The sequence below is a fragment of the Procambarus clarkii genome, chromosome 58 (assembly GCF_040958095.1).
Source record: "Procambarus clarkii isolate CNS0578487 chromosome 58, FALCON_Pclarkii_2.0, whole genome shotgun sequence".
Classification (NCBI taxonomy): domain Eukaryota; kingdom Metazoa; phylum Arthropoda; class Malacostraca; order Decapoda; family Cambaridae; genus Procambarus; species Procambarus clarkii.
In genome coordinates this window covers 23912144-23984232 of record NC_091207.1, presented here as the reverse complement: position 1 = coordinate 23984232, position 72089 = coordinate 23912144, and the positions used below count along the sequence as shown (strand labels likewise).

Below are 72089 nucleotides of genomic sequence, written 5' to 3'. Positions count from 1 at the left end.
GGTCGTGTTAAGAGCCATTGATCTGAGACCACGCTATTATTGAAGTGTTAACGACTCGTGTCCTCGTTAACGACTGGTGACCTCGCTAATGACTCGTTACCTTGTTTATAAGGTCGTAATTGAGGTAACACTGGTGCTGAACAAGAGGCAATTTGTGTCTTAATATAACTCAACCCATTGAATGGCCTTAATATGTATTATTAATTCGTGTGGTCAGGGACAGGAAGCCCTGTAATATCACCAAACACACACACACACACACACACACACACACACACACACACACACACACACACACACACACACACACACACACACACACACACACACACACACAGTGAAGTCCCCAAACACACCGTGACATTACCAAACACAGTAACACCACCAAGCAAAAGTAAACAGAGGAAAGATGTTTTTGAGGAGACGACCGAGCCCTCTGTCGAAGCAGCCGGCGAGGTAGAGTCAGATGCAGGGTTAATCTGGCTCGTGAGTGTATATCCGGCATGCAGACGAGGAGTCACAATAACGTGGCTGAAATATGTTGACCAAACCACACACTAGAAAGTGAAGGGACGACGGCGTTTCGGTCCGTCCTGGACCATTTTCAGGTCGATTATCCGGCATACCATCTCAGCCCCAGAGTGAGGAAGGGAGGGAGCCAGCGTCATGGATCAGCCTGACTCTGGGTATATGCATCCCGTCTCGCCTACCAATTTCCAAATCTGAATTCAGGCAGATGTTACTCAGACTTGCAAATGTGATGAATGACTGGACAAATTACCACAACGCTGTAAATGCTTCACCCACGAACTACAAATACAAATAATCGCCAACAGAACCTAAACTCCTAACCTAACCAGGGGTTAGGTTATATTTGAGAAAATCCCTGTTTTGAATGAACAGCATGTTAAAGTTTATGGATGCGTCTGTGGGGTCGACCGCTGGATGTACAGCCCGCTCTCCAAACAAAGACCCAAAAGTGATTCCATGCACCCGCCAAACCCCCTGTTTATGAATGAAAACGGTTTACACACGACTCACAACTGATTTCCTTCGAATATTTCCGGAAAAAGTGCTTCACTGACGAGTATTGTTCGAATCACAACGCTATAAATGCTTCACCCACGTACTACAAATACAAATAATCGCCAACAGAACCTAAACACCTAACCTAACCTAACCTATGCCTATATGCACAATATGCTAATATATTATAATATTAATTTATATTTAAGAAAATTCCTGTTTTGAATGAACAGCATGTAAAAATTGATGAATGTGTCTGTGGGGTCGACCGCTGGATGGAATGGACTTGAGTCAAGGACGGGTTGCAGTTGCCAGACATATGTCAAAAGCTTTTCACCTATAAACAGGAATAGCTAGTTTGGCGTCTGGATTAACGAGCGATTGGCGTTTTTTGTTGATGAAGAAGGCTATCGAGAAGACGAAAATTAGAAAATTTGAACGCGGGGGATCTCATTTCAGCGATGTAAATAGAGTCCAAGATGTTAATTAAGGACAAGTTGATGAAAATTACAAGTCGGAATAGTGAAATTGCAGTGAGAGAGAGAGAGAGAGAGAGAGAGAGAGAGAGAGAGAGAGAGAGAGAGAGAGAGAGAGAGAGAGAGAGATTGAGATTGAGATTGAGATGACGGCTCTGGACTCCACACCAACTTGTCTAAACAGCAGGCAAGTGAGGTAAGAACTACCTATATTTCTATATAATATATTATAGATATTATATTTTTTACCTATACTGATTTCTAAATGACTTTTAAGCATTTTTATTGAGGATTTTGACGGAGTATATTTTCCGAAACGTCTGTTTCGAATAAGCTGGAGATGAATATATATATTTTTATATATATATATATATATATATATATATATATTATATATCTCGTGATATATATATATATATATATTTTCTCGTGATATATATTTTACTTCAGCAAGTCTTAATTAAATTGTAGATTAATTATCATTAACAACGGCGCCAAGACTTCAAGTTCCACTCCACTTCTTCCTCCCCAGGCTGTGTTTTCCCCCAGCTGGGGGTGGGGTGAGGCACCAGCTGGGGGTGGGGTGAGGCCCCAGCTGGGGGTGGGGTGAGGCCCCAGCTGGGGGTGGGGTGAGGCCCCAGCTGGGGGTGGGGTGAGGCCCCAGCTGGGGGTGGGGTGAAGCACCAGCTGGGGGTGGGGTGAGGCCCCAGCTGGGGGTGGGGTGAGGCCCCAGCTGGGGGTGGGGTGAGGCCCCAGCTGGGGGTGGGGTGAGGCCCCAGCTGGGGGTGGGGTGAGGCCCCAGCTGGGGGTGGGGTGAGGCCCCAGCTGGGGGTGGGGTGAGGCACCAGCTGGGGGTGGGGTGAGGCACCAGCTGGGGGTGGGGTGAGGCACCAGCTGGGGGTGGGGTGAGGCACCAGCTGGGGGTGGGGTGAGGCACCAGCTGGGGGTGGGGTGAAGCACCAGCTGGGGGTGGGGTGAGGCCCCAGCTGGGGGTGGGGTGAGGCCCCAGCTGGGGGTGGGGTGAGGCACCAGCTGGGGGTGGGGTGAGGCCCCAGCTGGGGGTGGGGTGAAGCACCAGCTGGGGGTGGGGTGAGGCCCCAGCTGGGGGTGGGGTGAGGCACCAGCTGGGGGTGGGGTGAGGCCCCAGCTGGGGGTGGGGTGAGGCCCCAGCTGGGGGTGGGGTGAAGCACCAGCTGGGGGTGGGGTGAGGCCCCAGCTGGGGGTGGGGTGAAGCCCCAGCTGGGGGTGGGGTGAAGCACCAGCTGGGGGTGGGGTGAGGCACCAGCTGGGGGTGGAGTGAGGCACCAGCTGGGGGTGGGGTGAGGCACCAGCTGGGGGTGGGGTGAGGCACCAGCTGGGGGTGGGGTGAGGCACCAGCTGGGGGTGGGGTGAGGCACCAGCTGGGGGGTGGGGTGAGGCACCAGCTGGGGGTGGGGTGAGGCACCAGCTGGGGGGTGGGGTGAGGCACCAGCTGGGGGGTGGGGTGAGGCACCAGCTGGGGGGTGGGGTGAGGCATCAGCTGGGGGGTGAGGCAGAGCCACCAGCTGAGGGTGGGGTGAGGCATCAGCTGGGGGGTGAGGCAGAGCCACCAGCTGAGGGTGGGGTGAGCCAGAGCCACACAGCTGGTGAAGTCCTCTGCCACCTCCACCACTGCTGCTGGAAGAGTGACAGCACACCATCGCAAGTAGCCATATATATATATACCGTCATCTACAGAGACACCACAAGACAGAAGCTACAGCCCCCCAACAATAACAGCGGGAAAGACCGGCGTTCGTGCAGACGGAGGCGCGGATCGGCTCACAGCCATCCACTTGACTCTCTAGAAGAACGGACCTCGGCTGGTTCGTTCCCAGCCCTGACTTTGTATATCAAACTCGGCTCCGTAAATCATAGCTCTTGTTGATGGGATAAATGGATTTGAGTTTTAATGCATTCTGAATATTGTTTCCGTTTTTTATGGAAAGTATTACAAATATAGACTCTGTGATTCACTGGAAGTTGGTAAAAGTTCGCGTATTCCTGTGAAGTAGTGTTTATAATTTTCCTTGGAAGTTGTGTTCCTTACACTGTGTGGAGAAATTGTTAGCTTTAGTGTACTTAAAGAAACGGTGTTCATTAATAGCTTACTGTCTCTAGTATGTGTACTCGCCTAGTTTGTGTGTGTGTGTGTGTGTGTGTGTGTGTGTGTGTGTGTGTGTGTGTGTGTGTGTGTGTGTGTATTCACCTAGTTGTGCTTGCGGGGGTTGAGCTCTGCTCTTTCGGCCCGCCTCTCAACTGTCAATCAACTGATCCCCCCCCCTCCACACACAACCTGGTGGGCCCTGGAGGCTGAGTTGACAGCGGTCGGGACTCATAATCCAATGGCCCGGGATCGATCCCCTGCGATGGCTGAAACAAATAGGCAGAGTTCCTTTTACCCTGATGCTCCTGTTACTTAGCAGTAAATAGTTATCTGGGACTTAGACAGCTTTTACGGGCTGCTTCCTGTGCGTGCGTTTGGGGGGGGGAGGGAATGTCATATTTGCGACATTTCCGATATTTTGAAAGGGGGTGGGGTACAGCAGAGGGGTTTGAGCAAATTGTGACCCATCGCTGGTTTCAGTATATGGCATATTTTCGGTATGCCAATGTTCCACACCAAGAACGTTGATTAGGCCTTTTCTAATCGACTTGAGAATGGTCCAGGACACCGAAACGTCGTCGTCCCTTCATCTTCTGGTGTGTGGATTGGCCAACATTCCTCTAATCTGATTTGTCAAGACACACCTGGAGTGTTCAGCAAACCTCTTCTATTCTGATTCGTTTCATCGATATTGTCATCTAAAGAGGAGGATCCTGCCGCCTCAGATCTGTAAACAATGAATTTTAGAAACGATATGAGGCATAGTACTGCTCCCTGCGGCACTCCACGTATATGAGGCATAGTAATGCTCCCTGCGGCACTCCACGTTTATGAGGCATAGTAATGCTCCCTGCGGTACTCCACGTATATGAGGCATAGTACTGCTCCCTGCGGTACTCCACGTATATGAGGCATAGTACTGCTCCCTGCGGTACTCCACGTATATGAGGCATAGTACTGCTCCCTGCGGTACTCCACGTATATGAGGCATAGTACTGCTCCCTGCGGTACTCCACGTATATGAGGCATAGTACTGCTCCCTGCGGTACTCCACGTATATGAGGCATAGTACTGCTCCCTGCGGTACTCCACGTATATGAGGCATAGTAATGCTCCCTGCGGCACTCCACGTATATGAGGCATAGTAATGCTCTCTGCAGCACTCCACGTTTATGAGGCATAGTACTGCTCCCTGCGGTACTCCACGTATATGAGGCATAGTACTGCTCCCTGCGGTACTCCACGTATATGAGGCATAGTACTGCTCCCTGCGGTACTCCACGTATATGAGGCATAGTAATGCTCCCTGCGGCACTCCACGTATATGAGGCATAGTAATGCTCTCTGCAGCACTCCACGTTTATGAGGCATAGTACTGCTCCCTGCGGTACTCCACGTATATGAGGCATAGTACTGCTCCCTGCGGTACTCCACGTATATGAGGCATAGTACTGCTCCCTGCGGTACTCCACGTATATGAGGCATAGTAATGCTCCCTGCGGCACTCCACGTATATGAGGCATAGTAATGCTCTCTGCAGCACTCCACGTTTATGAGGCATAGTAATGCTCCCTGCGGCACTCCACGTATATGAGGCATAGTAATGCTCTCTGCGGCACTCCACGTTTATGAGGCATAGTACTGCTCCCTACGGTACTCCACGTATATGAGGCATAGTAATGCTCCCTGCGGCACTCCACGTATATGAGGCATAGTAATGCTCCCTGCGGTACTCCACGTATATGAGGCATAGTAATGCTCCCTGCGGCACTCCACGTATATGAGGCATAGTAATGCTCTCTGCGGCACTCCACGTTTATGAGGCATAGTACTGCTCCCTACGGTACTCCACGTATATGAGGCATAGTAATGCTCCCTGCGGCACTCCACGTATATGAGGCATAGTAATGCTCCCTGCGGCACTCCACGTATATGAGGCATAGTAATGCTCCCTGCGGCACTCCACGTATATGAGACACAGTAATGCTCCCTGCGGTACTCCACGTATATGAGACACAGTAATGCTCCCTGCGGCTCTCCACGTATATGAGGCATAGTAATGCTCCCTGCGGCACTCCACGTATATGAGGCATAGTAATGCTCTCTGCGGCACTCCACGTATATGAGGCATAGTAATGCTCCCTGCGGCACTCCACGTATATGAGACATAGTAATGCTCCCTGCGGCACACCACGTATATGAGGCATAGTAATGCTCCCTGCGGCACTCCACGTATATGAGGCATAGTAATGCTCCCTGCGGCACTCCACGTATATGAGACATAGTAATGCTCCCTGCGGCACTCCACGTATATGAGGCATAGTAATGCTCCCTGCGGCACTCCACGTATATGAGACATAGTAATGCTCCCTGCGGCACTCCACGTATATGAGGCATAGTAATGCTCCCTGCGGCTCTCCACGTATATGAGACACAGTAATGCTCCCTGCGGCACTCCACGTGTTAAACAGCTGTCACATCAGGAAGTTCAATATGCTCCATCTTGTTTCTGAATTTTGTTCAGAAGCCCACAGTGGAGAGTTGAGGTTTACAAGGAGACGTTCGGGGGGCGGTTATGGGCTCTTCCCCTTTCTTCTGTTCTTGCAGATTTATATATGGAGTATTTTGAATCACAGGAGCAAGGGACTCCACGGTAACCCACAGTAACAAGGGACTCCACGGTAACCCACAGTAACAAGTGATTGGAAAGGTACCAGAGCTTGGTTCAGATATGGTAATGTTTTCCGCTATTTTCGATGAAGATTTCGAGTATCTAGATAGGTACTTAGAGGGTTTTAATGGCTCAGAGCATTCCAAACAGTTTACTGTGAAAAAATAACAAAAGTTAATACAGAACTTCATTTTTTTGTTTGGCATTGTATTGTTATTAGAAATAATGATCGATTTTCCTTCAGGACTCTTAGGAACAAGACACGTACGAACTCGTACATTAATTTTTATTATATCATAATAATTCGCTTATCTAACGTTTCGAACTTTTGACCCTTCGTTCCTAGAAGCCAAACTTCATTACTTATATACAACTTTTGGGGAATTTAGGTTATCCCTTTTGCTTCACTGAACAAGCACATAGTAAAGCTAAAGGCCTCATTAACACTAAAGCGGAAAGACGTCTCTGGAATCTGCTTTTATCCCGTTGTTATATCCGTGATACATAACTTAAACCAATGATATACTCTACGGACTCTGGGCGCCACATTTCATATTCATTGACTTTGTGAAGAAGAGAAGAGCTCACCTCCCTCATGGGGTTAGGGGCAGAACCCCCTTTAAAGTCGACACTGACCCCTTTCCCCACCCATTGACACTCCTCCATGAAGTCCCCCTTAATCCTGCTAAGTTTAATGAGGCTAACCATAAGTGTTTGGCCTCCAAACTCAGGCAGGCAGATAATCACACATATTATCTCTTATAGATATACAATGTGGGGGACCCGGCGGTGCCCGGGATAGCTCTTGAAAACAGTTCTTGTATTCATTTAAAGATGTACTTTAAATGATGTAAATACACAGAGTATACCCAGCCATACTCTGTGTGTCCCACGGTAAAGTGTTCGGGGTGATGTTATTGTCCGAACTCCCGGCCAGCAAAGCTCTTTAGCCCAGAGCCAAGTGTTCGACGTCTCCCTCTGGAGGATTATTAGGCGTGTGTTGAGGCGTGGAATAGCCCGGGATGGGCTCTCTCTCTCTCTCTCCCTCGGGGTCTGGGGGACAACGTTGGCTTCATTCAAACCTGTTGGAAGGGAAAAAGGTCTTTCCCAGAGGCTTCTTCCAGGGCAAGAGAAGGATCAAAGTGGAGGACTTTGACAAAGTGGAGGACAAAGCTCAGAGGACTTGCGACCGTATTGTCTGGAGCAGGTTAAGTCGTCCCGGCGGTGTTCGCCACGTGGTACAGTACCTGGAGAAGTGATTGATGATTGATAAAGATTAAGCCACCCAAGAGGTGGCACGGGCATGAATAGCCCGTAAGTGGTGGCCCTTTTGAGCCATTACCAGTATCAAAAGATGATACTGGAGCTCTGTGGAGGCGCAACTGCACCCTGCGTGACGGGAGATGTCTCCCGGACCAAGTGGTGACCAAATGGTGACCTGGAGAAGTAGGGTTCCCCTCCTTTTCTTAGTGGCCGGGTCACCTGTCTTCCCCTGGGATATAGCTGCAAGGTTTGCCCACCAATATTCTATTACGGGCTATTCATGCCCGTGCCACCTCTTGAGTGACATTATCTTCATCGATAAATCATCAGCTTCCCTCTTCACTCTCTGTCTTGATTTGATGAAGATGAATTTAGCCGAAAACTCTTTCAGCATTCTCAAATTTTTCAAATGGGGTTTTTCTGTATAATTGGATCAGAGTTTTTGTGACTGTTGTTATATATATATATATATATATATATATATATAACTGAAAACTCACACCCCAGAAGTGACTCGAACCCATACTCCCAGATGCCACGCAACTGGTATGTACAAGACGCCTTAATCCACTTGACCATCACGACCGGACATAATGAGGTGATAGCCGAGGCTATTTGAACCACCCCACCGCCGGCACTCGGATAGTAATCTTGGGCATAGCATTTTACCAAATCACCTCATTCTTTGGGGCACACGTGAGGAACACAAATGCGAACAAGCCTGAATGGTCCCCAGGACAATATGCAACTGAAAACTCACACCCCAGAAGTGACTCGAACCCATACTCCCAGATGCCACGCAACTGGTATGTACAAGACGCCTTAATCCACTTGACCATCACGACCGGACATAATGAGGTGATAGCCGAGGCTATTTGAACCACCCCACTGCCGGCACTCGGATAGTAATCTTGGGCATAGCATTTTACCAAATCACCTCATTCTTTGGGGCACACGTGAGGAACACAAATGCGAACAAGCCTGAATGGTCCCCAGGACAATATGCAACTGAAAACTCACACCCCAGAAGTGACTCGAACCCATACTCCCAGATGCCACGCAACTGGTATGTACAAGACGCCTTAATCCACTTGACCATCACGACCGGACATAATGAGGTGATAGCCGAGGCTATTTGAACCACCCCACCGCCGGCACTCGGATAGTAATCTTGGGCATAGCATTTTACCAAATCACCTCATTCTTTGGGGCACACGTGAGGAACACAAATGCGAACAAGCCTGAATGGTCCCCAGGACAATATGCAACTGAAAACTCACACCCCAGAAGTGACTCGAACCCATACTCCCAGATGCCACGCAACTGGTATGTACAAGACGCCTTAATCCACTTGACCATCACGACCGGACATAATGAGGTGATAGCCGAGGCTATTTGAACCACCCCACCGCCGGCACTCGGATAGTAATCTTGGGCATAGCATTTTACCAAATCACCTCATTCTTTGGGGCACACGTGAGGAACACAAATGCGAACAAGCCTGAATGGTCCCCAGGACAATATGCAACTGAAAACTCACACCCCAGAAGTGACTCGAACCCATACTCCCAGATGCCACGCAACTGGTATGTACAAGACGCCTTAATCCACTTGACCATCACGACCGGACATAATGAGGTGGTTCAAATAGCCTCGGCTATCACCTCATTATGTCCGGTCGTGATGGTCAAGTGGATTAAGGCGTCTTGTACATACCAGTTGCGTGGCATCTGGGAGTATGGGTTCGAGTCACTTCTGGGGTGTGAGTTTTCAGTTGCATATTGTCCTGGGGACCATTCAGGCTTGTTCGCATTTGTGTTCCTCACGTGTGCCCCAAAGAATGAGGTGATTTGGTAAAATGCTATGCCCAAGATTACTATCCGAGTGCCGGCGGTGGGGTGGTTCAAATAGCCTCGGCTATCACCTCATTATGTCCGGTCGTGATGGTCAAGTGGATTAAGGCGTCTTGTACATACCAGTTGCGTGGCATCTGGGAGTATGGGTTCGAGTCACTTCTGGGGTGTGAGTTTTCAGTTGCATATTGTCCTGGGGACCATTCAGGCTTGTTCGCATTTGTGTTCCTCACGTGTGCCCCAAAGAATGAGGTGATTTGGTAAAATGCTATGCCCAAGATTACTATCCGAGTGCCGGCGGTGGGGTGGTTCAAATAGCCTCGGCTATCACCTCATTATGTCCGGTCGTGATGGTCAAGTGGATTAAGGCGTCTTGTACATACCAGTTGCGTGGCATCTGGGAGTATGGGTTCGAGTCACTTCTGGGGTGTGAGTTTTCAGTTGCATATTGTCCTGGGGACCATTCAGGCTTGTTCGCATTTGTGTTCCTCACGTGTGCCCCAAAGAATGAGGTGATTTGGTAAAATGCTATGCCCAAGATTACTATCCGAGTGCCGGCGGTGGGGTGGTTCAAATAGCCTCGGCTATCACCTCATTATGTCCGGTCGTGATGGTCAAGTGGATTAAGGCGTCTTGTACATACCAGTTGCGTGGCATCTGGGAGTATGGGTTCGAGTCACTTCTGGGGTGTGAGTTTTCAGTTGCATATTGTCCTGGGGACCATTCAGGCTTGTTCGCATTTGTGTTCCTCACGTGTGCCCCAAAGAATGAGGTGATTTGGTAAAATGCTATGCCCAAGATTACTATCCGAGTGCCGGCGGTGGGGTGGTTCAAATAGCCTCGGCTATCACCTCATTATGTCCGGTCGTGATGGTCAAGTGGATTAAGGCGTCTTGTACATACCAGTTGCGTGGCATCTGGGAGTATGGGTTCGAGTCACTTCTGGGGTGTGAGTTTTCAGTTGCATATTGTCCTGGGGACCATTCAGGCTTGTTCGCATTTGTGTTCCTCACGTGTGCCCCAAAGAATGAGGTGATTTGGTAAAATGCTATGCCCAAGATTACTATCCGAGTGCCGGCGGTCGGGTGGTTCAAATAGCCTCGGCTATCACCTCATTATGTCCGGTCGTGATGGTCAAGTGGATTAAGGCGTCTTGTACATACCAGTTGCGTGGCATCTGGGAGTATGGGTTCGAGTCACTTCTGGGGTGTGAGTTTTCAGTTGCATATTGTCCTGGGGACCATTCAGGCTTGTTCGCATTTGTGTTCCTCACGTGTGCCCCAAAGAATGAGGTGATTTGGTAAAATGCTATGCCCAAGATTACTATCCGAGTGCCGGCGGTGGGGTGGTTCAAATAGCCTCGGCTATCACCTCATTATGTCCGGTCGTGATGGTCAAGTGGATTAAGGCGTCTTGTACATACCAGTTGCGTGGCATCTGGGAGTATGGGTTCGAGTCACTTCTGGGGTGTGAGTTTTCAGTTGCATATTGTCCTGGGGACCATTCAGGCTTGTTCGCATATATATATATATATATATATATATATATATATATATATATATATATATATATATATATATATATATATATATATTACTTGATAATAGTCCAAAAGTTCATAATGGGCCAAGACGGACGAACCGACACATCTACACTGCCTTTATTTTCAGATGCGTTGGTTTGGGTACTTAACACTTCCTACATTTCGCTACCTTAGAAGAAATACACAGTCTATTCGGAAAGTAAAGTGACTATTGGTATGATGATACTAGAGAGAGAGAGAGAGAGAGAGAGAGAGAGAGAGAGAGAGAGAGAGAGAGAGAGAGAGAGAGCACTGGAGATGTCCCGTGCCAACACGGCTCGAAGCCTGGCAGCTGACAGGAGCACTGTGGGAATTTACATATTGATCTTAAGCCAATGGGCGCACTCCATCACCGGGAACTTTGATGCAGATTTCGGAATACATTTCCCTGAGATAAAGCGTGTTTCTGGACATTGCTCGCCCGCCATCACTATAGGGGGGGGGGGGAGGGGGGTAATGTACTATATATTCGCCGTTTAAATAATAATTGATTTTGTGGTTTTGGTCTTTCAGTTCTTTAATTGCAATTTGATTTGAATACATTTAATTAATGTGCAAAATTTCTTATATAATTTGCAAATAATAAATTGTTATATATGTATATATATATATATATATATATATATATATATATATATATATATATATATATATATATATATATATATATATATATATTAGTATATTTTGGTAGCAGTCTTTCCTGTAGACATATATTATTAAATATGACCGAAAAAGTAAGATTAATAATTCTAACACGAATTTTTTCAATCTTTCGTACGTTTCTTTTCACTGTTGGAGGTAAATCAAAAATCAATTCTCCAAAATTCATTTTTATTTCTAGTCTGACGCGACACGAGCGCGTTTCGTAAAACTTATTACATTTTCAAAGACTTTAGTTCACAAATACACAACTGAATAGAACTTACGCATCTCCGATTTTATATCTACATTTGAGTGAGGTGGAAGGGGTGATGTGGCATTAACACAAGACAGAACAAGATGTGGTATTAATAGGGTATTAATTTCATCAACACAAGACAGAACAAGAGTATTAATAGGGTATTAATTTCATCAACACAAGACAGAACACGAAACAATGGATATTGAATAGAAGTGTTTGTAGAAAGCCTATTGGTCCATATTTCTTGATGCTTCTATATTGGAGCGGAGTCTTGAGGTGGGTAGAATATAGTTGTGCAATAATTGGCTGTTGATTGCTGGTGTTGACTTCTTGATGTGTAGTGCCTCGCAAACGTCAAGCCGCCTGCTATCGCTGTATCTATCGATGATTTCTGTGTTGTTTACTAGGATTTCTTATTTCAGAAATCCTAGTAAACAACAAATCCTAGTGGTCACAATGCGACCCAAACGTCTTAAGGTCAGAGTTACTCCTGAGCTAATAATTTACAGAGCTAATAATTTATTATTTGCAAATTATATAGGAAATTTTGCACGTTAATTAAACGTATTCAAATAATCTGAATACGTATTATATAATCTGAAGATGTATTAATTCCTTCGTATATTAATACATCTCCTTCTGAAGATGTATTAATATACGAAAGTACTTAAGGAAATTCCTGTTTCAATTTTCCTCCGTGGTCTGACACTGTCACTTTTATAATCACGTGTTTATTTTCGTGATTTACACACATATAAATATTCCAAGCTCTGTCATTCTCTTGAACATGTTTTAAATTATTTCTTCACTATACCGGGGATTAATAATCTGGAATTAATAATTCCTGGTGTGCAGGGCGCGTGGCGGCGACACCAAAGTCAGTTTTTTACCTTTGAGAACTAAAAGGGTTTGTCAGAAATGTTTTTTTCCTTATCGTTAAGTGAAGCCAAATTACCACTTTTCCTCATTACACGGCTAACGTTAAATTTTGTACTTGCATTAATGCTCGGCTCAAATTTGAGAGATTCGTAAAATTTAATATAGATTAGAGTCAGTTTCATTGACTTTTATCATTAAATGTTATGTCCAGCCTGTTGTATGTCTATTATTTAAAGGGCAGGTCAGCCTTAATCAGGCCCAGAATGGTGAGCAGGCTTTATATTTTGGACTATCAGACTTAGTACTCAGATTGAGACGAGTGCACAAAGTGGAGACTCAGGCAAGAGGAACAGTGGAGGTCCTCCGGTGGAGGAGAGTGCATTGATTGATTGATTGATGAAGATTGCGCCACCCAAGAGGTGGCACGGGCATGAATAACCCAGTAATGAAAGTGCTCATAGTAAATATAATACATAGTCCCAGCGGACTCCCCTTGGTAGGGTCTGTCTTGTTCTTGATCGATGCAAATGATCTCTCAGATGGAATAGATCTCTTTCTCTGAACGTTTCTGATTAGGCACAAATTATTCGTAGGATAAATATGTTGAAAACGGTAATAAACTAAATTTTGACCTGGATAAATTGAGGGAATGGTACAAGTGGGTACTAGAGTTTAACTCAAGCAAGTGTTAATTACTGATGCAAGCTTTAAGCAACAAGACACTGGACTCAAAGATGTTCCCAGAAACTACCACACAACTAAAAAATGAAAGAATCCCCAGAGAGAAGAAGTATGTTATGATATTACACATACTTCTAGACCAATCTAAAAGCTCTAGACTAATCATCATACAGCCTGATGAAACAGACAGTCTCTGAGCATTATTAAAATGGCAATCATATCTTCCTGAGCCCAAGGCTGTGGACAGTAATTAGCTCACACACACACACACACACACACACACACACACACACACACACACACACACACACACACACACACACACACACACATATTAAGGAAAACAGAAGGGGCATATACAGAAATTGACATGGAAATCTGCGAGGCACTGAATGCCACTTTCCATGCAGTGTTCTCAACTGAGCCTGAGCAGCTCCCATTGTTAGAAGAGATTACCCTAGATGAAAGACTATCAGATATAGAGGTGACAGCAGGGGAGGTAATGAAACAGTTGACAACACTGGATGAAACTAAAGCAGTTGAACCAGACAAAGTATCACCGTGGATACTAAAAGAAGCAGCGCAGGCCCTCAGCGTGCCTCTGGCAATGATCTTTAATGAGTCACTTATGTCAGGAGAATTGCCCAATTGCAGGAAGAGGGCAAATGTTGTACCGATTTTCAAGAAAGGTGATAGGGAGGAGGCACTTAACTATAGACCTGTATCACTGACAAGCATACACCGCAAGGAGGTATTCTCAGCCCTCTTCTCTTCAACTGTTTAATGGAAAGAATAATGAGGTTGAAACTCCCACATCACTGCAGGCTGCTAAACTACGCGGACGACTTTGTCATCATCATAAAAGGAAGGGATGCGGCGCGCCTTGCAGCCAAATGCTTAGACTGCATCAGTAAAGAGGCAAAACAGATTGGGATTATAACTCAACCCCTCAAAGTCAAAGGCCATGCCCATAAAAATAGCGAAGCCCAACATCCAACTCACAGTACAGGGTCAACCAATTGAATGGGTCGACACCTATCAGTATCTAGGAATCATCCTGGACACACACATGAATTTTAATGCTGAGGTCACTTACTTGAGAGAGCGAACTGCAGCCCGGACGGCAATCCTCAGGTCGCTAACCTCCCTCTCTGGAGAAGCCAATCTGCAAGTCCTTCGTACATACTATGTACAGGCAGTCAGATCAGTGATCGATTATGCCGCACTTGCACTCACAAATCTATCACACCAACAGTGGAAAAAGCTTGAAGTTGCCCAAAACAATGCTATGAGAGCGGTACTGGGAGCCCCCATGTGGACCAGACTTGAAACTCTTAGACTGGAGACGGGTTTGCCCTCTCTACAAGAAAGAATATCACAAAGGACAGCTACAATTGTCAGTAAGATAATTATTTCTTCTGATCCAATCCCAGTACGGCAGGCCTTGGTGGTTGTGTTGCGCTCTTCCTCTCCTCGTCCTTCCCACCTTCCTCAGACTCACAACCGTTTCCGGGCCTTGGACCCTGGTACGCCCACTGCCTCCGTTCCTCCTTCCCATCCTTCCCCTCCGTCTCTTGACTCTCCCCACCACCTGTCGGTGCGGGCTGATGTCCATCGCTCTCCAAACGGCCGTCATGTGTGCTCTCGTTCAGCTTCACCTGTTGAGACGCTAGAATCCGTTGCCCAGTACGTGGTTGCTGGGACACCTGTCTCTTTAAGTCAGAAGCGTAAGCCTGGCTCCTCTCCTTCCTCCTCCCCGGCGGGTACGAAGGTTTCGCTTTCTTCCTCGGCCCCTACTTCTGCCTCTCTCGCTCCTTCCCCTCCCATTTCGGTGGTTGCGCCCCCTGTTCCTGCTATGGAGGTTTCTTTGGCCCCCGCTTCCCTCTCGGTTGCTGCCCTTGCTGAGGTGCACTCCCCTCTTCCTGCTGCTGTCCTTGACTGCTCCCCTCCGTTGTCTCCTCCTCCTCCAAACCCCGCCCGTCCGCCTCTGGTCTGTTCTCCAACTTCCTTCCCTCCGTCTTTGCTCAGTTTACCCATGCCCCCTAACCCTGACTTTGCTGACCCTGATCCCGACCCTGATATTCTTTAACGTGCTATGTTGCTCTTTCGCCTTTGTTTCTTCCTTGTTCTCTATTGTTGTCCTTTTTCTTCTCGTCGTTGTCTATTCTTCAATGGAACGTTCGAGGTTATTACGCCAATTTCCTCGAACTCCAACTTCTGATTTCGCGGTTTTCGCCCCTTTGTGTCTGTCTTCAGGAGCCGATGCTTGGTGCTCGTCCTGGTCGTTTTCGTGGCTATTCCTTTCTCCCCCCCCCCCCCCCCAGCTGTTGCTGGGGCTTCTAATTCTTCTGCTCTCTTGATTCGCTTTGATGTTCCCTTTGTCCCCTTACTTTTTCCTTCGCCTCTCTATTGTTCTGCTGCTCGTATCTTTGTGGGGAAATGGTACACAGTTTGTTCCATTTATCTCCCCCGAGTGTCCCACTTTCTCTTCCTGATCTGAAACACCTAGTGGACTCCTTGCCGGAGCCTGTGCTCCTGCTGGGTGATTTCAATTGTCGTCATTCTCTTTGGGGTGACGTTCTGACGAATACCCGAGGTCGCCTTCTTGAGCCATTTATCCTCTCTTCTTCCCTGTCTCTTCTGATTTCTGGCGAGCCCACTCATTTGGACTCTCGGACTCGCACCCTTTCCTGTCTTGATCTTTCTCTTTGCTCTTCTTCTCTTTACTTAGATTTCACGTGGCAGGTTCTTGATGACCTCCATGGCAGTGACCATTTCCCCATCCTTATTTCCTTTTTCTCTTTTCGTCCTTCCCTCTCCTTCCCTAGGTGGCAGTTTGCTAAAGCGGACTGGAACCTATTTACCCTCAGTGCTACTCTCTCTGACCTCTCCCTTCTGCCTCTCCCTCGCGCTCTCCTCCTTTTTCATGACACTGTCTTCGACGCTGCCCTCCGTTCTATTCCTCGCTCTTCCTCTCGGGGTCCGCAGAAGTGCGTTCCCTGGTGGAATGCAGACTGTGCTCGGGCTGTCCGCTGTAAGCGTGCAGCCTGGAAGAGGCACCGCCGTCGGCAGACGGCCGATTCTTTTCTTTTCTTTCGGAGAGCGAGTGCGGTGGCCCATAGGGGCATCCGTACGGCTAAACTTGAATGTTGGGCATCTTATGTCTCCACAGTTACGTCCGAAACTCCCCTGCCACAGATCTGGAAGCGTATCCGCAAGATAGCGGGTAAGTTCGTTCCCGATGTTTCACCGGTCCTTCACCTCCATGATACTCTTGTGGCGGACCCGTTGCAGGTCGCTACCGAACTGGGTTCCCACTTTTCTTCTGTTAGCTCTGGTCTTCATCTTCCCCAATCTTTCCTTCTTCGTAAACCTGTCCTTGAGTCTCGTAGTTTAGATTTCTGCACTTGTCTTCGACTTTCCTATAACGATCTCTTCTCTCTCTCTCTAAACTTCGTTCTGCCCTGGCCCTCTGCGGTTCTACGGCGGCAGATGACCTGTGGGAACCGACCTGTGAGATTTATATTTATTTAATTTATATGAATTTATATTTACGTTAATTTATATACTTCGATAGCAATTTGTATAATGATAAGTGGACTGTATTTCTGCAATAATCTCATAATCTCACAAATCGATCCTCTACACATTAGGGGGGGGTTTATTAGTTTATATATATGCAGCCAATCAAACTACAGAATTAACTACATACATTGAAAAGGTTCCTTATCTTATAGTACAGCAGGTTAGTCCACCAGGTATAACTAGGGTGTAGACACCAAATTATCCTCTTTGAGGTAGCTTCTATCACCCAGTAACTGGTGCACAAAGTCTTCCATCCTCGTCTTGACCTGTCAAAAGTGCGCTAGCTGTGAAGCCAGAATCCTATATATGACAAGCTATATCAGAGAAAACACTATACAGTACATGGAACATTGAAGACCTGGCTTAATTACCTTTAGTTTGAGGCTTCCACGTGATCTAACCGGATCACCCTATATCCTGACATTAATGGCCATAAATGAATGATAAACGGGTTTCGGATAGACACTTAACTTGAATTTGTAGACAGCGTGTTGGAGATGGTACCTTTGGTTTCCATAACACTACGTCCAAGTAAAATTAACAGGAGCCGAATTTGCTCCCGTGTGAGCCTCTGGTCTCAATATAAAACAATGGCTGTTTAACACTCCATACTATTGACGTTACTGGCCGACATTGTCCAGAATGATAGGAGCCGAATTTGCTCCACACGTCTCGGAGGTGACACAACAATGGCTCCCTCCTTCCTCCCTCACGTCTGGCCTATTTTGTCCAGATTTCAGAAAGTGATAGAAGGGTCACATTTACTCTACTTTAATATTGATAATTAAGTTAATTTATATAAGATGTTTTTATGATGGTAAAGTCCAAAGACTAATGTATTTAAGAATAATTCCCAGCAGAATAGCTGGTGAATTATAATAGTATGTGGTGATGATATCCCGTTTTCTTTAGACGGTAATTCCACTACAAGTTACGTTTTCTATGGGTAACTTGTTTATACAACACAGCTCTTATCTGTCTGTATGATATATTAAATGGTGTCGGATTTTCCGACAAAATTCCCCAGGGGGCTGCTCACGGGTCGAAGTCCTATTTAGAACAGACGAACACCGATACTCCTCCTTCGAATTATTAGATTAATTTGATGTTAGTAGTTAGTAATCACACATTTGTGCGTCTGTTCGTACAGGACGGATGTCCCGTACTAGAGTTGCAGGGGTTAGAAGTCTAATGCGATTTCATTTCCCTGTCAACTCTTGAAAGGCTAATATTCAAGCCTTATTACATATTATTTAACCCAGAAGACTGGATGTGATCAAGTACTACAGTCAAGTATGATTCAGGGACTGCAGAGAGATCAGTGACATTAGATATAACTTGAAGTTTCTTCAGGTAACTGGTCACTGATATATAAACACTGAGGCCCATGGAATACATCTTGATTAAATAATAAATGTATCAAATCAGTCATCAGATTTATTGGGGTTTAATTTAGTTAATTGATTCAGAAGATTGAATAGCTCATCATTAAAGTAATGTATGGTTCTGAGACTGCAGTGGGTTCAGTGACATTGGTCGCAGTGACTTGTAGCTGTTTAAGCTACTGTTCACTGATTTGCCACTGAGGCCTCATGAACTCATCTTCAGCTTCAAATGATGATACTAACATCAACTTCTGTTGGTATAGTCAGCTGTAATCTCCTTAGTATAATGCTACTGGAGAAATATAATCAGCTGACAAATTTAGATTTCTACTGGTATTGTTTATCTGCAGGCATAGGTCTCCTCAGGCTTGTTACTGGGCCTGAGAGTAATTTACCTCCTGCAGAGTTTAACATGGTTATGCCCTGATATTTAGTAGGGCTACCAATGAATCGATGGCAATAGTCTGTCCCTACAAGGAGACCGAAGTCGTTGAGGTGATCAGACTTAATATTATCTGCCAATTTTATTCCTCTATTTCTCAGGAATTTGGCTGTTGCTCGCAGACCTTGAACTTGTAGGTCTACTGGTATTTTGTCCACCACAATGGCTTGTACTCTACAGACGTACCTGCCTAAACGTACTGATGGTTGTACCACCTGGTAGACTTGAGGTCCTGCATCTGTTACAAACCCTGAGATGTTGAATGACATCTGGGCTACAGGCCTTAATTGTAATTCATCTGCCAACTTTTTGGTGATATATGTTCTCTGGGATCCTTGGTCAAACAACCCACGGGTATGGACCTTGGCCCTCTTATTCAGGATGGTAATTTGGGCAGTAGGCAAAGTCGTATTACCTTTAGACTTTGCCGATTGGACACTCTTTGTTGGTTGCACCTTGCAGTACTGTACTGTGGTGGGAATGCTATCTTCCACCTTGGGGTTTGGAGACGTTGTTTTGGTGTCTCTGCACAATGCTGCATGGTGTTGACCTTTGTTACACCTATTACAAGGGTGTAATTGGGTATCACAATCCTTGATGTTATGTTTCCTGAGGCACCTCGTGCAATGTTGCAAATCTTTGAGTCGCTCAACACGGGCGTCACTATCAGGAAAATTAGAGCAGTGGTACATTGAATGTTTCTCATTACAGAACAAACACGTTCCATAGCTTCCAGTACCCTTTGGTGTCACGTTCTTGGGTGACACAGTAACTATAGGCTTGGAGGGTCCCACTGCATATACGCCCACACTGCTACTGTTCCACTTTGGTGTTGAATTATATTGTCTAGATTGATTTGGAGTACCTTTGGTACTCTGTGGTTTACTATTATTAGTTTCTGAGGGTTTACTTGGTGGTTTTAATTTGTCATGTGTTCGTAATTGATGAACTACTGACTTTAAACCTTCAGATATTTCATTCATGGATAAGATGCTTTTATTGTAATGAGCACTCATTTGTCTCAATATGTCCCTAGGTATTTTCTCCTGGACAATTATTTTCAAGACCCACTCAGCCCCGTTTGTATCTGCTGTCAGGCTGAGGGCATTGATCAATGATTCTACCTCCAGCTTGAAGACTTGGAGTGAATCAGCTGAAGCCTCCGGTGGGGGTAAATGCAACAGCTCATGAACTAAATGTGATGTTCTTACTTCTGGATCAGCATAATTATCCTTGAGGAGTTTTACTGCCAGATCATAGCCGTCATTAGTTAATCTCAGATGGGATACTACTGTTTTAGCCTCACCTGATAATTGACCTTGCAAATAAGAGAATTTACTACTCTTTGGTAAAGATTGTTTTGAGTCTACAAGGTCAACGAATTTGTTCCAAAATTCGTCCCAATCTTCCTCATCTTTTCCTGAGAAAGTGGGTAAATTAATTTGAGGGAGTCGAGCTTCTGCTTGAATCGTATTAGATGCAACTGTTGTTGTTGTTGCTGTTGCCTTGTTCTGGGCAATTAATTTGACATAAGGCTGTAACGTGGCCTGAGTGTGATCTTCATAATTCGCAAGATCAACCATAATGTCGTCTATTTCTGTTTCTGATAAATTAGTGTTGGCAAGTTCAGCCACATATGTTGCTATTTGGCATTTGATTTGCTCAAATTTACCTGCAGCTGCTTGATAATAGCTTTCCAGGTCAGCATAATCAACTGTTGATTGTTGTGACAAATCTTCACATTTCTTGATCTGTCTTGTTAAGTGGCCTTTAAGACCTGCAAGGGTTCTTTTCATTCTCCCTGCATTATCCATACTGGCTAGTTGGTGAAGCCTTGTGGGGCTTGTACTTGGGCTGCTCATAATACTGAACAAGCTCTGATGGTAGCCTAGGGTAAAATGCACTCACTAGGCAATAATCCTACCTCTACTAGAGGTTAGCACTAAAAATTAATACACATTATTTATATACAATCATACACACTAATAATTTGAGTGATAAACCAGTGTCACTGGAAGTACCTTTAGGTTAGCTCTTCTATATCACCCTAGGATGGTAGAGACACTAATTAATCACTCAAAGGTGTAATGATCATAAGTAAATTATTATATATACAACTCAATTCGAGTTGATAAAAATTACACCCAAAATAGGGTCTGGACCATTCATTAATGGTGTTAGGTTATTGAATATAGTACAACTGACTATGGTAATAATGGGACTAGGATGAGCAATAATAGTTCAACTAGTCAATGGTTTTATCCTACCCTGTTGTGGGTTGGCAATTAGTAAATATTATACTGTGATCACTAGTGCAATATATATTAAATAATTCTCTATTTTGGAGAAATAATATACAGAATTATTGATAATAGCCTCTTAATTAGCCTCTATGAAACTTCTAATATTATCAAGAAGTATTAAATATTATTAGTGACCTCGCGAAATAAACTCCACAAAATTCGTAGATAATCTCTCGCGAAATGTAACACCACGAAATCCGTGAACAATCTCGCGACACAGTCACTAATTAGGCTGGCTTCAATATTAGCGCAGTCATTTCACGAAATAACACGCCACCAAATATCTGTGGGTGTGCATGAAACCGCTGACGAAGCTGAACTCGGCTGAGGGAGGCTGATCTGAACTGAGCGGGGCTCGTGAACTCACACGAGTCAACGCCGCCGTCATGACTGCTGGCTTTGTTTAAATCACACTGCACTAGTATATTTAATGAATCCACTGGTTAACTGGTTCATCCAGTACTAAGATGACCAAATGTGGGTTCAAAGGACCAAATATTCCGGTTCCGAAGGTCCAAATAATGTGGGAACCGACCTGTGAGATTTATATTTATTTAATTTATATGAATTTATATTTACGTTAATTTATATACTTCGATAGCAATTTGTATAATGATAAGTGGACTGTATTTCTGCAATAATCTCATAATCTCACAAATCGATCCTCTACACATTAGGGGGGGGTTTATTAGTTTATATATATGCAGCCAATCAAACTACAGAATTAACTACATACATTGAAAAGGTTCCTTATCTTATAGTACAGCAGGTTAGTCCACCAGGTATAACTAGGGTGTAGACACCAAATTATCCTCTTTGAGGTAGCTTCTATCACCCAGTAACTGGTGCACAAAGTCTTCCATCCTCGTCTTGACCTGTCAAAAGTGCGCTAGCTGTGAAGCCAGAATCCTATATATGACAAGCTATATCAGAGAAAACACTATACAGTACATGGAACATTGAAGACCTGGCTTAATTACCTTTAGTTTGAGGCTTCCACGTGATCTAACCGGATCACCCTATATCCTGACATTAATGGCCATAAATGAATGATAAACGGGTTTCGGATAGACACTTAACTTGAATTTGTAGACAGCGTGTTGGAGATGGTACCTTTGGTTTCCATAACACTACGTCCAAGTAAAATTAACAGGAGCCGAATTTGCCCCCGTGTGAGCCTCTGGTCTCAATATAAAACAATGGCTGTTTAACACTCCATACTATTGACGTTACTGGCCGACATTGTCCAGAATGATAGGAGCCGAATTTGCTCCACACGTCTCGGAGGTGACACAACAATGGCTCCCTCCTTCCTCCCTCACGTCTGGCCTATTTTGTCCAGATTTCAGAAAGTGATAGAAGGGTCACATTTACTCTACTTTAATATTGATAATTAAGTTAATTTATATAAGATGTTTTTATGATGGTAAAGTCCAAAGACTAATGTATTTAAGAATAATTCCCAGCAGAATAGCTGGTGAATTATAATAGTATGTGGTGATGATATCCCGTTTTCTTTAGACGGTAATTCCACTACAAGTTACGTTTTCTATGGGTAACTTGTTTATACAACACAGCTCTTATCTGTCTGTATGATATATTAAATGGTGTCGGATTTTCCGACATGACCCATTGCCGTTTTCAGTAATTAGCATATTTTTGGTATAAAAAGTCGTAATTTGAAAATGAAAATAGGTGCAGAGAGTTAGAATTTCGCTCAAAAATCACGTTCAGGGGTCAAATTTCCAACATTTCAGATATTTGGAAAACTGCAGGGGGGTTTGGGCAAAATATGACCCAGTGCTGTTTTCAGTAATTGGCCTATTTTCGGTATAAAAAGTCGTAATTTGAAAATGAAAATAGGTGCAGAGAGTCAAAATTCGGCTCAAAAACCACGCTCAGGGGTCAAATTTCCGACATTTTAGATATTTGGAAAACTGCAGGGGGGTTTGAGCAAAATATGACCCATCGTTGTTTTCAGTAATTGGCATATTTTCGGTATTAAAAGTCGTAATATGAAAATGAAATTTGGTGCAAAGACCCAGAATTCGGCTCGGAAATAACGCACAGGAATCAGATTTCCGATATTTCTGATATTTTGAAAACTGCAGGAGGGTTTGGGCAAAATGTGACCCATCGCTGTTTTCAGTAACTGGCCTATTTTCGGAATAAAAAGTCGTAATTTCAAACTCCGAATATGTGCAATGAGCCACATCCGGGGACTACATGTGGGGGACTTCAATCATGGAAGGATAGATTGGGAGAAGAAGGAACCGCATGATGGTGAAGATACATGGAGGGCTAAACTATTGGAGGTGACGACAAGAAACTTTTTAAGCCAGCATATCGGGGAACCCACAAGGATCAGAGGAAACGATGAACCAGCGAGACTCGACCTAGTCTTCACTCTGAACGACTCCGACATGAGGGAAATCGGTTTCGAGGTCCCAGTAGGAATGAGCTATCACAGTGTACTGACATTTGAGTATCTGGTTGAAGAGGGTTAATGAACTCGTGGAGGGGTTCTAAAAATTAATGGCTGGCATTCCGAAAGGAAAACTATGAGAAGATAAGAAAATTCCTAACAGATATAGCATGGGAAACAGAACTCAGGGGAAAGACGGCCCAAGACATGATGGACTACATCACGCAGAAGTGTAAGGATGCAGCAGACAAGTTTGTAACGGTCCAAAAGGTAAACAATGAAATGAATTTGAGAAACCCATGACTTAATCAGAGATACAGGCTAGCCAAGTAGAAAAGTAAAAGGGCGTGGAGCAACTATAGAAATGACAGGACACTTGAGAGCAGAGAAAGATACCAGAGTACCAGGAATAAATATGTCAGGTTGAGAAGAGAGGCAGAAAGGCAATATGAAAATGACATCGCAAGCAAGGCAGATTCAGCCTAAATTGCTGCATAACCACATCAGGAGAAAAACAACAGTAAAGGAACAGGTTATGAAATTGAGAATAGGGACAGACAGATTCACTACAAATGACAAGGAAGTGTGCGAGGAACTAATTAAAAATAACCCCTCTCTGACCTCTCCATTCACTACCATTGTGAGCCAACGGAAGGAAAAGTTTATAAAGTTAGCTTAGAGGAAAGTCCATTACGAATTAATTGGAGAATTTCTAAGAAAAACAAATTGTGAAAAGAAAATTGGAGAGACGAACATGGCAAAATTTATGGACTTTGTCTCCAGGAACGACCACGAAGCAGAAACCTAAAACGAAATCATCAAATGATTCAATATGCAGTGTCTCAAGGCAAATATACAGTGACTATTCAACACAGTGGACACAAGATACAGTGACTATTTATCACAGGGGACACAAGATACAGTGACTATACAACACAGGGGACACAAGATACAGTGACTATACAACACAGGAGACACAAGATACAGTGACTATACAACACAGGAGACACAAGATACAGTGACTATACAACACAGGAGACACAAGATACAGTGACTATACAACACAGTGGACACAAGATACAGTGACTATACAACACAGGGGACACAAGATACAGTGACTATACAACACAGGAGACACAAGATACAGTGACTATTCAACACAGGGGACACAAGATACAGTGACTATTCAACACAGGGGACACAAGATACAGTGACTATTCAACACAGGGGACACAAGATACAGTGACTATACAACACAGGAGACACAAGATACAGTGACTATACAACACAGGGGACACAAGATACAGTGACTATACAACACAGTGGACACAAGATACAGTGACTATACAACACAGTGGACACAAGATACAGTGACTATACAACACAGGAGACACAAGATACAGTGACTATTCAACACAGGGGACACAAGATACAGTGACTATACAACACTGGAGACACAAGATACAGTGACTATACAACACAGGGGACACAAGATACAGTGACTATACAACACTGGAGACACAAGATACAGTGACTATACAACACAGGGGACACAAGATACAGTGACTATGCAATATACGGTGTCCTCGAAAACTCAGTAATTCATGAGTGTCTTTTAATGCTCTATAATCCAAGGGTGTTCTTTAAAGCTCTATAATCCATGGGTTTCTTTAATGCGCTATAATCCATTGGTGTCCTTTAATGCTCTATAACGCATTGGTGTTCTTTAAAGCTGTATAATTGATGGGGGGTTCTCTTGAAGCTCTATAATCCATGGGGGGGGGGTCCTTTAAAGCTATATATTTTCCCCATTTTTGAAGCCAGTTGTTGACACATAAAATATGTATTTTCAATATGTAGTAAACAAACTGTAACAGAGTCAAGTCTGATTTAGGATCAGTATTTTTACATTGTACATAAATGCATTCCTTTTAGAAATTCCAAAGTCATTCAATGAGAAAAAGATCATTCCTAAGTGTCTTTTCATTTATATTCGTAACAGTTTACACAAAAAAAAGGTCGAAATGACTTTACTTCTAAACATTTTTTTTTTTATTGAAGGGTGAGAATGGTCAAGTGCTGCAGTCTGACCTTAGAAGCAGCAGCTGAGGTTCTTAAGGGTGAGAATAATACAATCCTTACAATAAGGGTGAGATGTAAGGTTTGTTTATCCTGTAGCAGACTATAGTTCATCTGGTGATTTACGAGAACATATTAGTAGAATATAATTATTATGACGAAAGATGGCATCCCTCGTAGTAAGTGCTAATGGAGTAATTATGGTAGTTCATGAGTCACAATAACGTGGCTGAAGATGTGATGAACGAACTACATACGATAAGATGAGGAGACGACGATGTTTCGGTCCATCCTGGACCATTATCAAGCCTACACGACTTGATAATGGTCTCAGGGACGGACCGAAACGTCGTCGTCTGCTCATCTTCTGGTGTGGTGGCTTGGTCATCAGGGTAGTTCATATGACTGTCGCGGGGAGGCGCGCGCGCATTCCATTGTTTACATTTTCTGAGGTCAAGGAAAGAGGCAGCTGTCTGCCAGGTCGTTGTCGTCCGTCCTGGGGAGAGAATATTGATTGATATTGAGAGGATATTTGCACCCGTATTGATTGATTTGTGTTATCTGACGTCCACTGTCAGCGTCCCGTCACCGATCATTGCGACGGGCAACTAGCAGGTTGACTCTGCCATCATTCAACCACCGCTCCTCCCTTTAAACAGGTATCGTTAAATGTCGTATAAATGTTAAAAAAATTTATTTCATAACAATAGTAGTAATAGTGAATTTTGTCTGGGACAGGGAGCCTGTGTGTGTGTGTGTATATGTATACATAGTTTAGACTTATATTGAGGTCCCTCCCTTCCTCCCCCCCCCCAGGAGGCAACCTGGGGGGGGGGGGGGAGAGAATGGTTGTCCATCCTCACACTAACCCGTCCTCACACTAACCCGTCCTCACACTAACCCGTCCTCACACTAACCCGTCCTCACACTAACCCGTCCTCACACTAACCCGTCCTCACACTAACCCGTCCTCACACTAGGCTGGTTAAAGCAGCGGCCGTCCTCCCCAGAAGCATTCATCAATGTTAACATACTGTGTATTAACCATTGGTTTGTTCTCGTATATAAATTAATATTATTAGACATACAAATTCTATGTATAGTTAGGTGTAGGTTAAGTTAGGTTAGGTTAGGTTAGGTGTAGGTTAGGTGTTTTGGTTCTGTTGGCGATGATTTGTACTTGAAGTACGCGGGTGAAGCATTTATAGAATTGTGGTTCGAACAGAGGACGTGAGCGAAGCACTTGTTCCGGAAGTGTTCGAACGTTGTCAGTTGTGAGACGTGTGTAACCTGCTTGTTATTCATAAACAGGGGGGTTTGGCGGCTGGATTAACGAGCTTGGGTCTTTGTATGCGAGGACGGGCTGGCACTGGCGCACTTCTGGCTCATGAACCGTTTACTGAGCGACGATGAAACAATGAAGCCGTTTGTGAATGACGCAGTTTAGGGTCGTCGTTGGCAGGTGGAGCTCTTGTCACAGCCCGTCCTCCAAACAAAGATCCAAAAGTGATTCCATCCACCCGCCAAACCCGCTGTTTATGAATGAAAAACGGTTTACACACGACTCACAACTGCTGACGTTCGAACACTTCCGGAACAAGTGCTTCACTGACGAATTTTGTTCGAATCACAACGCTGTAAATGCTTCACCCACGTACTACAAATACAAATAATCACCAACAGAACCTAAACACCTAACCTAACCTATCCTATACCTATATATACACAATATGCTAATATATTATAATATTAATTTATACTTAAGAAAATTCCCGTTTTGAATGAACAGCATGTTAAAATTTATGAATGCGTCTGTGGGGTCGACCGCTGGATGTAATGGACTTGAGTCGAGGACGGGTTGGTTGTCAACGACGCCAAACTGATGCTCACAGCGACACACGTCAAACGCTCATTGATCCAGCCACCGTAACTGCTGTTTATTAAAAAAAAAAAAAAGTACACACTACTCACAGGTGATGAAGGAAACTGTTCTTGAGTAGCGCTTCGTTCACTACCTCTGCTCGAATGCCTCTACTCGAATCGCACCTCTAAATTTTTCACTCACGTACTTCAAACATAAATAATTACCTCTAGAATCTATCTAAAACTAAGTTAAGCCTAGCCATTCACCACATTGTAGTAAATTAATATTACCTTTGAAAAAATGTCAATTTTGAATACGCAGTACCTTAGTGAATACGTCTTTTGTGGGGGGGGGGGGTCGGCCCGCCTCTTTAACGAGCCTAGCCCAATATCCAACCCGTCCACGACTCGAGTTCATCACATTGTTGAGGACACTGGAGGACATAAACAAACCCCCCTGACGCCACAGGGGACACATACAGACCAATAATAAGACCCTTGAGGTAGAGGGGGTGAGGCAGGAGAGAGAGAGAGAGAGAGAGAGAGAGAGAGAGAGTGAGGGGCATCAATCACCTGGTGATGGGGCGGGAAGGGCAGGATAAACACCTACTCGCCCCCTCACCTCATCATTATGGACCCTCGTAAAAACTGCGCGATGTATTGGTTGGTCTTTGTCCCGCTCCATCATATTGATATATTGTTGTGGCGATTGTCCCTGGTTCTGGCTCTTATTGTGTGTGTACATCATTTTCTCTTAGTCTTGCTCTCTGTCTGTCTCTGTCTGTCTCTTTGTCTCTGTCTCTCTCTGTCTCTGTATCTGTATCTCTCTATCTCTGTCTCTCTCTGTATCTCTCTGTCTCTCTCTGTATCTCTCTGTCTCTGTATCTCTCTGTATCTGTATCTCTCTGTATCTCTGTCTCTCTGTATCTCTGTCTCTCTCTCTCTCTGTATCTCTCTGTCTCTCTCTGTCTCTGCATCTCTGTCTCTGTCTCTCTTCCCTGGTGACATACAATCTCTTAAAGACTTCAAGATGTTTCCATATCAGATTAACACAAATCATAAAAGGGAGAGACAAGCCATGTGCGTGTGTGTGTGTCTAAGGTGCCCTAAGACGCAGGTTCGAGTCCACCGCCTGGCTCAAAAAAAAAATATTCTTCTATATGACTTCGAGTGACTCTAAATAGCTGCCTTTTATAGACCGACGGGCTATCTTCTGCCGGTATTTAATGTTCTTAGATGAGAGAATTGCAAGTGATTGCAATTGAATTGTAAGCCTCCACAGTTGTTGAAGAGAAACTGTTACATTCCAGCTTCCAGCTCAAGCATTTGGGAACCGATTCGTAGAGGAATCTCCAGCTTTAGCAGCCTGAGGGGGGGAGGGGCGGCGGGGGGGGGGGGGAAGAGTGGAAAAGCGCGGGCGACTTTGCCTCCACAAAAGGGCCAATATTGTTTCATAGATTGAGTCAACAAAGTGTTGGATGTGGCCGAGCCCCGCGGCCGAGGGTAATGGCCGAGGGACTCGATTTGGAGACCAACAGCTCGAGAAATTGACTTCTGTTCCTCTTGTTTGGTGCTGGCTCTGTTGTTTGGCTCTGTTGTTGGCTCTGTTGGTGGTTCTGTTGTTTGGCTCTGTTGTTGGCTCTGGTGTTGGCTCTATTCTTGGCTCTGTTAATGGCTCTTTGTCTGGTGCTGACAAGTGGAGGAGAGGAGGTGTTGGTGTATACCGACGTCCACCATGGCTTGACAATGTCTGCCAATGGTAAATACCGACACTTTAGCAAGACGTTATGAGGTCGTAGAGGCCAGGTACTAATCCACATGAGGTGGAGAATGGTTCCCTAATTTGGTGTGGTGTAGTATAGTGACCAGCGGCACTATATGGTGTAGTATGGTGGCATGAGAGACGAGGAGTGTCTCATGCCACTATAGGGAGTCTTGAAGCAACTGAGTCTCTCGAAGCCACTGAGCCTACTCAGTTATCCGAATACCCCTATATCCGAATATAATCAGTTATCCGTATATCCCTTCCGGCTAACGATCTCGTTAAGATCATTTACCTGGGATTACCAGCAACGGGTTTCGTGTCAACCAGGCATATAATTCAGTCTTATTTTTCTCTCTCGTGGGTTTTCTTTACACAGGAGGGTACAGGAGCAGGTGATTTCTGGCTCCTGTAAGAAGGGTTACAGGAGCTTTTCCTTTCTATGGCTCTATTGCCCTTACTATAGTGGCCTTGTCTACTCGTCTTCCCTGCAACACGACCCGCCTGTTAGTTAACAACCAGGTGCACAGTTACTGCTGAGTGAATAGAGGCGAATAGTTACAACGATTGGTGTCTAGTCAATTCTCCCTTGCTAGGATTCGAACCAATACCAATTCACTCGTGAGGCGTGGGGGCGAGTGTCTTACCATTAGCCCACCAGGGACAGGTAGCCTGTACATAGGGATATCGACGTACCCATCACCCCTCACCCCACCCTACCCTTTCACTCTCTCCTCAATAAACTCAGGAATCTGTAAACCAGTTGATTGACAGTCGAGAGGCGGGACCAAAGAGCCGAAGCTCGACCCCCGTAAGCACAACTAGGAGAACACATCCACCATGACAAAATACAACCAAATAAATTTCACATCACTATACAACGTCAATAAAATTCGACTGATATAAAAAAAATTACTCAGAAATATTTTTATTTTATTTTTTTTCCTTTGGCGTTTAAATAATAAATACTTGAACATAAGAGTCAGTGAAGCAGCATTAGATTTAAATACTGTAGGATTATGTACTCGGATTATATTTGTAATTCCAGTATGGCTGATTCACTGTGGTCAGGTTTGGGGTTCTGTAGCAATCAGGAAATTACTCGCCGTTGCCTCTCCTGTGGCCGAGAGGCATTAATGCTGGCCAGGGGGGGGGGGGGACATGGTGGGTGTGAGAAGCACTAATGCTGGCCAGGGGGGGGGGGGCATGGTGGGTGTGAGAGGCACTAATGCTGGCCAGGGGGGGGGGACATGGTGGGTGTGAGAGGCATTAATGCTGGCCAGAAGGGGGGGACATGGTGGGTGTGAGAGGCACTAATGCTGGCCAGGGGGGGGGGACATGGTGGGTGTGAGAGGCATTAATGCTGGCCAGGGGGGGGGACATGGTGGGTGTGAGAGGCACTAATGCTGGCCAGGGTGGGGGACATGGTGGGGGTGAGAGGCACTAATGCTGGCCAGGGTGGGGGACATGGTGGGGGTGAGAGGCACTAATGCTGGCCAGGGGGGGGGACATGGGGGTGTGAGACGCACTAATGCTGGCCAGGGGGGGGACATGGTGGGTGTGAGAGGCACTAATGCTGGCCAGGGGGTGACATGGGGGGGGTGAGAGGCACTAATGCTGGCCAGGGGGGGGGGACATGGGGGTGTGAGAGGCACTAATGCTGGCCAGGGGGGGACATGGGGGGGGTGAGAGGCACTAATGCCGGCCAGGGGGTGACATGGGGGGGGTGAGAGGCACTAATGCTGGCCAGGGGGGGAGGGGACATGGTGGGGGTGAGAGGCACTAATGCTGGCGAGGGGGGGGGACATGGTGGGGGTGAGAGGCACTAATGCTGGCCAGGGGGGGGGACATGGTGGGGGTGAGAGGCACTAATGCTGGCCAGGGGGGGGGGACATGGTGAGGGTGAGAGGCACTAATGCTGGCCAGGGGGGGGACATGGTGGGGGTGAGAGGCACTAATGCTGGCCAGGGGGGGGGACATGGGGGGGGTGAGAGGCACTAATGCTGGCCAGGGGGGGGGGGGACATGGTGGGGGTGAGAGGCACTAATGCTGGCCAGGGGGGGGGGACATGGGGGGGTGAGAGGCACTAATGCTGGCCAGGGGGGGGACATGGGGGGGTGAGAGGCACTAATGCTGGCCAGGGGGGGGGACATGGGGGGGGTGAGAGGCACTATTGCTGGCCAGGGGGGGGGGACATGGGGGGGGTGAGAGGCACTAATGCTGGCCAGGGGGGGGGAACATGGGGGGGTGAGAGGCACTAATGCTGGCCAGGGGGGGGACATGGTGGGTGTGAGAGGCACTAATGCTGGCCAGGGGGGGACATGGGGGGGTGAGAGGCACTAATGCTGGCCAGGGGGGGACATGGGGGGGTGAGAGGCACTAATGCTGGCCAGGGGGGGGACATGGGGGGTGAGAGGCACTAATGCTGGCCAGGGGGGGGGGGACATGGGGGGGTGAGAGGCACTAATGCTGGCCAGGGGGGGGACATGGTGGGTGTGAGAGGCACTAATGCTGGCCAGGGGGGGGACATGGTGGGTGTGAGAGGCACTAATGCTGGCCAGGGGGGGGGGACATGGGGGTGTGAGAGGCACTAATGCTGGCCAGGGGGGGGGGACATGGTGGGTGTGAGAGGCACTAATGCTGGCCAGGGGGGGGGACATGGGGGGGGGTGAGAGGCACTAATGCTGGCCAGGGGGGGGACATGGTGGGGGTGAGAGGCACTAATGCTGGCCAGGGGGGGGGGACATGGGGGGGGGGTGAGAGGCACTAATGCTGGCCAGGGTGGGGGACATGGGGTGAGAGGCACTAATGCTGGCCAGGGGGGGGGACATGGGGGGGGGGGGATGAGAGGCACTAATGCTGGCCAGGGGGGGGACATGGGGGGGTGAGAGGCACAAATGCTGGCCAGGGGGGGGACATGGGGGGGGGTGAGAGGCACTAATGCTGGCCAGGGGGGGGGGACATGGGGTGGGGTGATAGGCACTAATGCTGGCCAGGGGGGGGAACATGGGGGGGTGAGAGGCACTAATGCTGGCCAGGGGGGGGGACATGGTGGGTGTGAGAGGCACTAATGCTGGCCAGGGGGGGACATGGGGGGGTGAGAGGCACTAATGCTGGCCAGGGGGGGGACATGGGGGGGGTGAGAGGCACTAATGCTGGCCAGGGGGGGACATGGGGGGTGAGAGGCACTAATGCTGGCCAGGGGGGGGGGACATGGGGGGGTGAGAGGCACTAATGCTGGCCAGGGGGGGGGACATGGTGGGTGTGAGAGGCACTAATGCTAGCCAGGGGGGGGACATGGTGGGTGTGAGAGGCACTAATGCTGGCCAGGGGGGGGGGACATGGGGGTGTGAGAGGCACTAATGCTGGCCAGGGGGGGACATGGTGGGTGTGAGAGGCACTAATGCTGGCCAGGGGGGGACATGGGGGGGGTGAGAGGCACTAATGCTGGCCAGGGGGGGGACATGGTGGGGGTGAGAGGCACTAATGCTGGCCAGGGGGGGGGACATGGTGGGTGTGAGAGGCACTAATGCTGGCCAGGGGGGGGGGACATGGGGGTGTGAGAGGCACTAATGCTGGCCAGGGGGGGGGGACATGGTGGGTGTGAGAGGCACTAATGCTGGCCAAGAGGGGGGGACATGGGGGTGTGAGAGGCACTAATGCTGGCCAGGGGGGGGGGACATGGGGGAGTGAGAGGCACTAATGCTGGCCAGGGGGGGGACATGGGGGGTGAGAGGCACTAATGCTGGCCAGGGGGGGGGGACATGGTGGGGGTGAGAGGCACTAATGCTGGCCAGGGGGGGGGGGGGACATGGTGGGTGTGAGAGGCACTAATGCTGGCCAGGGGGGGGGGACATGGGGGTGTGAGAGGCACTAATGCTGGCCAGGGGGGGACATGGGGGGGGTGAGAGGCACTAATGCCGGCCAGGGGGTGACATGGGGGGGGTGAGAGGCACTAATGCTGGCCAGGGGGGGGACATGGTGGGGGTGAGAGGCACTAATGCTGGCCAGGGAAGGAGTGAGACTCAGGATAAATTGTCTGGAGGCTGTCATCCTGACACGGTCATCAGTCTTCCACGCTCACAGTGTAATCGGGGGACATTTTGTAAGTGTGTGTGCGTGTGGGGGAGGCGCAGGCGGATAGGTTGTGTGTGTGCGTGTGGGGGAGGCGCAGGCGGATAGGTTGTGTGTGTGTGTGGGGGGGGGGGAGGCACAGGCGGATAGGTTGTGTACTCACCTAGTTGTGTTTGCGGGGGTTGAGCTCTGGCTCTTTGGTCCCGCCTCTCAACCGTCAATCCACAGGTGTACAGATTCCTGAGCCTATCGGGCTCTGTCATATCTACACTTGAAACTGTGTATGGAGTCAGCCTCCACCACATCACTTCCTAATGCATTCCATTTGTCAACCACTCTGACACTAAAAAAGTTCTTTCTAATATCTCTGTGGCTCATTTGGGCACTCAGTTTCCACCTGTGTCCCCTAGTACGTGTGCCCCTTGTGTTAAATAGACTGTCTTTATCTACCCTATCAATCCCCTTCAGAATCTTGAATGTGGTGATCATGTCCCCCCTAACTCTTCTGTCTTCCAGCGAAGACAGAAGTGTGTGTGTGTGTGTGTGTGTGTGTGTGTGTGTGCAAGAACCTATTTGTGCTTGCAGGATCGAGCTCTAGCTCGTAGACCCCGCCTTTCTAGCCGTTGGTTGTCTACTACAATGACTCCTGGCCTATTTATCATATCTGCTTTTAAAGTTATGAATAGAGTTAGCCTCTACAATCTGCTCCTTTAGGTCATTCCATTTACTCGCTACCCTTATACTAAAAAAAACTTTCAAACATCTAACAACTCTGACAGATCTGGGTCTCAAGCTTCCATCCGTGCCCCCCCCCCTTGTTCTATTATTATTCAGAGTAAACATTTCTTCTAGTTCTTCTTGTCAATCCTAAGTATTTTATACGTCTGAATCATGTCCCCTCTCTCCCTCCTCCTCTTTAACGTCATCAGGTTTGGTTCCTTCTGTCCATCTTCGTACCTCATCCCCTCACAACTCTGGGACGAGTCTCGTTGCAAACTTCTACACATTTTCGACCTTTTTCTCTAAAACAATAACCTGCCTGTTTTCAAGGGAAGACTTACCGGGGTCTCTGGTCTATACCCGCCAAACACACACCGAAACTACGACGTTGGCACAACGTTCGAACAAGTTTTAACACCTCCTAACCAGTTATAACAACCAATATAGCAAGTTGTAACAATGTTCTAATACGTCATAAACACGTTAAGCTAAGATGTAACAACTTTATTACAAGTTGTAACAAGCGGAAAATAGAAGCAGTTACGGTTTGTGTTTCCAGGGTTATACATCCCAGTATTAACTAAACAAAAATCGATTATGTATCCCATCTCAATATTCTTGATACATTTGTTGCAAGATAAGACACGCAGGTCGGCGTTTAATCCCCGTCCATCCAAGTGGTTGGGCACCATTCCTTCCCCCCGTCCCAGCCCAGATCCTGATAAAGATTAAGCCACCCAAGAGGTGGCACGGGCATGAATAGCCCGTAACCTTATCCTGACCGCTTCCAAGTGCTATATAGTCGTAATGGCTTGGTGCTTCCCCCCTAATAATTCCTTCCCTCTTCCCCTACCCTTCCTCCCCTCCCTATTTCCCCTTACCCCCACCAGCCCCCCCCCCACCCTAAACGCCCCCTTCCCCACCCTAACTCTAACTTTCTAATGAGAGCATCGTGTGGTCAGGTATCAAAAGCTTTCATAGAGTTAAGGTAGTGTGTGGTGATGGAGCTTAGAGTGGGAGATAGATGGGAAATATGACTGCAATAGTTTACAGAACCACAAACGATGCTAATTAATATATTCTAGAGACAGCCTGCTGGAAATGGCACCAAACACATCAGTGTAGGGAGAGGACACGTCAGTGTAGGGGGGGGGGGGTCGCGTCAGTGTAGGGGGGGACGCGTCAGTGTAGGGGGGGACGCGTCAGTGTAGGGGGGGTCGCGTCAGTGTAGGGGGGGTCGCGTCAGTGTAGGGGGGGACGCGTCAGTGTAGGGGGGGTCGCGTCAGTGTAGGGGGGGTCGCGTCAGTGTAGGGGGGGTCGCGTCAGTGTAGGGAGAGGACACGTCAGTGTAGGGGGGGTCGCGTCAGTGTAGGGGGGGTCGCGTCAGTGTAGGGGGGGGTCGCGTCAGTGTAGGGGGGACGCGTCAGTGTAGGGGGGGTCGCGTCAGTGTAGGGGGGTCGCGTCAGTGTAGGGGGGGACGCGTCAGTGTAGGGAGGGGGGGTCGCGTCAGTGTAGGGGGGGTCGCGTCAGTGTAAGGGGGGGTCGCGTCAGTGTAGGGGGGGGTCGCGTCAGTGTAGGGGGGGGTCGCGTCAGTGTAGGGGGGGGTCGCGTCAGTGTAGGGGGGGTCGCGTCAGTGTAGGGGGGTCGCGTCAGTGTAGGGGGGGTTGCGTCAGTGAAGGGGGGGTCGCGTCAGTGTAGGGGGGTCGCGTCAGTGTAGGGGGGTCGCGTCAGTGTAGGGGGGGTCGCGTCAGTGTAAGGGGGGGGTCGCGTCAGTGTAGGGGGGGGTCGCGTCAGTGTAGGGGGGGTCGCGTCAGTGTAGGGGGGGGTCGCGTCAGTGTAGGGGGGGGGGTCGCGTCAGTGTAGGGGGGGGCGCGTTGTAACACCATAAAGGTGTTTAATTAATATTTCACATAGAACATGAGTCAGGTTATCTTGAGGTTATCTTGAGATGATTTCGGGGCTTTAGTGTCCCCGCGGCCCGGTCTTCGACCAGGCCTCCACCCCCAGGAAGCAGCCCGTGGCAGCTGACTAACTCCCAGGAACCTATTTTACTGCTAGGTAACAGGGGCATAGGGTGAAAGAAACTCTGCCCATTGTTTCTCGCCGGCGCCCGGGATCGAACCCAGAACCACAGGATCACAAGTCCAGTGTGCCGTCCGCTCGGCCGACCGGCTCCCAAAGTCAGTCATACATGATATTTGAGGCGCCAAACGTGAGGTTTGGCTCCCAGGTTCCCCATAAATACCCAGGGAACTGCACATTCGAGAGGGGAGACATCTCCCGTCACGCAGGGTGCAGTCGCACCTCCACAGATCTCCAGTATCAACTCTTGATACTGGTAATGGCTCAAAAGGGCCACCACTTACGGGCTATTCATGCCCGTGCAACCTTTTAGGTGGCTTAATCTTCATCAATCAATCAATCACATTAGAGGGCATTGACAGAGGGAGGCAGGACGATTGAACAGCAGCCGAGACTAAGCTGTCAGCCGGATTGGGGGCGGGGGGGGGGGGGGAGCTGCCTGTCAACCCCCTCTCTATCCAACTTAGGCTCAGACACTTGGTGAGTTGCAGGCGATGAGTCACAATAACGTGGCTACAGTATGATGACCAGACCACACACTAGAAGGTGAAGGGACGACGACGACGTTTCGGTCCGTCCTGGACCATTCTCAAGTCGATTGTGAGAATGGTCCAAGACGGACCGAAACGTCGTCGTCCCTTCACCTTCTAGTGTGTGGTCTGGTCAACACTCGGTGAGTTGAACTATAAGGTGACAAATTTTGGCGAGTCTCCAACTGGAGGTATTTGAAGCCATCAACACAGCCACTCTCCAGGTCAACAAAGGTGTCCAGCAGCTGGACACCCTCATAAAGACTGTGAAGCAGTATCCTCCCCCGCGATAACAGCTTGATGGTTAAATGCAAACCACAGAATACTGAGAAAAAAATTGTACCACTTACGGGCTATTCATGCCCGTGCCACCTCTTGGGTGGCTTAATCTTTATCAATCAATCTGGAGGAATTGTGTGATTTCAAGGGCAGTCAGCCGAGGTGTTCTCAAATTCTTGTCTAATGACTCACATTGTATATCTTGACATAGTGAACATCAAGTTAAATTGCTTGAATTAGGATACTTATCATGTTAAATATGCAATTGATGAATTTATTGTTTAAATTGTCTTTAATTTTTTTCCCCCTAAATCTGGGATTTTCTGATATATTGCAAGCTAGAGTGTAGAGCACTCTTGAGTTTATTGACTTAAAGATTCTTGCATGTACAAGTACATGATTCCAGTTGATACATGCTAAAGTAAAATTTGAAAACTTAGAATACAAAGTTCCATTCTTTGTCTTAAATGTACCGAGTTCAGAATGGATGGCGGCAGCAACTTTCTACCTTCTACGTCTCTCACTTTCTACTTTCTACCTTTTCTACTACTTTCTACTCCTCTCCGTGTTCTCAGTCTCTCCCTCCGCCTCTTCTCAAACTTTCTCTTTCACCTGACCACTTCTCCCTACTCCCATACTCCTTACTCTTCCCTTCTACCTCCCTGTGGTGGAGCCGGTCGGCCGAGCGGACAGCACACTGCACTTATGATCCTGTGGTCCCGGATTCGATCCCGGGCGCCGGCGAGAAACAATAGGCAGAGTTTCTTTCACTCTATTCCCCCTGTTACCCAGCAGTAAAATAGGTACCTGGGTGTTAGTCAGCTGTCACGGGCTGCTTCCAGGGGGGTGGAGGCCTGGTCGAGGACCGGGCCGCGGGGACACTAAAAAAAGCCCCGAAATCATCTCAAGATAACCTCAAGATAACAAGATAAACCCTCACACATTACTTTATTAGTTATTGTCTTCCTCTTTATTTTTGATAAGTTTACAGCGTCAATGTAGAGGAGGACGCGTCAGTGTAGAACACAACACTGTAGAGGAACACAACACACACTGTAGAAGAATACAACACACACTGTAGAGGAACACAACACACACTGTAGAGGAACACAACACACACTGTAGAGGAACACAACACACACTGTAGAGGAACACAACACACACTGTAGAGGAACACAGCACACTGTAGAGGAACACAACACACTGTAGAGGAACACAACACACTGTAGAAGAACACAGCACACTGTAGAGGAACACAGCACACTGTAGAAGAACACAACACACTGTAGAAGAACACAACACACTGTAGAAGGACACAACACACACTGTAGAAGAACACAACACACTGTAGAAGAACACAACACACTGTAGAAGAACACAACACACTGTAGAAGAACACAGCACACTGTAGAGGAACACAACACACTGTAGAAGAACACAACACACTGTAGAAGAACACAACACACACTGTAGAGGAACACAACACACACTGTAGAAGAACACAACACACACTGTAGAAGAACACAACACACACTGTAGAAGAACACAACACACTGTAGAAGAACACAACACACACTGTAGAAGAACACAACACACACTGTAGAACACAACACACACTGTAGAAGAACACAACACACTGTAGAAGAACACAACACACACTGTAGAAGAACACAACACACACTGTAGAAGAACACAACACACACTGTAGATGTCGGAAAATCCGACACCATTTAATAATCATACAGATAATAGCTGTGTTGTATAAACAAGTTACCCATAGAAAACGTAACTTGTAGTGGAATTACCGTCTATAGAAAACGGGATATCATCACCACATACTATTATAATTCACCAGCTATTTTGCTGGGAATTATTCTTAAATACATTAGTCTTTGGACTTTACCATCATAAAAACATCTTATATAAATTAACTTAATTATCAATATTAAAGTAGAGTAAATGTGACCCTTCTATCACTTATTGACATCTGGACAAAGTAGGCCAGGCGTCGGGAGGAAGGAGGCAGCCATTGTTGTGTCACCTCCGAGACGTGTGGAGCAAATTCGGCTCCTATCATTCTGGACAATGTCGGCCAGTAACGTCAATAGTATGGAGTGTTAAACAGCCATTGTTTATAACGAGACCAGAGGCTCACACGGGAGCAAATTCGGCTCCTGTTAATTTTACTTGGACGTAGTGTTATGGAAACCAAAGGTACCATCTCCAACACGATGTCTACAATTCAAGTTAAGTGTTCTTTCCGAAACCCGTTTATCATTCATTTATGGCCATTAATGTCAGGATATAGGGTGGTCCGGTTAGATCACGTGGAAGCCTCAAACTAAAGGTAATTAAGCCAGGTCTTCATGTTCCATGTACAGTTTTCTCTGAAATACTTGTCATATATAGGATTCTGGCTTCACAGCTAGCGCACTTTTGACAGGTCAAGACGAGGAAGCAAGATTTGTGCACCAGTTACTGGGTGATATGGAAGCTACCTCAAAGAGGATAATTTGGTGTCTACACCCTAGTTATACCTGGTGGACTAGCCTGCTGTACTATAAGATAAGGAACCTCTTCAATGTATGTAGATACTGTAGTGATTGGCTGCATATATATATAAACTAATAAACCCCCCCTAATGTGTAGAGGATCGATTTGTGAGATTATGAGATTATTGCAGAAATACAGTCCACTTAACATTATACAAATTGCTATCGAAGTATACAAATTAACGCAAATATAAATTCATATAAATTAAATAAATATAAATCTCACAGGTCGGTTCCCACATTATTTGGACCTTCGGAACCGGATTATTTGATCCTTTGAACCCACATTTGGTCATCTTAGTACCGGATGAACCAGTTAACCAGTGGATTCATTAAATATACTAGTGCAGTGTTATTTAAACAAAGCCAGCAGTCAAGACGGCAGCGTAGCCTCGAGGGAGCTCAGGAGCCTCCCTCAGCCGAGTTCAGCTTCGTCAGCGGTTTCATGCACACCCACAGATTTGGTGGAGTGTTATTCTGTGAAATGACAGCGCTAATATAGAAGCCAGCCAAATTAGTGACTGTGTCTTCGCGAGATTGTTCACGGATTTCGTGGTGTTACATTTCGCGAGAGATTATCTACGAATTTTGTGGAGTTTATTTCGCGAGGTCACTAATAATATTTAATACTTCTAGATAATATTAGAAGTTTCATAGAGGCAATTAAGAGGCTATTATCAATAATGGTGTATATTATTTCTCCAAAATAGAGAATTATTTAATATAAATTGCACTAGTGATCTCAGTATAATATTTACTAATTGCCAACCCACAACAGGGTAGGATATTAACCATTGACTAGTTGAACTATTATCGTTCATCCTAGTCCCATTATTACCATAGTCAGTTGTACTATATTGATCAACCTAACACCATTAATGAATGGTGCAGACCCTATTTTGGGTGTAATTTTTATCAACTCGAATTGAGTTGTATATATAATAATTTACTTATGATCATTACACCTTTGAGTGATTAATTAGTGTCTCTTCCATCCTAGGGTGATATAGAGGAGCTAACCTAAAGGTACTTCCAGTGACACTGGTTTATCACTCAAATCATTAGTGTGTATGATTGTATATATATAATGTGTATTAATTTTAAGTGCTAACCTTTAGTAGAGGTAGGATTATTGCCTAGTGAGTGCAGAATTTACCCTAGGCTACCATCAGTGTTTGTTCAGTATTATGAGCAGCCCAAGTACAAGCCCCACAAGGCTTCACCAACTAGCCAGTATGGATAATGCTGGCAATGAGAAAACTGTCATACATCTAGTACTGCAATTGTTGGATTTACCTCAACCTGATCAGACTGCTGACTCATTACAATCCTTCAGCATGGAGTTTGAGTCACTACTAAGAACATTCAGACTTAAGGTTGATATAACTACTAGTGAATGGATGACCAAAGTAGTCCTTCAACGAAAATTGTCCAGCGATATACTAGATGAATTATATGCACATCAACATAACACCATCCTGACAGTACAGGACATCACTGAAGGTTTACATTCCATCATAAACAAACGACGTGCAAATGAGGAAGTTAAAGCCTCATGCAAGCCTTCAGTAATAGAAAATAGTCAATTAAAGGGTAAAACAACTACCCCAAATAAACATCAACCAATTACTCTAACATCAAGTTGCAGAAAATCTGACAATGCAGCAGCAACCTCCAAGCCTACTGTTACTAGTTCACCCAAACCGGTAACTTCCAAACGTGCAGTAGGCTGGGGGACATGTATGTTCTGCAAAAAGAAACATTCAACATACCGTTGTGCTAATTATCCAACCAGAGACATTCGTATGGAGCGACTCCAGGAATTAGGGAGATGTGCAAGGTGTCTCAAGTCACACAACATAGACTATTGTGATACCCAATTCAACACCTGCAACAGGTGTAGAAGAGGTAGGCACCATGCAGCACTGTGCAAATATACGAAATTAACGTATTCAAGACCAAAGGTGGAAGATAGCATTCCCACCACAGTACAGTACTGCAAGGTGCAACAAACAAAGAGTGTCCAATCAGCAAAGTCTAAAGGTAATACGACTTTGCCTACTGCCCAAATTACCATCCTGAATAAGAGGGCCAAGGTCCATACCCGTGGGTTGTTTGACCAAGGATCCCAGAGAACATATATCACTAAAAAGTTGGCAGATGAACTACAATTAAGGCCTGTAGCCCAGATGTCATTCAACATCTCAGGGTTTGTAACAGATGCAGGACCTCAAGTCTACCAGGTGGTACAACCATCAGTACGCTTAGGCAGGTACGTCTGTCGAGTACAAGCCATTGTGGTGGACAAAATACCAGTAGACCTACAAGTTCGAGGTCTGAGAGCAACAGCCAAATTCCTGAGAAATAGAGGAATAAAATTGGCAGATAATATTAAGTCTGATCACCTCACCGACTTCGGTCTCCTTGTAGGGACAGACTATTGTCATCGATTCATCGGTAGCCCTACTAAATATCAGGGCATAACCATGTTAAACTCTGCAGGAGGTAAATTACTCTCAGGCCCAGTATCAAACCTGAGGAGACCTATGCCTGCAGATAAACAATACCAGTAGAAATCTGAATTTGTCAGCTGATTATATTTCTCCAGTAGCATTATACTAAGGAGATTACAGCTGACTATAGTAACAGAGGTTGATGTTAGTATCATTATTTAAAGCTGAAGATGAGTTCATGAGGCTTCAGTGGCAAATCAGTGAACAGTAGCCTAAAACAGCTACAAGTCACTGCGACCAATGTCACTGAACCCACTGCAGTCTCAGAACCATACTTTACTTTAATGATGAGCTATTCAATCTTCTGAATCAATTAACTAAATTAAACCCTAATAAATCTGATGACTGATTTGATACATTTATTATTTAATCAAGATGTATTCCATGGGCCTCAGTGTTTATATATCAGTGACCAGTTACCTGAAGAAACTTCAAGTTATATCTAATGTCACTGATCTCACTGCAGTCCCTGAATCATACTTGACTGTAGTACTTGATCACATCCAGTCTTCTGGGTTAAATAATATGTAATAAGGCTTGAATATTAGCCTTTCAAGAGTTGACAGGGAAATGAAATCGCATTAGACTTCTAACCCCTGCAACTCTAGTACGGGACATCCGTCCTGTACGAACAGACGCACAAATGTGTGATTACTAACTACTAACATCAAATTAATCTAATAATTCGAAGGAGGAGTATCGGTGTTCGTCTGTTCTAAATAGGACTTCGACCCGTGAGCAGCCCCCTGGGGAATTATGTCGGAAAATCCGACACCATTTAATAATCATACAGATAATAGCTGTGTTGTATAAACAAGTTACCCATAGAAAACGTAACTTGTAGTGGAATTACCGTCTATAGAAAACGGGATATCATCACCACATACTATTATAATTCACCAGCTATTTTGCTGGGAATTATTCTTAAATACATTAGTCTTTGGACTTTACCATCATAAAAACATCTTATATAAATTAACTTAATTATCAATATTAAAGTAGAGTAAATGTGACCCTTCTATCACTTATTGACATCTGGACAAAGTAGGCCAGGCGTCGGGAGGAAGGAGGCAGCCATTGTTGTGTCACCTCCGAGACGTGTGGAGCAAATTCGGCTCCTATCATTCTGGACAATGTCGGCCAGTAACGTCAATAGTATGGAGTGTTAAACAGCCATTGTTTATAACGAGACCAGAGGCTCACACGGGAGCAAATTCGGCTCCTGTTAATTTTACTTGGACGTAGTGTTATGGAAACCAAAGGTACCATCTCCAACACGATGTCTACAATTCAAGTTAAGTGTTCTTTCCGAAACCCGTTTATCATTCATTTATGGCCATTAATGTCAGGATATAGGGTGGTCCGGTTAGATCACGTGGAAGCCTCAAACTAATGGTAATTAAGCCAGGTCTTCATGTTCCATGTACAGTTTTCTCTGAAATACTTGTCATATATAGGATTCTGGCTTCACAGCTAGCGCACTTTTGACAGGTCAAGACGAGGAAGCAAGATTTGTGCACCAGTTACTGGGTGATATGGAAGCTACCTCAAAGAGGATAATTTGGTGTCTACACCCTAGTTATACCTGGTGGACTAGCCTGCTGTACTATAAGATAAGGAACCTCTTCAATGTATGTAGATACTGTAGTGATTGGCTGCATATATATATAAACTAATAAACCCCCCCTAATGTGTAGAGGATCGATTTGTGAGATTATGAGATTATTGCAGAAATACAGTCCACTTATCATTATACAAATTGCTATCGAAGTATATAAATTAACGTAAATATAAATTCATATAAATTAAATAAATATACATCTCACAGGTCGGTTCCCACAGTAGAAGAACACAACACACTGTAGAAGAACACAACACACTGTAGAGGAACACAACACACACTGTAGAGGAACACAACACACACTGTAGAGGAACACAACACACACTGTAGAAGAACACAACACACACTGTAGAAGAACACAACACACACTGTAGAAGAACACAACACACACTGTAGAAGAACACAACACACACTGTAGAAGAACACAACACACACTGTAGAGGAACACAACACACTGTAGAAGAACACAACACACACTGTAGAAGAACACAACACACTGTAGAGGAACACAACACACACTGTAGAGGAACACAACACACACTGTAGAGGAACACAACACACACTGTAGAGGAACACAACACACACTGTAGAGGAACACAACACACACTGTAGAGGAACACAACACACACTGTAGAAGAACACAGCACACTGTAGAGGAACACAACACACTGTAGAAGAACACAACACTGTATTTTCATTATTTACGGAGTAACAAATAAAACGGACTTAATTACCACTATATTACTCTCGACACAAGGACAGTATAAGACCTACTATTTACTTTCCTATGACTATCCACGTGTAAATGTGCGCGTAAATGTATTATTTACAAGTCCGATCAAATCGAGTTTTACATATGGCATCCCTATTGAAATGCTAACGATTTGAATGTCTAAATGGTGGCAAATGATTGAGGGGGGCGAGGACTGGGGGCATCGGGCACCATCACCTCTGAGATGTGTTTGTGTTATGGTGATGGGATGTCCTAGCCTCGTCCCGGCTGGGATACTCCTAGCCTCGTCCGGGCTGGGATGCTCCTAGCTTCGTCCGGGCTGGGATGCTCCTAGCTTCGTCCCGGCTGGGAGACTCCTAGCCTCGTCCCGGCTGGGAGAGTCCTAGCCTCGTCCCGGCTGGGATGCTCCTAGCTTTGTCCGGGCTGGGATGCTCCTAGCTTCGTCCGGGCTGGGATGCTCCTAGCTTCGTCCGGGCTGGGATGCTCCTAGCTTCGTCCCGGCTGGGATACTCCTAGCCTCGTCCGGGCTAGGAGTCTCCTAGCTAGCCTCGTCCCGGCTGGAATACCACCACCTGTGATATTCCAGCACACTATCCTCCATATTTATTTTCTTGAAAAAGATCTCAACATTTCAGCAAGTCAAGGAAGCAGGCCTGGGAAGATATTACATTCTTTGTGTTTCCTCTTACATTGTCACCATCTCGTGTGTGTAATCACCTAGTTAGGCTTGCGAGGGTTGAGCTCTGGCTCTCTGGTTCCGGCTCTCAACTGTCAGTTAACTGGTGTACAGATTCCTGAGCCTACTGGGCTCTATCATATCTACACTTTAAGCTGTGTATGGAGTCAGCTTCCACCACATCACTGCCTAATGTAATCCATTTGTTAACTACTCTGACACTGAAAAAGTTCTTTTCTAACGTCCCTGTGGCTCATTTGGGTACTAAGTTTCCACCTGTGTCCCCTTGTGCGTGTACCACCCATGTTACAGTTTATCTTTATCTGCTCTGTCAATTCCCTTGAGAATTTTTTAGGTTTTGATCATGTCTCCCCTAACTCTGTTGTCTTCTAATGCCGTGAGGTTTATTTCCAGTAATCTTTCCTCATAGCTCATTCCTCTCAGCTCGGGGACTAGACTAAATATGGACTCCAAGCTGGAGCAGCACATACGAAGCCACATGTGTGTGTTTGCCTGTCTTGGTAGGTTTGTGTATGTCTACACACACACACCCACCCACACACACACACACACACACACACACACACACACACACACACACACACACACACACACACACACACACACACACACCGAACTACTGACTTTCCCCAGAATGCATCCTTAAGGCAGTTGTCTATAACTTCTTAGTATACCTATTTACTGCAGGTGAATAGGTGTGTTAAGTAAAAGGAAATGTGGCCAGTCATCTCTGTCCCGCCCGGGGATCGAACCCGGAATCACCTGATCGTGAAAGCGAGAAGGAAGCCAATTGTACAGCTGGAGGGAACTTGCCTCTAGCCGATGACGCTCCTAAATCCAGCTATTTATTCTTGCCAAAATGGCAAATGAACGCTTAGGGTTTCCTGGAATTTGAAATATGTAAATGTGTTGGCAAATTGTTATTCTAGGGAAATATTGGCACGGATTTTGAGCAAGCAAAATTTTTCTCTGGTATGAGATTGGAAGTGAAGGCGGGGTGTGTGTGTGTACTCACCTAGTTGTACTCACCTAGTTGTGTTTGCGGGGGTTGAGCTCTGGCTCTTTGGTCCCGCCTCTCAACCGTCAATCAACAGGTGTACAGATTCCTGAGCCTGTTGGGCTCTATCATATCTACACTTGAAACTGTGTATGGAGTCAGCCTCCACCACATCACTTCCTAATGTGTGTGTGTGTGTGTGTGTATGTGTGTGTGTGTGTGTGTGTGTGTGTGTGTGTGTGTGTGTGTGTGTGTGTGTGTGTGTGTGTGTGTGTGTGTGTGTGTGTTTACTAGTTGTGTTTACTAGTTGTGTTTTTGCGGGGGTTGAGCTTTGCTCTTTCGGCCCGCCTCTCAACTGTCAATCAACTGTTTACTACTTTTTTTTTTTTTTTTTTTTCCACACCACACACACACACCCCAGGAAGCAGCCCGTGACAGCTGACTAACTCCCAGGTACCTATTTACTGCTAGGTAACAGGGGCACTTTGGGTGAAAGAAATTTTGCCCATTTGTTTCTGCCTCGTGCGGGAATCGAACCCGCGCCACAGAATTATGAGTCCTGCGCGCTATCCACCAGGCTACGAGGCCCCTATAGCGTGTGTGTGTGTGTGTGTGTGTGTGTGTGTGTGTGTGTGTGTGTGTGTGTGTGTGTGTGTGTGTGTGTGTGTGTCTGGTCGTAATGCCCCTAGACAGCCAGTATTGTTGTTGTGTGCCTACTCCGCCTCCAATCTCCCTGCGAGAGAGCCTACATGTAGACGGACTATAGGGATCAAATCATACCCACAACATGTTTCGCTTAAGCTCATTTTTCTGTATGTTAAAACTGCGTGTGTTGTTAGATTAGGTTGTATGGGCTTAGCTTGGGTGAGGTTAGATATGTTTCAACATCCGTTTGCAAACAGTCTTTTGTACTAATTGAGTTTTTTCCCGCGAAAACACGGACCGGTCACTGCCACGGGTGGAGCCAGGACACACTCAAACAGGTGGAGACAGTGCGAGGTGCAGACAACTAATCAAATTTGCTGAGGTCTGTTGAGCTGAGGAAATGTCGTAAATACACACACACACACACACACACACACACACACACACACACACACACACACACACACACACACACACACACACACACAGTCGTCTCGAATTAACTCGTCTCAATGCTGGAATTGTTGAGATATATTTTTCCATTAATATTTTCCACTCGGAAATAAGATTGTTAACTTATAGCTAAGCTATAGCTAAGCTATAAGTTGAAAGCTATTTGATCTGAGAGTGGAAAATATGCATGTAAATGACATTTAAACAATTCCAGCACTGACAATGTTTACACGAGACCAGCTCGACCCGGTGTTCAGGTGGATCGAGTGATGATTCCAGTCCCAGCCCAGCTTATGGCTACTCCTGCATGAGAATTAACTGGTGATGAGGATGAGGACAGATTCCCGCCCAAAGGGAGACTACGTTGAAGCCGAGGACAAGGCATTGTCATGATGATTGGTGAAGATTAAACCACCCAGGAGGGGGCAAGAGCATGAATAGACCGTAAATTGTCATGGTAAAAGATCAAGACGTCGACCAATAGGCGCGAAGCAAGGTCAAGACGTCGACAAATTGGCGCGAAGGAAGGTCAAGACGTCGACCAACCGGCGTGAAGCAAGGTCAAGACGTCGACCAACCGGCGTGAAGCAAGGTCAAGACGTCGACCAACCGGCGTGAAGCAAGGTCAAGACGTCGACCAACCGGCGTGAAGCAAGGTCAAGACGTCGACCAACCGGCGTGAAGCAAGGTCAAGACGTCGACCAACCGGCGTGAAGCAAGGTCAAGACGTCTTGCAAGAACACCTGAGGACTGGCCCAGGGACATCAATCGCACCCGAGGAACGAGCGAGGCCGCACTTCCCCCCCCCCCCCCCTCACGCTCCGCACCTGCTGCACATACCTCGTCAAGTCAATGATGTATCAATAGTGTCGAAAAAAATATTGACATACCCAGCAGCGAGTTGGGGCCCAGGAGCTGATCTTGGAAGCCGGCGTTTGTCGGGGCTTTACTGTTAAAGCTGAGAAGATAAGAGAAGCTGTGGCGGCCTTGGGGCTTGACATTACGTAAGTGATCAGAGTCATCAAAGGTGGATGATTTTCTTGTCAACACTGGGACGGTGCCAAGGAAGAACGTTAAGGTACAAGAGCACTACTGGGAAGGACCGCCGGGTGTTACAAGCCTTCAGGCGAGCCCTGAGGGGTAAGGGAGGTGTAGCAGCTTCCAGTGAACACTGATTTAATGGGACCAGTGGAGCAGACCCAGGCAACAAGTGGTAGCTTGTATATAGCGAGTATTATTACCAAGCGTAGCAGTCAGTCGGGAGCCAGCGGTTGTAGTCTTCAGGCAGTTAGTTATCTCAAGATAACCTTCAGGCAGGCTAGAGTGGACTGGCCAGTTTATGCAACACTTTAAAGACAGTTTTGGTGGCAACGTGATGGCAAGACTGGCGAGGGCAGTCCTGGCACTACTGAGATGGTGAATTTTACAGGGGCACTAGGGTGACAACAGGGAATTTTAAGGGCCCACAGGGGAGGTGTCTGTGAGCAAGTCTAGGACGCTCGGGGCACCGAGTTAGCGTCCCAGGACTGATTATGATTCGTAAGCAGGGAGTGGCCTGTGTGTGGGGGGGAGGGGGAGTTTGGAGGATGCAGAAACCCAAGAGTGGAGTTCAAGAGGACTTCAGTGGTCGGGAGGATGTAAGGGCTTCGTCCGGGGATGATGATAAACTGGACCCTGAAGAGCATCCTTGACTCAGGCGGCAGGGACGGCTGCCGGTTGGACAGTATTCGCCTTGTGGATGAAAACTGAAGGTGAGGTGCGCTTGACCTCATTCTTGTGGTGAGGCGATATTAGTTTTGGGGAAAACTAATGTGGGTTTTTTGGATTGTGTTCTGATGATTCTAATGACAGAGTAAGTTTGTCATAATAGCACCTGGAGCTATTTATTTCTGAAATAATAGTCGTCCAAGCTGTCTAACCTCTGTAACTATCATAAGTACCCGGGCACCGCTGGGCTCCTCTCTCTCTCTCTCTCTCTCTCTCTCTCTCTCTCTCTCTCTCTCTCTCTCTCTCTGTCTCTGTCTCTGTCTCTGTCTCTGTCTCTGTCTCTGTCTCTGTCTCTCTGTCTCTCTGTCTCTCTGTCTCTCTGTCTCTCTGTCTCTGTCTCTGTCTCTGTCTCTGTCTCTCTCTCTCTCTCTCTCTCTCTCTCTCTCTCTCTCTCTCTCTCTCTCTCTCTCTCTCTCTCTCTCTCTCTCTCTCTCTCACCACCTTCACTACCCTTCAACACTTACATTGCCAGTTCCATTACCACTGGTGACCCGGTTGGCGCCCAGGTCCCTTCCCCCTTTCATAATTCCTAGTGAGGATGCCTTTTTTTAGCAACCTTGTAAATTAGTGTAATTTGTCATTGCCTGTAAAGGGAAAGCATGGGGCTCGACCCTGACCATCCTATGTTCTGCCCAGAATCCAAACCATTTACCCTGTAAATTCTCGTGAGGCTAGCCCCTAGCGTCTGACCGCGTGATTGGAACAGATGAACAGACATTATGTTATTAGTATAGATATGTATATATTTTTTTTAGGGAGAGGGGGGGGGGGGGTTTCTGGTCAGTATTTCATCGGGGAACGATGTATTGTGGGGTTTGGTAGTAGTAGAGTAGATCCAAGTAGTATCTACTCCCCACTGAGTAGATCCAAGTAGTATCTACTCCCCACTGAGTAGATCCAAGTAGTATCTACTCCCCACTGAGTAGATCCAAGTAGTATCTACTCCCCATTGAGTAGATCCAAGTAGTATCTACTCCCCACTGAGTAGATAAAACCTTGTGGGGAGTATCATCTTGTTGTAATTTTTGGGTCTTCTAAATTTTCGTTCGTGTTCCACAACCTGGTGGCTTGCTGTTGTAGTCTGATGCTTAGTGGTTGTAAGTTCAGGAGTTCATGGAGCTCCTGGATTGTCTGATCATAAGGCGGACGGTGTTTTGCTGCTCTCCTCAGCGCCTTATTTTTGCACTGCTTAAAGTTTTTTGTGCATTTTTTGTTTTCTTTAAGGTTTGGAGGCTGCTTAAGATGCGGCCGGACTAGAGCCTTAGATAAGTGTAGCTGTATGTTCGTGCTGAGGCTTCGGAATCTCCCTCCTTCATATATCACGGTATTGTGATTTCTGTGTGTATCTCCCTTTGTTTTCCCAAAGCTGTTTTGGCTTTGTTTATTCCATCAAATCCACGAGTTATGTTTGCTGTTCAGTTATTTTTGACTCCTTGTATTCTGCTAACATCCGTATACACCGTTGTCAAGGATAATGGGGGTCTGGGTTTCGTTTTGGAGTGTGTGTGTTCTGGGAATTTTATCGGTTTGTACTTGTATTACTTTGCTTTTCAAAGTTGTTTAAGAATTCAATTGCTGCCTGAGTTTTGCTGGCTAGTGACGTCTTTGATGGTCCTGTTTGGCCTTTTATTTGAGTAATATCACCAGAATATGTAGAGCCCCAGCGCAGGACTGGCCAGTCCCCCAGCATAGAGTATTGGCTGTGTTGAAATATTTCCTAATTAACATATAAGATGATCTTTTTAATTATTGATAATAATATTAATATTTGAATAATTATAACTATTAATATAACCAATAGCCGTAATACACGTAGCAGCAACAGCAGCAATAACCGGGGAATTATTGCAATTATTAGTATTCCAATTATTATTGTCTTTGAGTGCGAGTGCGTATGCTTGAGGGACCAGTAGCTGGCCTGCTCGGCTCCCCGCCCCACACTCACCAGCCACTAACTCCGCACTAACCTCCGTTCTGCCCCAATATCCAGCGGGGCCAAATCCAGCCCCAGGGTAATATCCTCCCGGCCACAGCCAAAAGTGGCCTCATCAACTTGCCTCTGGTGCCAGGCTCAGCCGCCATATTGCTCACTGGGCACCACTGTGTTTATTTTGCGCTGTGGGGGAGTCTTGTGGCACGCTGTGGGGAGTGGTGTTGTGGTGCGCGCTGTGGGGGAGTGGTGTTATGGTGCGCGCTGTGGGGGAGTGGTGTGGTGCGCGCTGTGGGGGAGTGGTGTTGTGGTGCGCGCTGTGGGGGAGTGGTGTTATGGTGCGCGCTGTGGGGGAGTGGTGTGGTGCGCGCTGTGGGGGAGTGGTGTTGTGGTGCGCGCTGTGGGGGAGTGGTGTTATGGTGCGCGCTGTGGGGGAGTGGTGTGGTGCGCGCTGTGGGGGAGTGGTGTTGTGGTGCGCGCTGTGGGGGAGTGGTGTTGTGGTGCGCTGTCATCCACCACACAGTAAATAACAGAGCTGTCATCCACCACACAGTAAATAACAGAGCTGTCATCCACCACACAGTAAATAACAGAGCTGTCATCCACCACACAGTAAACAACAGAGCTGTCATCCACCACACAGTAAACAAGAGCTGTCATCCACCACACAGTAAACAACAGAGCTGTCATCCACCACACAGTAAATAACAGAGCTGTCATCCACCACACAGTAAACAACACAGCTGTCATCCACCACACAATAAACAAGAGCTGTCATCCACCACACAGTAAACAACAGAGCTGTCATCCACCACACAGTAAACAACAGAACTGTCATCCACCACACAGTAAACAAGAGCTGTCATCCACCACACAGTAAACAACAGAGCTGTCATCCACCACACAGTAAACAACAGAGCTGTCATCCACCACACAGTAAACAACAGAACTGTCATCCACCACACAGTAAACAAGAGCTGTCATCCACCACACAGTAAACAACAGAGCTGCCATCCACCACACAGTAAACAACAGAGCTGTCATCCACCACACAGTAAACAACAAAAATATTGTTGTCTGGAGCCAGGCCAAACCCGGTTACTCGCTTAGTGAGTGTCCACCACTCTCAGGCATTCCACTTCAACGAATTATTTTTCTCTCTTTGCTGTTCCTTCTGCACCCCCTCCCCCTCCTCCCTCTCTCCTACACCCCCTTCCTCTCTCTCTCTCTCTCTCTCTCTCTCTCTCTCTCTCTCTCTCTCTCTCTCTCTCTCTCTCTCTCTCTCTCTCTCTCTCTCTCTCTTTCTCTCTCTCTCTCTCTCTCTCTCTCTCTCTCTCTCTCTCTCTCTCTCTCTCTCTCTCTCTCTCTCTCTCTCTCTCTCTCTCTCTCTCTCTCTCTCGAAAAACTTGTCCTATCCTCGTCTCTGTCTTCAGTGTTGTAGTGGCAGTGGGTTTGCTATGTCCTTGACCGTCCGTGAGAGAGAGAGAGAGAGAGAGAGGATTAAGCCACCCAAAAGGTGGCTTGGGCATGAATAGCCCATAAGTGGTGGCCCTTTTGAGCCATTTCCAGTATCAATAGATGATACTGGAGATCTGTGGAGGTGCGACTGCACCCTGCGTGACGGGAGATGTCTCCCGTTACCGTCCGTATTTCTCTCGTCTTTATATATGGGAAGTTGTGTCATAGCGGTGAGGAACACAGGCGACGATGGTGGTGACGAGATGCCGGAGCTGTGTGAGGAGGGCTGGAGAGTCCAGCGTCCTGGACAGTTCATTAAGTCCACCCTCCGAAAGCACACTGGGACGTGTGCTTTCATTATATAAGTCATATATGGTCGGCTAAAAGTTATATATGGTTAGAAGTTATGAGTCAATTTAACAAAATAGTTGGTTATAGACTTGGCTATTTATTCGAAGCAAGTGCTTGCTATACAAGGTTATATAAGACACGCGTATGGAGTTCTTCTCTTAGGGCGTCGGCCCGTTGGTAGAGCGACGGCTTCGCTTCTTGCGGGGTTGGTTTTCAATTCCTGGAAATCCATCACTCCTTCCTAATACCTGCCCCACCGCTTGGGGTGGACGGTAGAGCGACGGTCTCGCTTCATACAAGTCGACGTTCAATCCCCCCAACCGTCCAAAAGTGGTTGGGCACCATTCCTTTTCTCCGACCCATTCCAAATCCTTATCCTGACCCCTTCCCAGTGCTATATAGTCGTAATAGATTAGCGCCTTTCACTGATAGTTCCATTCCTTCCTAATACCCTGGTACTTAGTCTGTATATCCATTCCGAGCACTGTATATTCCTGCTGCCATAACACTTTCTCCTGATAGCAACTTTACCTGCATACTGTGCCCCCCTTGGATCACTTTGTGTTAGAGGGGGCAGGTCTAGGTGTTGGTGCAACCTGCCGGGGACCCAGTGTGGGCGGTGAAGCATCTTCTCTAGTCACAGATATGCGACAGACTAAGTGTTTTATTCTAATATATATATTTATGTTAAATATAATACGTGTATATGCTTTATAGATTAGCCTCGTGTTCCGTTTGTTAGACAACGGAGCATTTCCCTTTCTGTTTGACTCTCTTGTTAGGAAGTCGATCCGTAATTCTGACCATAATCTAAGAGCTAGGTGAATATATGTCAATCAGGCACTAAGAACCTCTTTATTTTGGTACGGTAATAATTAATTAGTCAATCACTCAGTCTCTACATAACCAGAGATAAATCCGACCGTTCGTTTAGACTATAATTACAGCAGTATTTGCAGCTTTGAATTACAGTAGCAGCGGCCGCTTTTGTAGTTAAATTAACTCCTCATCAAAAGGTCGGGACCTTTGTAACCCAACTCGGGCACTCAGACACGTGACCTCACTTGACACAGGGAGGCAAGCCAAGACACATCAACAAAGCCTCTACATCCGAAACGTTATGCGTACTAGTGACTTCAGGTATTGTATCTACTATATCTTTAAATCCAACATTATGTATGTACCTTTACCTGAAAAAAAATCTAATCTAATCTAATTATATTTTGCCAGCCACCACAGCTCGGACAATCCAAGGCAGATACGTTAAGTTTGATCTCCAGTGATCTTTACTCATTTAAGAGAGAGGCTGCGACGCGCGTGTTACTTAGTCTTCCTCCGTTGATATTGTTTATCAGGAGAGCGCGCTAAGCCAGTAGGACTATGGAGTGGATATAAGGATAAGGAACTTGGATAGAACGGAGGAGAGGGACGATATCCAACCATTTTGACCATTGGGGGATCGAACGCCGACCTGTATGAAGGGAGCTCATCGCTGTACCAACCAGTTAAGTGACTGAACTTTTAATCTGTATTATTAACAACTTCCGGTCGTAGGCTCAAGATTTTGTTGACGAGTTCCTTTCGCCATGACAGAGGAGAGCTTCAAGAGGCTCTATCAAGTGTTAGGTAAAGGAGGCTCTAGCACAATTATTGCCCCCATACGAGGCAGCTCCTATTTATATGGGTTATCTTGAGGTTATCTTGAAATGATTTCGGGGCTTTAGTGTCCCCGCGGCCCGGTCCTCGACCAGGCCTCCACCCCCAGGAAGCAGCCCGTGACAGCTGACTAACTCCCAGGTACCTATTTTACTGCTATTTTACTCCCGGAGGTCAGAGTCGGATCCGTGAAATAAGAGCACGCATTATGCCTGTCTGCTGGAAAGTTAGAAGTGTGTGTGTGCACGTGCGTGCGTGTGTGTGCACGTGCGTGCGTGTGTGTGCACGTGCGTGCGTGTGTGTGCACGTGCGTGCGTGTGTGTGTGTGAGTTTGCGCGTGTGTACTTGCCTATTTGTACTTGCGGGGGTTGAGCTTTGGCTCTTTGGTCCCGCCTCTCAACTGTCAATCAACTGGTGTACAGATTCCTGAGCCTACTGGGCTCTATCATATCTACATTTGAAACTGTGTATGGAGTCAGCCTCCACCACATCACTGCCTAATGCATTCCATCCGTTAACTACTCTGACACTGAAAAAGTTCTTTCTAACGTCTCTGTGGCTCATGTGGGTACTCAGTTTCCACCTGTGTCCCCTTGTTCGCGAACCAACCGTGTTAAACAGTTTATCCTTATCTACCCTGTCGATTCCAATGAGAATTTTGTAGGTAATGATCATGTCTTCCCTTACTCTTCTGTCTTCCAGCGTGGTGAGGTGCATTTCCAGCAGCCTTTCCTCGTAACTCACGCCTCTTAGTTCTGGGACTAGTCTAGAGGCATACCTCTGAACTTTTTTCAGCTTCATCTTGTGCTTGACAAGGTACGGGGTCCATGCTGGGGCCGCATACTCCAGGATTGGTCTTGCATATGTGGTATACAAGGTTCTGAATGATTCCTTACACAGGTTCCTGAAGGCTGTTCTGATGTTAGCCAGCCTCGCGTATGCCGCAGATGTAATTCTTTTTATGTGGGGCTTCAGGAGACAGGCTTGGTGTGATATCAACACCAAACACAATTTTTTTGTGTGATTTTCCAAACACCAAATGTTTTTAGTGTGTGTGTGTGTGTGTGTGTGTGTGTGTGTGTGTGTGTGTGTGTGTGTGTGTGTGTGTGTGTGTGGGTGCGTGACCCATGAAGCAAGGTGAGGACGGGGCGGGTGACGGGGGCTCCTCACAACCAACATTTACTAAAGTCTCCGCTGTTGCATATCTTGAGGACGAAATACGACAAGACAACAACATTCCAGCGCGAGACTCCGCCACTCTGAAACACCAAAGACAGCGGTGCGCAGCAACATAAGCACCAACTGAGGGTTAAAGGCGGAAATATAAGCAAATCTTCCACAAAGTTGTTTCCAGAGTTGCTGGGATCGGATATTACCCAGACGTGACAAGCGTCCTCTGAGATCAAGAGTCCCTCGCAAGCGAGGCATTCAGCCTCACTGACACCCCCTCGAGGCACTCAGCCTCACTGACACCCCCTCGAGGCACTCGTGGTAACAGCTGTCAAGACATAAACACTGATGAAGCCCACAAGAAGCGGCTCCAGTCACGGCTTGCAAATTAAGTTACAAATATATTATACAAGAAAGATATGCTGGTCATTGTAAATATATAGAAAGCGAGTCTCCGAGCCTTAACCAGGCGAGTGTCCGAGCCTTAACCAGGCGAGTGTCCGAGCCTTAACCAGGCGAGCCTCCGAGCCTTAACAAGGCGAGTGTCCGAGCCTTTAACCAAACATTATTGAAGGAATATAAGGAAATACTTGTACCTTGTACGGGTGGTCAACAAGAACCAACGAGGCTGGTAAGCTAGCCCACCCACACCCCTAGCCTACACACACCCTAGCCCACTCACACCCCAAGCCCACCTACACCCCAAGCCAAACCACACCGTAGCCCACCCACACCCCTAGCCCACCCACACCCCTAGCCTACACACACCCCTAGCCCACCCACACCCCAACACCACCCACACCCCAAGCCCACCCACACACCTAGCCCACCCTCACCCCTATCCAACCCACACCCCTATCCCACCCACACCTCTAGCCCACCCACACCTCTAGCCCACCCACACCCCTAGCCCACCCACACCCCTAGCCCACCTATACCTCTAGCCCACCCACACCCCAAGCCCACCCACACCCTTAGCCCACCCACACCCCTAGCCCGCCCACACCTCTAGCCCACCCACACCCCTAGCCCACCCACACCTCTAGTCCAATCAAACCCCAACACCACCCACACCCCAAGCCCACCCACACCCCTAACCCACCCACATCCCTAGCCTACCCACACCCCAAGCCCACCCACACCCCTAGCCCACCCACACCCCTAGCCCCCCCACACCCCAACACCACCCACACCCCAAGCCCACCCACACACCTAGCCCACCCTCACCCCCTATCCAACCCACACCTCTAGCCCACCCACACCTCTAGCCCACCTACACCTCTAGCCCACCCACACCCCAAGCCCACCCACACCCCTAGCCCACCCACACCCCTAGCCCGCCCACACCTCTAGCCCGCCCACACCTCTAGCCCACCCACACCCCTAGCCCACCCACACCCCAGGCCCACCCACACCCCTAGCCCACCCACACCCCAAGCCCACCCACACCCCTAGCCCACCCACACCCCAGGTCCACCCACACCCCAGGCCCACCCACACCCCTATCCCACCCACACCCTAGCCCACCAACACCCCTAGCCCACCCACACCCCTAGCCCACCCACACCCCTAGCCCACCCACACCCCTAGCTCACCCACACCCCAGGCCCACCCACACCCCTATCCCACTCAAACCTCTAGCCCACTCACACCTCTAGCCCACCCACACCTCTAGCCCACCCACACCTCTAGCCCACCCACACCCCTAGCTCACCCACACCCCTAGCCCACCTACACCTCTAGCCCACCCACACCCTAGCCCACCCACACCTCTAGCCCACCCACACCTCTAGCCCACCCACACCCCAGGCCCACCCACACCCCTAGCCCACCCACACCCCAAGCCCACCCACACACCTATCCCACCCTCACCCCAAGCCCACCCACACCCTTATCCCACCCACACCCCTATCCCACCCTCACCTCTAGCCCACCCACACCTCTAGCTCACCCACACCCCTAGCCCACCCATACCCCTAGCCCACCCACACCCCTACCCTACCCACACCCCTAGCCCACCCACACCCCTAGCCCACCCACACCCCTAGCCCACCCACACCTCTAGTCCACCCACACCCCTAGCCCACCCACACCCGAAGCCCACCCACACCCCTACTCTACCCACACCCCTACCCTACCCACACCCCAAGCCCACCCACACCCGAAGCCCACCCACACCCCTACCCTACCCACACCCCTAGCCCACCCACACCCTAGCCCCCCACACCTCTATCCCACCCCACACACCTAGCCCACCCACACCCCAAGCCCACCCACACCCCTACCCTACCCACACCCCAAGCCCACCCACACCCTAGCCCACCCACACACCTCTGCAAATACCTACACCACTTTGTGTACATGCCCCCATCTCCCACCAACTTCTCTGGCTGTTTTTAGCCAGATGCCGGGAGAGATTTTTTCCACGGCCATTAAACCCAAACTCAAACTCGCTTATCATTTTCCAGTGGTCGAGGCGGAGAGGCGAGAGTCGGGCTGGTCGTTGGCCAGAGTGGCTGGGAGAATCAGTCCAATACGAAATGTGTAATACGCATAGAGGAAGAACTAGCGAGGGATCACTGGAAATTACTGTGTGTGTGCCTCTGGCGGGCCGTTGATCTGTGTGTGTCCTGACGGCCGGAGAGGCTGAAAGGCAAGATGTTAAAGAACTTGACCGAGGAGAATAGTGGGAGACGTGAAAGATAGTTTGAGAAAGTGTGTTGTGGTTGGATAGCTGGGAGGATATCCGACCACATCGTGCTCCCTCTGGCTTTCCTGCCACATCGTGCTCCCTCTGGCTATCCTGCCACATAGTGCTCCCTCTGGCTATCCTGCCACATCGTGCTCCCTCTGGCTATCCTGCCACATCGTGCTCCCTCTGGCTATCCTGCCACATCGTGCTCCCTCTGGCTATCCTGCCACATCGTGCTCCCTCTGGCTATCCTGCCACATCGTGCTCCCTCTGGCTATCCTGCCACATCGTGCTCCCTCTGGCTATCCTGCCACATCGTGCTCCCTCTGGCTATCCTGCCACATCGTGCTCCCTCTGGCTATCCTGCCACATCGTGCTCCCTCTGGCTATCCTGCCACATAGTGCTCCCTCTGGCTATCCTGCCACATCATGCTCCCTCTGGCTATCCTGCCACATCGTGCTCCCTCTGGCTATCCTGCCACAAAATAGAAACGGCACATAAATAGTTTTGTTCATTTTTATAAATTGGTGCTGCCTCATTTAGGCCAATAGACCTTAAGAGCATAAATAATTAGTAATTAATAAATTCTCATGTTCTTTTTTTCACCTAAAATATGGTCCTGATCTTTTAAAGTTTTGTGCTGTTTTTTCCCTGCCTCGTATTTTGTATTTCTTTTGTTTTCTTCTCATCGTTGTTTCTAAGAGAGCCTTTGATGACCCCATAACAGTGACTACCCATCCTCGAGTCCCCTCTTTTCCTTCTCGCCCAGTTTAATATGGCGGACTGGAGGCTTTTCACCCTCCATGCTGCTCTTCTTCCCTGCCTGATGTCTCTCTCTCTCCCTCACTCCTTCCTTCTCCATCAGGACAACTTATTAAATAGTCTCCGTGGTGTAGTGGTAAGACACTCGCCTGGCGTTCCGCGAGCGCTATGTCATGGGTTCGTATCCTCGCCGGGGAGGATTTACTGGGCGCAATTCCTTAACTGTAGCCTCTGTTTAACGCAACAGTAAAATGTGTACTTGGATGAAAAAACGATTCTTCGCGGCGGGGATCGTATTCCAGGGACCATAGGATTAAGGACTTGCCCGAAACGCTACGCGTACTAGTGGCTGTACAAGAATGTAACAACTCTTGTATATATCTCATATCTCAATTAGACGCTGCTCTCCATTCTGTTCCTCACTATACCTCCCATGGCACGTGGAAGTGTGTTCCTTGGTGGAATTAGGCTGTTGCTATGCTTAGGCTGTACGCTGTAAGCAGCAGCTTGGAAAGGGAAAGGGTCTTGGAAACGTCTCATTTCGTTATGAAATTAGATTATTTCAGAGTAAAAATAGGTTTGATCATGTTCTACGTGTAGCACCAACATTATAGTAAGTAAATATACCATATTTCTTCATTACGTACGTAATGCTAGGACGATTTGTGTAGTTTTGGGCCGATTTGGGCTGATTTGGGTAATTCTATGGACCGCAACAACAGTGACGGAGCCTTAGCGAACATTACTTAGCTCCGGACACCTTATCGAATTATCTTTATCACCAGTGAACACACACTATAATTGGGGGAGTACCTGAACAATATATCTACAAGGAAAATTCCTAGAACATTTATATCTATATAAGTGTAGAGTGGAGCACACAGTGGGCCGGATTCAGGAAGGTACTTACGAAGGTTTTTCCTCTTAGCTAAGAGCGTTTTCCGTCTTAGCGCCTTCGTGGCGGCTACGTCCGTATTCAATTAACTACCCTAAGTGGAAAAATCTTCGTAAGTTCATTCCGGGATTTAAGTGTGGTTTTGACCACTCGTAGCTTTACGTAAACTGGATATAAGTCATTTTTTCTCTACTACATAACACTGGGATCGATTTATGATATTGGAACACGGCCAAAATATTATAGCTGGTGAATCTAGTGGAGAGGAGTCCTTCGTGTTAGTTATATATGCATTCTCTGCTTGAAACTTGAAGTAAATATGTGTTTGATGATAGTAGAATTAGTTTTATAATAGCAAGATATTATACCAGTAGTTATTAAGTAAATAAACACTGGTGAACATGAAATATGAGAGAAGGTGATGAGCCCTGCCTGATGGGATCATTTACTATCACCAAATGCCCCTGTTCACCTAGTAGTAAGGGTGTACCTTAGCTATACATACCCATTTCTAATTTATTTAGTTTGGTTTTATTTTGAAATTAAATCTGGGTGAGACATAAAATAAAAATATGCTGCACAAATGATGTTAGGTAAGGAAAAGGGTAAAAATGTCAAAAACTTTATTCATTGAATACTTAAAGCTATAATTATGACTATATAGACTACTAAAAAAGAGAGAGGGAAGTAGGGGTCCAAGACCTCTTCCTGTTATACAATTTGGGTGTGGAACAAGTAATTATCAAATGAAGGCACCATGCCGGGAAGGCTATGTAGCAGTAAGGCAGTGAGGTGAGGCAGCTACTTATTTGAGAAATGCTTATTTTATTTACCTTATAAGCTGAGGCAACTTATTTTATTTGAGGAATACTCAGCTGATTCCTCTACATTTAGCATGGAACAAATTTGTGTCCAAGACCTCTTCCTGTTACACAATTTGGCTGTGTGTAACCAAACTAGAAGTGCTCTACAAATCAAGGGACCCAGAATGTGGAATGACCTCCCAAATCATGTCAAAGGCTGTACCTCTCTCAACCAGTTTAAGAGTTAAACCAAGTACTGCCTAATTAACTCCATGTAACCTAACTTACCTCCTAAATGTCAACCCATGTCTTGCTATTTTTTAAACAACGCTGTTCACCAACATGTGCAATTGCTGATTTATGCTATGTTAACCCCCTTTTTGTATTTTTTATTCCTTCTTTCAACACAATTTATACCTAATCTCGATTGCTATTAAGTTTTAGTCTGTGTTTTTTCCCCCCACACCTTGCCCGAAATGCTATGAGTATTAGTGGCTTTAGGTATTGTATGTACTAGCTCTGCCTATAAATCCAACATTATGTTTGTAAATCAACTGTATGTACTTTTCCTGAATAAAATGTATTTATTATTTATTTTTTAATCGGTAAGTATTAAAAGAAGGCACCAAGCTGGGAAGGCTATGTAGCACCATTGTGTGTAACAATAAACCAAATTTTTTTTAACAAATAATGCACCTGTATGGGAAAACAAATCCTGTCAGCTGTAAAAATATTGATGCAGTTATTTAAATGAAAAATATAATGAAAGAAATATTACTGGTTTATTTTTATCCTATCTTTTTGTACTGTACAGTATATCCAAGGAAGTGAAAAATTAAGACATAATGCACAATTTAATGAATGATTAGCATGGATTAGCAGTTCAAAAGAAATATGACTTGCATTACATATCAACATGAGATCTTAATGATCCATGGTCAACATAATTTAATAAGGATAATACAGTACTGTATTTGTAATAATACAAACTATAATTTAAAATCTTTATTACTGATTTTTTTATTAAGATTAGGTATACACAGCAATGTGCTGCTACCCTATTCTATATGGAATATTACACAGTGTAGATAAAAAACTAGCTATAAGTTTATCTAATACTGTACTCCCATCTCACAGGATGGTTAGACATACTGTACATGGAATCAATTTAGAAAATACCAGCCTCAATACAAAAAACAAATCAACTCTGACTAAACAACTCTAAGCAATTTTCACAAGAGGTAAGCACTAAATCATGGAAACATTATATTATAATTACTCTTACCAGTTTCTACAAAACTCCTCTCAAACAATGTATTTTTAAACATGTTTAGGTATACACAGCAATGTGCTGCTTCCCTATTCTGTATAAAGGACCACACAGTGTAGATCAAAAACCAGCTACAAGCTCACCCAACATCCTCACCTCACAGAATGGCCAGTCATACATGGAATTAGGAGAGAACAAAATACTTAATGCTGATCTATTAGCCTCCACTGGCAAAATCTGGGTGCAGCACAAGAATATCTTCCAATATTCCTGAGTGTATGAAGTAATTACAGAGCTCAAAGTACCTCATACCATTTGGTATGAAGTCACTGATAACAGGACAATCACAGATATAGTGTTGGAGAGTATGTTCTCTCAAGTAGGACTGAAAACAGATGTTTTTTTTCACCAAGAGGGCTATAAACCCATGGAACCGCCTACCCGCTGAAGCCGTAAATGCCAAATTCCAGCTAGAAAATGACATTAATTCAATTGGCGGGCCCTTTAACAAGCCGCCGGCTTTCTGTCCTCTTCGAGGTCACTAGATAGTTAGTGGCCATTGGGTAAATTCAGTAAATATATACAATAATTGTCAGCGCATCTTCCGAGCAACAAGGACAGCTACACAGTATCTCTTAGAATTACGTAGGTAAACAACAAATGTAACATATTTGTTTACTACAATGTCGGTGCTGGCTGTAGAAGTTGAAAAAACATTGTTTTACTTCGAAATATACTAATTTTATAAGAAAATTTGACGTAAATAGGAGGCAGTAGAGCTCCTATAAGCCAGCGCTAAATCTTCAATATGAAGAATGTTGCTGCTCTCTGATTGGCCAAACGAAACACAGTAGTGACCTCTATCGGCACGCAGGTGAACCAACAATTTTCTTCCTAAGTATACCTTATTGAATCGCACCTAAGCATCTTAGGGCGCACTTAGGAACCTTCGTAGCAAACCCACTTACGAAGAAATACACAGAGCTTCCTGAATCTAGGTCAGTGACTCTTGTCTCCACCTTCACCATCAACTATCATCCTTCTGCAATGCAGTTAAAGAAAAATCACGTAGCAACGCTACAAGAACAATCTACAGCAAAGCTGTGATATAAAATATCGTGCCTAAACTCGCGACAAGAGAGTTATCCAGTCTGGCACACTGTCAGACATGCACCCGGCATGCAGAGAAGTATATTGAATGTTATTACAGTATTGTATTAATTACCCAATTGTATGCTTGTATGACTTTAATATGCTATAAGTCTGTTTGTCGGTTATAGAGCGAGGCAACGCCTCATATTTCATTAAGTTTATTAATATTGTAATGCAGCAGTTAAATCTTTAAGCACCAAACCTCATGAGCGTCCATTGTGTAAGAAAAGATTCAGTCACGATAAATAAACATAACCTCAGGAGTACCCATGATGTGGGAAAAGATTCAATCAGGCTGACTGTACCTCATCATATAAATTGAATATAAATACATCTGCATATATACTTGAATATATAAATTAAGTTAACAATTGCTTGCTTAGTTATTTTTAAGTTATCATATAAGTTCATTTAATTGAATATAATTTCTAGTACTTCGTTAACAGTACTTAGACTACTTTAAGGTCATTTATCATACTTATACAATTTAAATTGTTGTGTTGTTAGTATAAGAATATATTGGCAGGTAAGAGTTATGGTGCTAGGCTAGACTATGTACATGTTTAAATCTCTGATTTAAACAGAGCCAGTGTTCAGTCATATAACTGAATTTATTAAACCTTATCCTTGTATAATATACAAGCTGATGTGAGATACCTGTCGGCAGGTGGACTGTGGATATTCAATCAACCTATCAACTAATTCACTCCACCTGCCCCTTACAGCCCACAATCTGTCATTAGGAAAAGAGGAGCTAGGATTTACGACCCTAGCTAGAGATTTTAGTTTAATTAATTTGCAGTCAGTAATTTTTAATTTAGTTCAATACAAGTCCCTGGTAGCCTTCCTCTCATATCAATCTCAGCAGGCTTTTCCCACATGCAGAGAGTCAGAATTCGGCTCAAAAATCACACTCAGGAGTCAAATTTCCGACATTTCAGATATTTTGAAAATTGCAGGGGGGTTTGGGCGAAATATGACCCATCGCCATTTTCAGTAATTGGAATATTTTCGGTATAAAAAGACGTAATTTGAAAATGAAAATAGGTGCAGAGAGTCAGAATTCGGCTCAAAAATCACGCTCAGGGGTCAAATTTCCGACATTTCGGATATTTTTAAAACTGCAGAGGGGTTTGGGCAGAATATGACCAATTGTCGTTTTCAGCAATTGTTATATTTTCGGTATAAAATGTCGTAATTTGAAAATGAAAATAGGTGCAGAGAGTCAGAATTCGGCTCAAAAAACACGTTCAAGAGTCAAATTTTCGACATTTCGGATATTTTAAAAACTGCAGGGGGGTTTGGGCAAAATATGACCCATCGCCGTTTTCAATAATTGGCATATTTTCGGTATAAAATGGCGAAATTTGAAATTGAAAATAGGTGCAAAGAGTCAGAATTCGGCTCAAAAATCGCGCTCAAGACTCAAATTTCCGACATTTCAGAAATTTTGAAAACTGCAATGGGATTTGGGCAAAATATGACCATAAACCGTTTTCAGTATTTGGCATATTTTCGGTATAAAAATTCGTAATTTGAAAATGAAAAGAGGTGCAGAGAGTCACAATTCGGCTCAAAAATCACGCTCAGGAGTCAAATTTCCGACATTTCAGATATTTTGAAAACTGCAGTCGGGTTTGGGGAAAATATGACCCATCGCCGTTTTCAGTAATTTGAATATTTTTGGTATAAAATGTCTTAATTTGAAAATGAAAATAAGTGCAGAGAGTCAGAATTCAGCTCAAAATCACGCTCAGAAGTCAAGTTTCCGACATTTCAGATATTTTGAAAATTGCAGGGGAGTTTGGGCAAAATATGACCCATCGCCGTTTTCAGTAATTTGCATGTTTTCGGTATAAAAGGTCGTAATTTGAAAATAAAAATAGGTGCAGAGAGTCAGAATTCGGCTCAAAAATCACGCTCAGGGGTCAAATTTCCGACATTTCTGATATTTGGAAAACTGCAGGGGGGTTTGGGCAAAATATGACCCAATGCCGTTTTCATTAATTGGCATATTTTCGGTATAAAATGTCGTAATTTGAAAATGCAAATAGGTGCAGAGACTCAGAATTCGACTCAAAAAACACGTTCAAGAGTCAAATTTCCGATATTTCGGATATTTTAAAAACTGCAGGTGGGTTTGGGCAAAATATGACCCATCCCCGTTTTCAGTAATTGGCATATTTTCGGTATAAAATGTCGTAATATGAAAATGAAAATAGGTGCAGAGAGTCAAAATTCGACTCAAAAATCACGCTCAGGAGTCAAATTTCCGACATTTCAGATATTTTGAAAACTGCAGGGGGGTTTGGGCAAAATATGACCCATCGCCGTTTTCAGTAATATGAATATTTTTGGTATAAAATATCTTAATTTGAAAATGAAAATAGGTGCAGAGAGTCAGAATTCGGCTCAAAAATCACGCTCAGGGGTCAAATTTCCGACATTTCAGATATTTTGAAAATTGCAGGGGGGTTTGGGCAAAATATGACCCATCGCCGTTTTCAGTAATATGAATATTTTTGGTATAAAATATCTTAATTTGAAAATGAAAATAGGTGCAGAGAGTCAGAATTCGGCTCAAAAATCACGCTCAGGGGTCAACTTTCCGACATTTCAGATATTTTGAAAATTGCAGGGGGGTTTGGGCAAAATATGACCCATCGCTGTTTTCAGTAATTGGCAAATGTTCGGTATAAAATGGCGAAATTTGAAATTGAAAATAGGTGCAAAGAGTCAGAATTCGGCTCAGAAATCACGCTCAGGAGTCAAATTTCCGACATTTCAGATATTTTGAAAACTGCAGGGGGGTTTGGGCAAAGTACGACCCATCGCCGTTTTCAGTAATTTGAATATTTTTGGTATAAAATGTCTTAATTTGAAAATGAAAATAGGTGCAGAGTCAGAATTCGGCTCAAAAATCACGCTCAAAAGTTAAGTTTCCGACATTTCAGATATTTTGAAAACTGCAGGGCGGTTTGGGCAAAATATGACCAATCGCCGTTTTCAGTAATTGGCATATTTTCGGTATAAAAGGTCGTAATTTGAAAATGAAAATAGGTGCAGAGAGTCAGAATTCGGCTCAAAAATCACGCTCAGGAGTCAAATTTCCGACATTTCAGATATTTTGAAAACTGCAGGGCGGTTTGGGCAAAATATGACCTATCGCCTTTTTCACTAATTGGCATATTTCGGTATAAAAAGTCGTAATTTGAAAATGAAAATAAGTGCAGAGAGTCAGAATTCGGCTCAAAAATCACGCTCAGGAGTCAAATTTCCGACATTTCAGATATTTTGAAAACTGCAGGGGGGTTTGGGCAAAATATGACCCATCGCCGTTTTCAGTAATTGGAATATTTTCGGTATAAAAAGTCTTAATTTGAAAGTGAAAATAGGTACAGAGAGTCAGAATTCGGCTCAAAAATCACGTTCAAGAGTCAAATTTCCTTCTTACCCGGCTTCATACGACGTCTGATAACGCTACACTGTCCCACCTCAGTGATACACAGCAGACTACAGACACCCAACAACTTGACGTCCTCCAGAACCGGCGTTTCTTCCGCCCAGGAAAGACGTACCAAGCGAATCCAGTATCAGGATCTAGGCGACAGCGAGAACACTGAGGAGAGCTTTGTTTTACCACCAGAAGTTAGGACACCAAGCCCACAACTGTAGGGCTCCTTGTTCCTGGTCGGGAAACTACTTCGGCGGGGACTGTTAACGGCCAGTAACCCCGCCGTTTCAAACACTACACTGCTCTACATATCTGACATCATAACCAAACGCCGTTTCCTCGTTGACACAGGTGCAGCGGCTAGTGTGTTGCCTCCCCCCATTGGTCAAACCGAGCCGCACTCCTTGTTTGGACTTATGGGCTGCCAATGGTACGTCCGTCCGTACATATGGGACCTGCACCCTGGTTCTCGATTTCGCCTCTCTGGGTCGCTTTACGTGGACTTTCCTCATAGCGGACGTGGAACAACCCATTCTTGGGTGGGATTTCCTGCAACACCATCGACCTATTGTGATCCCGCAGGTGCAGTACTTCGAGCCTCACCTAGTACCTCTACACAAGTTAACATCGTCATCCCAGTCGCATCTACAGAACTTCAAGCACTCCTGGATGAATTCAAAGATGTGACCCAACCCGCCAGCCCTCGACCAGAGGTGCAACATACGATTACGCATCACATTACTACAACGGGAGCACCTACCTTCGCCAGACCACGCCGCCTGGCACCGGAACGACTGGCGGTAGCACGTACTGAATTCAATAAGCTACAGGAGGCAGGAATAATCCGCCCTTCGAACAGTCCATGAGCTTCACCTCTCCATATGGTCCCGAAAACAGCCCCAGGGGAGTAGCGCCCTTGCGGAGACTACAGGGCTCTCAACGTTCGTACTCTGCCGGATCGCTACCCAATACCACACATCCAGGATTTCTCACAGGGATTGAGTAACGCAATCGTTTTTTCGAAAATTGACCTTGTGCGGGCATTTCACCAGATCCCTGTGGAACTGGCAGACATTCCGACGCTTCATCGACCAAGTAGTTAAGGACCTTCCTTTTTGCTACGCCTACATTGACGATCTGCTGGTGGCCAGTACATCACCAACAGAACATCTGCAACACCTCCGACACCTTCTCACCCGTCTGCGCAACTTCGGCTTGCAGCTCAACTCCGAGAAGTGTATTTTCCATGTTCCAGAGCTGGATTTCTTGGGACACCGTGTGTCAGCAGCAGGGGTTAGGTTAGGTTAGCCTAGCCTAGCCTAACCTAACCTAATCTAACCTAACCTAACATCATATTTATTCATTACTAACGTATTGGCAGGAAGCTTGTGTAGCGTGTGGTAGCTTGTGGTAATTAGACGGACCCCTCATGAGCGTCCATTGTGTAAGAAAATATATATATGACATCTCCCAAATACAATTATAAATAGCATTCAGTAAATATTGAAAGGTACCCTGAGGAAGAGGTAAAGTATCTCATAATGAATGCCCCTTGAGCCCTGAACGCCATCTGAGCCTGCCGCTGTAGAACCGCAGAGTGACAAGGCAGACTGGAGTTTCAATAGAGAAGAGATCGTTTTAGGGGAGCTGGAGGCGAATACGAAAGACGAAGGTACGATGCTCGAGAAGGGGCTTAGGAGTTAGGAGAGGAGGAACGTGAACACAGGAACTGAAAAGTGCAAACCTAACACCGGATCCGCCACAACAGAACCATGAAGAGGTGATGTCAGGAACAAACTTACCAGCAATCGAGCAGATCTTCCAGATATGAGGTAGAGGGGTGTCAACTGTAATGGTTATCTTAAGATGATTTTGGAGCTTAGCGTCCCCGCGGCCCGGTCCTCGACCAGGCCTCCTTTTTGTTACACACCCCCAGGAAGCAGCCCGTAGCAGCTATCTAACTCCCAGGTACCTGTTGACCAGACCACACACTAGAAGGTGGAGGGACGACGACGTATCGGTCCGTCCTGGACCATTCTCAAGTCGATCCCAGGTACCTATTTACTGCTAGATGAACAGGAGCATCAGGGGTGAAAGAAACTGCTCATTTTTTTCCGCCTCCCCCGGGGATCGAACCCGGAACCTCAGGACTACGAATCCGAAGTGCTGTTCACTCAGCTGTCAGGCGACATACAATCTACAACACTGACTCAACAGTATAAATGTCCCTACGGGCCATTGCACACTTCTTCTGATACAAACTAAAAGACTTGGGAGTCTGACGGCGTTGGTCTCTCTTCCAGACTGCCTGCTTACAGCATACAGTCTAAATTCCACCAAGGAGCACTCTTCCTTGCACTACGGGAGGTATAGTTAGGAATAGAGTTTCGGGCAGCATCCAATAAGGTGTCGTGAAAAAAAGGAGGGCTCGAGTTAGAGGCAGATCGGATAGGATGGAAAGAGCACAGAGGGTGAAAAAGATTCCAGTCTGCTTTATCAAACTGACACCGAGGTTAAGAGAGAATAGCAGAGAGAAAAAGAGGGTTTTGATTGAGGTAAAGATTTGATTTGATTGAAAAGATTGGCTTAGATGTTGTGAGGCATTTGGAAGGCAATTAATGTAGAGGAGAGGGCAAAGTATACTGCCCTATGAAACACCAATATTGATGGGTAGGTTGGGAGAATTGGAATCATTCACAGAAACATACTGAAGCCTGTCACTAAGGTAAGACAAGATATTATAGGGAGATCTCAGACTCCATAATGATGTAATTTAAGATGGTTGTGACGATTAAGTGTCAAAAACTGTATGTAGGTCAACAAACAACCCAACAGGGAACTCATTTTTATCAAAACCTGCACGTATAAAGTTAATCATATTAATCATTGCATCATTGGTGCTTTTTGAGGTCTGGAGCCATATTGGCAAGAGCTAAGTATATTGTGTTTAGCTAGATATGAGTAAAGCTGCTTGTAAAGTAGTTTTTCAGATATTTTAGACAAGGTTGGCAGAATTGATTTAGGTCTGAAATTGTTGACACATTTGTGGACTTGGGTTACTCTCGCTTTTTAGAATATCATAGAAGGTTTGGAATTAAAGTGATTTATTGCAGAGCAATGCAATGGCCAGAGCTAGAAATCTAGAGGTTTTACTGTAAATTAGAGTAGGTATTTCAGAAAAGACACTTGCTGAAATACCTACTGTTTTAAGAGAAAGGATTATCTCATTAACATGAGAGGAAACATGAGAGGCAGTCTCCGTGGTGTAGTGGTAAGACACTCGCCTGGCGTTCCGCGAGCGCTATGTCATGGGTTCGTATCCTGGCCGGGGAGGATTTACTGGGCGCAATTCCTTAACTGTAGCCTCTGTTTAACGCAACAGTAAAATGTGTACTTGGATGAAAAAACGATTCTTCGCGGCAGGGGATCGTATTCCAGGGACCATAGGATTAAGGACTTGCCCGAAACGCTACGCGTACTAGTGGCTCTACAAGAATGTAACAACTCTTGTATATATCTCAAAAAAAAAAAAAAAAAAAAAAAAAAAAAGTGGAAGTTAGGTACAGAGACTGGATATTTCCTATAAGGTAGTCCTTAACCTTATGCAGATGGGGAAATGATCACTTATTGATCAAGAAGCCTCCATGACAGGTCCACATAAACAGAGGACAAGCAAAAGAAGAGCATTTCCAACACCTATTATAGAGGTGTGGAGAAGGGACACACTCCTGAATGGAGCATCTGGCACCGGCAACAATAAGACAAAAGGGTCCTACCATCAAAAGTGATCTTGAACAATACGAAGGGATTGATGATGACCACAAGGGAGACATGAGGAGGATTCAATCTGGAGAATAGAAAAGCCCTGGGCCTCGAGGATATATTTAACATCCCCATGGCAGTCTTTAGGGGTCTATCTCCAGTTGCAACATACATACCTGGAGAAGGTCTCTAGAGTTGTTCTACTCCGAGCCTGGCCTCGATAACATGGTGTTGGAGAACAAGTGCCAATGCTGGTATTCAACAGGATATATTCGGACACCCGAAATACCAATGCAGGACAAAGTAATGAGACAGGCCCTGAGTACCTGAGAAGGAGGCAGATACAAGTGTGCTAGTTCAGGTAGGGCTATAAGTACCCTGGGAATCCACAAAGTCAACTAAGAGCTTATGGATATACTCATTAATGCAGGTATATTTATCATGACAAAGATCAAAATACTTGGGCCATGTAGCAGGGCCAAACAAGTTCTGTAACATAGCAGTATTAGCAGGAAGGTAACATGCCAGCACAGTCACAATGGAAAATAAGAGACACCATCGGAGGAACAGTCAGTAGGAAAAGTCAGATGATATCTGGTCTGGAATCATCGTAGCCGGGACTACTGATCCCGTCCTTCCTTGACAGTCTGATTAGGATGGGGGGGTCTGGTCACCCTCCTTACGAGTCTGAGGAGAAACAAGGTCAGCATTTAAAGTAACGGACAAGAGACTTGTCTGTCCAGCACTCCGACCCACCACAGAGCTCACATAGGAGGCACATGCACAAGGGCAAGTAGCCTTTTGTAAAGAGAACAATATATGGGTCACCATTGCAGGGGTCTAATAGCATACAATGGAATGGTACCAACCCTACAATGCCCACTAGACCCGATGTCTAACTAGGCAGGGCTAGCCAGACTAGCAGATTGGTTCAGGTCTCATGAACCCCCCCTTCCCCTCCCCCCTTTTTTACTTATCCCTTCACCGAAGAAGCATGTAGGGTAGGGCGAATCCTTCCCATAGCTCAGATTCTCATTGCACAAAGAAATCATATTAATGTTATGTATCAATGTTAATTATGTGGTCTTGTTCAATGAAGGTGTAAACATTCAATGTTTGTCCTGTGAATTTAAACTTTTTTTCTAGACATAAAGCTATTTTAAATGGTACTAAAGTTTTTAAGCCAACTACCAAAATATTAAGTAGTGCGCTAAGGTATAAGGTATGCTACAGTAATTATCAAAAGGCTGCAAGCTGGAAAGAAATGTTACAGCAATATCAAAGTATTTATGGGGTACTCAACTGAAATACTAGTACAGCTCTTCAGTACAAAACGGTTTTTTTATTTATAGGTTAAAAACCAGATGTGCAGAATTTTTTTATTATTTGAAGTTGCATTTATAAGATGGGGGGGTTTAAACTATTTATATAAATACATTCATGAACATCAGTAGAATAATGTACCTGTTGAGAGATTTTAATAATATTTATTAAAGCTTACTTTCAACAATATTGTACTTTACACACAAGTTACCTAATCATGTAAACTAGACCAGGGTAACATCAGAGTTGAAAGTAAAACTGAAGCATTAGTGTACTCTTGAAAAGGGTACTCTACTGAAATTGGTAAAAAATTAGATGGTCTAAAATATAATTTACTGTGTGTGTGTGTGTGTGTGTGTGTGTGTGTGTGTGTGTGTGTGTGTGTGTGTGTGTGTGTGTGTGTGTGTGTGTGTGTGTACTTCAGAAACTCGAGTGTGCATGGG

At 45.9% G+C, this 72089-nt stretch overlaps 1 long non-coding RNA gene across 1 annotated transcript; it reads left to right on the top strand.

The window, feature by feature from the left end:
• The first annotated feature begins 26126 nt into the window (after positions 1–26126).
• Positions 26127–59370, top strand: LOC123767917 (uncharacterized). The gene is made up of 3 exons (XR_006774024.2): positions 26127–26338; positions 54062–54210; positions 58001–59370. It is a non-coding gene; the product is annotated as an uncharacterized lncRNA (long non-coding RNA).
• The last annotated feature ends 12719 nt before the right edge of the window (positions 59371–72089 follow it).